Genomic DNA, 72,089 nt, shown 5'->3' with positions numbered 1-72,089 from the left:
ACTGGAAACTACCAAATGATAATGGCCGGGAAAGAGCTGGTCTATTCTGTCAAATGATCTAATTTACTTAATTGTTTAGACAAAGCTGAAATGTCTCAAAACCACCAAGTCATGCCCCTTGAAAGTCCACATTGTTATACACTCTCACAAAAGCGTAGAAGAGTGATTTCATTACTGTAATTTTTATATTTGCAATCTTTTGGTCCTTGTGTATCATTTTAAGTAGCGAGCCGGTGTTACGATCCCATGGAAAGCATGGTATACAGACCAAATGCAAATGATATCTTCTATTGGGGCAACTGATAGTTTAAAATAATTCATGCTTTCCAAACTGTATCTTTGGGAAAAGTTGTTTAGTGTAAAAACAGCAGTCTGACACACAGAAAACAAGCAGGTAATGTTTTTACAGGCAAGAAGATCTGGTGAGAAAAACTTGGTTTCTCAACAACTGGTTCCCTCCCTGCAACCATCTGTGGTACAATTTAGTTTCCAATCTTTGCAGTCATTGGGTTAGTTCCTATGATTCCCTTCCACCAACAGAGACTTCAACAAAGAAAGACTTTTTATCCATTGGAGGAAGTGGTTCTCCATCAGAAATAATAATTCTGCCTCCGTTGAAGGAAGAGCCAGCATGGTGGGGTGGTTAAGAGCAGTGGATTCTAATCTGGAGAACCGTGTTTGATTCCCCACTCCTCCACATGAAGCCTGCTGGGTGACCTTGGGCCAGTCACAGTTCTCTCAGGGTTCTCTTTGCCCCACCTACCTCACAAGGTGCCTGTTGTGGGGAGAGGAAGGATTGTGATTGTAAGCCACTTTGGGACTCCTTAAGTTAGAGAAAAATGGGATATAAAAACCAACTCTTAATCTTCTAAGGTACACACTAGATGTGACAGCTTTCTTGTGGCTGCCTTGGGGAGGGTGCCATTTTTAAGTAATTAAAAAATGCCATGAAAGCCTGTGAAGGCTTTCCCCTCCCCTCCCATGGCTGTTTTAGCACTTGATAAGGTGTTGGGGGGGGGGGGGAACAAGTGTGCTGCATTGCAGACAGATTTTTAAATCACTTTAAAAATGGTGGAAACATCCTTGTGGCAGCCACAAGGACACGTCTAGTTAGGCCCTTAGCAGACAAGAGTCATAGGAGCCAACCTGCTTACAACCATCCCTCATATATTGCAGGGCCTCCCAGGCCTATTGTACTAGAAGTAACTTGTATAGGATTAGTTATTTCCGGGCGCCATGATAGTAGAGTTGGAAAAGCTTTTGTGGTGCACTTCTTTATTGAATAAACATGATGGAAAATGTTTTCAAAAAAGCTTTGTGTTATTAGCAATATTTGTATAGCCTCATGTAATGTTGCCATGTCAGATATCAGCCAATCATGGATGGTATTGATTGGGCATTTTCTGCTTATTGACCTGATGATTTCAAGCAGATTCTGCAGTTTAATTTATGTTTCTTTTAAGAACATAAATCTAAGATAAAAGGTTGGCAATTTGATCTGATTGCTGGTGGTTTATCTAGTCGGAAGAAATCTAGGAGTGGGAGCCACCATGACTTTGGCAGGGAAGCTGGCAGAGTTGGCCATCATAAATAGTCCTGGCCTTGGTTCTTTCTCTTTACCTTCCAAGCATGCTTGTCAAATCCCTCCAACCCTTCCTACTTAGAGAAATCTCTATTAATATGCATCAGTTAGGAAGAAATCTGTAATTAAAGAGAATGTAGCCTCCCAGGCCTTGACCTGGCTATCCCATATGAGAGCGATTCTGTTTAAAGCTGACATCTTGTTTAGCATTGATAATTCTAGAGAGAGCCCAATTAAAGTATTTCAAGAAGACATCCCAGTGCTACTCTACATTGATTGTCTCACTAATGTATATTGAGTTTTAGCTAAATACAGCCCCGGGTGCTGTACTCGAAAGCACAGGAGCTTGCTGTCCAAAGCTCTTAATCTTTTTTCTGTATTGATTTGGCCACTAATGATATAACCTTCTCCCCTAATTAACTGACATCTGCATTAGGCAGAACAAGAGCTCCCCTCTACCAGGCTCCCCACCTGTTTTTCCCCTTAAGTTGAGAAACATTTATTTCCTTTTGTTGTAGATTCTACCCAAACCCTTTTCCTCACAAGGATGATTGTAGAGAAGCGGTTACTTCTCATCCCATCTCTGTTAAGTCAGTATCTTACCAAGCATGCTGCTCAGGGGAGAATCAGCATGTCTACCCTGAGTGTACACATGACATTTTGAGGGATGTATTCTAAGATGAAAGGCAACTGGCAATGTTTCAGAGCATCACCCAAGCTTTCCAGCATTTCCCCAAAAGCCATGCTAATGTATGTGTTCAGCAGCAACCTGTTGTCTTCCCCTTGTGACCTCAAATTCATTGCTACTCATGCTTAGTTGTCCCCAGCATCCAGTTTGTTGATCCATCCACATATACTCCATGGTTTGCCCAAGAAGGATGCACTTTTGAACATCCCAGGCAACTTTAGAGTGGTCTCTGTGGTCCAGCACCACCACCAACTGCCACTTTTTCCTGGCTGGGCACCTGTGCTTTTAACCCATATGACATCCAGCACTCAACAGGTGATATTCTTAACTCCCAACTCTCCATGTTAAGAAATTTTCAATTTAAAGGCACAGGAGGTCTTGCAGGGGGAGTTATACAGGTAATGAGGGTGGAAATATAAAACCCCAGAATTTTTCATTTTGGAGGAGCAAACTCTACAAACATGTTAGAACACTATTTTCTTCAACAGGCTTTTATCAGAATTGCTGCTTTAGACTTCAGTGAATATAAATCACACACACAAAAAAACACCTTTTGGATTTTACAAAAATGAGAGGTTTGTATATCCCTGGTTGAACACATGAAGCTGCTTCAGATCACTGGTCCATCACAGTCAGTATTGTCTACTCAGATAAGCAGTGGATCTCGGGTATCGAGCAGAAGTCTTTTACATTACCCACTACCAGATCCTTTATCTGGAGATGCTGGGGACTGAACCTGAAACCCTCTGCATGACCAGCAGATGCTTTACCATTGAGCCACAGCCCCTCCCATCATCTTTAGACGGGATTTGAAGGCAGATTATGACTGATGTGTGTTTTTTTAAAAATCCTCAAGAAAATGTTGGAATTTCTAATAAAAAAGAGAATTGCTTCTCAAATCTCACATTTTTCTTTTCATTTTTCTTTCATGATGGTAAATGGGAAATGAGATAAAATTTCACTGGCCAGTGCTATCAGGCCAGTGCCTGACATCCCTAGGACTTTCCCATTCCCGAGGCCCTTTTGTTTGCATGCACAAAAATTTAAAAAACTGCCTGTCTCTTCAGTATTTTTAGTGGGACATTCCCAGACTTTGCTCTGTGCTCACCTTCTTTCCCCAGCCCTGTGAAACTAGGATAAGAGGGAGGTAGTCCACTGGAAGGGGGATATGTTTGTAACAGGCAGGCCTTTGGGAGAGGGGAATTTTCAGGGGAATCAGGGTAAAGGATGCACATGGTTTTTAGAGTAGGAATAGGTCTAGTATTTGAGATTTCTACAGTTGGATGATTTGTCTGTAAAAAAGAAGTATTTATGGGCTTGCACCATAAGTAACGGTAATGCTGCATTCACAAACAGACAAACATGTGTATTTGGGCTGTTTCTACACAGACATTATTGTAAATTGCCTTAAGCTGGACCCTGATGAGGTGGCATAGAAATCTCCTAAAAAATTAATATTTTACTCTGCATTGACTTTCTTATAAAAGTGCTGTTTTCAGGAGCATCCATGTGACCTCTGTTCACCCTTCTTCTGCTTTGATTCCCCTGCTTTTCTGCAATCTTTCCCAAACCTGTTGCAACAATGCACTTGTCTCTAGCCTTTTTCCTTATGGAATTATAAGGCAAAATTTAAGGGTACACATTGACCCTCATAACTTTCCAACGAAAAGATCTAGAGTCTTACTTAAAAAAAAGAAGTCTGGCAATTAGTAGACTTTTTTAAATAGACCATTGTAATATTGTTGAAGGCTTTCACGGTCAGAGTTCATTGGTTCTTGTAGGTTATCCGGGCTGTGTAACCGTGGTCTTGGTATTTTCTTTCCTGATGTTTCGCCAGCAGCTGTGGCAGGCATCTTCAGAGGAGTAACACTGAGGAGTAACACTGTCCTTCAGTGTTACTCCTCTGAAGATGCCTGCCACAGCTGCTGGCGAAACGTCAGGAAAGAAAATACCAAGACCACGGTTACACAGCCCGGATAACCTACAAGAACCAAAGACCATTGTAACATTATTGCTCTATAGCCATCTGTCAATTACCATTCTTAAAGCCCTGAGGTGGAGGGGAGGGGAAGGACAGCCATGGCTGAGGCAAGGAGAGTGCTGGGGAAACTGCTGTCTGGATGCTCCATTTTAATTATTTAGAAAAATTTTACGCTGCTTGAAGAATCTGACAAAATACAAAAAGAATAAAAACAACAATTAAAAAGACAGTAATTAAATTCCAACATTTAAAACCCTAGTTGAATATAAAAACACAGAGACTGCTGACAGCTTAAAATAATAGTTTCCAAATAAAATAGCATTAAAAGATCAGCCCATTAATTAAAAGTCTGGGTGAACAGAAAGGTTTTGTCCTGGCACCTAAAAGAAAGCAATGTAATGTAAGCACCAGGCAAGCCTCAAGGGGAAGGGGATTCCACAAGTGAGGAGCCACTACGCCATTATGGAAAAGTTCTGTTTCTGGTGACACCCATCTCACTTCTGAAGACAAAGGCACAAAGAGCCGGGCTTGTGAGACAGATCTTAACTGGCAGGCTGAACAGTATGGGAGGAGGTGAAAGAGATCTGGAAGTCTTAGTGGACCACAAACTGAACATGAGTCAACAGTGTGATATGGCAGCTAAGAAGGCCAATGCAATTCTGGGCTGCATCAATAGGAGTATTGTGTCTAGATCAAGGGAAGTAATACTACCACTGTATTCTGCATTGGTCAGACCTCACTTGGAATACTGTGTCCAGTTTTGGGATCCACAATTTAAGAAGGATGTTGACAAGTTGGAGCGTGTCCAGAGGAGGGCGACCAGAATGGTCAAAGGTCTGGAATCCATGCCCTATGAGGAGAGACTTAGGGAGTTGGGTTTGTTTAGTTTGGAGAAGAGAAGGTTGAGGGGAGACATATTAGCCTTGTGTGAATATTTGAAGGGATGTCATGTTGATGAGGGAACTAGCTTGTTCTCTGTTGCTCCAGAGTCTAGGACATGGAGTAATGGATTTAAACTAATAGAAAAGCAATTCCACCTAAACATTAGGAAGAACTTTCAGACAGTGAGGGCTGTTCGATGGTGGAATGTGCTGCCTCAGAGGGTGGTGAAGTCCCCATCTTTGGAGGTCTTTAAGCAGAGGCTAGATGGCCATCTGTCGGGAGTGCTCTGATTGTGGGATCCTGCATGGCGGGGGGAGGGTTGGGGTAACTGGGGATGTAAGGGGAGGTAGTTGTTAATTTCCTGCATTGTGCAGGGGGTTGGACTAGATGACCCTGGTCCCAACTCTATGATTATATGAGGTTTTCCTTCAAAGAGTCCTGGCCCCAAGCCATTTAAGGCTTTAAAGGTAAGAACCAGCACATTTATTTGTGCCTGGAAACAAATAGGCAACCAGGGCAGATATTTCAACAATGGGGTGCTATGAATGCCTCTGCATTCCTAGTGGCAATGGCCATTTATGCTTGGCTGTTTCCTTGTAGTCACCCCACTGACTATTGTGGGGCTTTGCCTTGATTATGCATTCATTTTCCAACCGTCAGAGGTCTCCTCGCTCTCCCCGTGTGTATCCACACGTTTTGCCCAGGTTTTCTGGATGCTAGCTAAACACAAATCCAGAAAACATGGGCAAAATGTGCAGAAACTTGAGGGGAGAGCGAGGCAACCTCTGATAGCCGGAAAATGCATGCCATGCATAATCAAGGCAAAGCCCTGGAAGTTGATAGCCGGGTTACCATGAATAAATGGTCATTGAGAGCTCCATGGGAAATAGTCTCCCTGTGGAAGCAGCCCTGCTCCTCTGTTTTTTAATGGGTAAAATCAGTATTCCAATGGATTTATATTATAAGAGTTTAAATTTTGATGGGGAAAATGTTCACAAGAGAGCCATTACAAACTTCCTCCATTCCCATAAATGAATTTCAAGCCATGTAACCAGAGCAGGGCTGGTATAATATGAACCTTGCGGTTAGCCCTAAACAATAACTGGGCAGCTGCACTTTTGAACTAATTCAGGTTTCTGTGGGCTTTTCAAAGGCACTTCCTCAAAAAGTTCATTATAGCAGTGTAGTTTGGAACAACTTACAAAACAAAGCAGTGTCCACGTCAGACTTCTCCAGAAACAGTCACAGCTGCTACAACTGCTTGGGCTGACAAAAATGCTTCCAGGTGGCTCCCTCTTCGGCCTTTTTCGGCCTTTCTGCTGACAACATTTGAGTGTTTTTAGACACGAATATGCCATCATTTGAGTCCTGAACCTGAAGAGAAAAAGATTTCCATCTTAATGGCACTGCTAGCAAGATATATGCCCTTATGACTCTATTTTACTGACTGCCTCTACAATGGAAGGAGGTGTATTCTGTTCATGGGACTCTAATTCAGTTAGAATATGTTGCATGTGTTAGCAAAAATGATATGATTTAAAATCCATGGTGGTATACTGTTCTTAACTGAAAGGGAAATAAGTTTCCTATGGCCTTTTATGCATGGGTTGTTCCCATCAAGGTCACCCCTCAATTACTTTGGGGGTTCGTTTTCATTATGCATGTATTTTCCAACCTTCAGAAGTTGCCTCGCTCTCCCCTTGCATTTCCCTCGCATTTTCAGGATGCTGTTTGTAAATTCAAGTTTTTCTGTCCACGCCCGTTCTCATTTCTCCCTCCCTCTTGTGTTGGTCAGTTTCAGACCTCAGGGATCTAACAGAGCCTGGCTGATTTGCTGCCCTCCCCATATACATGTTCTCTTTGGTCAGTTTCACAGTGAGTGTGTCAGTTTCTGACCTCAGGGATTGAACAGAGAGGAAGGAAAGAGGGAGGCAATAGCCGGGGGAGAAGAAGACTGATCTGGCCCCTCAGTAGTCAGAAAAAGATGAGGGCACTCCGGGCAAAGGATGGTGTGGTAGATCTAAACAAACCAACCTGCAATTGTTAGGGAACAAATCCTAATCAGGTCTATTTGAAAGTAAGCCCCATGTTATTCAATGGAGCTTACTCCCAGGAAAGTGTTTGTAGGACTTGCAGTCTTATGCTGCTTTTTGTTTTCCCAAAGAAAAGCCATGGGGGAGAAAGGAGAAACCGAAGGAAAGGAAGTAAGCCTAAATCCTTAAAAAAAAAAAAAAACATAAATCTCTGCCCCTCCACCCCCTCCCTCTGCTCACAGACACCGGGCTCCCCTCCCGGGACATTCATCTTTGGCTGTGGCCATCTCTCCCGTCCCACCTGAGCTCCGTATTCTCCCTTCTTCCAAATAGCTGGAAGAAGAAGAGTTGGTTTTTATATGCCGACTTTCTCTACCATGTAAGGGAGAATCAAACTGGCTTACAATCCCCTTCCCTTCCCCTCCCCACAACAGACACCCTGTGAGGTAGGTGGGGCTGAGAGAGCTCTTAAGAGAACTGTGACTAGCCCAAGGTCATCCAGCTAGCTTCATGTGGAGGAGTGGGGAATCAAACCTGGTTCTCCAGATTAGAGTCCACCCTTCCTAACCACTGCTCTTAACCACTACGCCACGCTGGAAAATTGCATTTATCGGGGCGGGGGGAGGGAGATCTGGCCACTTGCTGGAAAGAGTGTATCTAGACTCCTGGAGACGGGGGCTTCGGCATCAGCAAGCAAGGGACCAGCCAGATTCATCCACGAAGCCTGTTTTCCAAAGGGTTTGAGCCGAAAACTGCCATCTCTGTCCAGGGCTGCTGGCACATCAGCAGTCTTCAGACAGCCTTCCTTTCCCTTCTGAGAGTCTTCCAAAGGCTGAGCCCGATGGAGCCCAGGGAAGCTGATTATTCGATGAGTTTCATGGTATGGGTCAGTTTCAGTCCTCGGCCAAATGGAATAGAGCCAGGCTGATCTGCCGCCCTCCCCTTGTATGCTTATAGGCATGAAAGCCAGTTTTTTTGTTTGCGAGTACAAGACTACCAATGGAACGATGAAATGGTCCCAAATGACCATGTGAGTGTTTTTATGTTCTTATGACCCCACATTGAGATAGCCAGACACAAATTGGTTGGGGGTGGGGGTGTTGTCCGGATCCTTTTCTGCTTTGACCACTCGGTTCAGATCAAATGAAAGAACCCCGCTGCGGGGCTGCCAGGGGGCTGGTGACATATTTTTTTAAAAATACACTACAGCCAATTACAAAGTAGTATTTTCAGGAGGGAGGGACTCAGAAGCTCCGCATTGTCACTGGTGATACATAATTGATCACAAGGTACTCCTGGAATTTATCGGGGGGGGGGGAGAAGCCCCTGTGGATAGTACTTTGAGAATTCGACTGCAAATACTGAACAGTTAGAGAGCAGCAGATCCAGTGGAAACAGACTATGCATAAAAGGCCTATGATTTGTGGTTTAAAGTTTGCCTATCCTTGGATAATGGCTAGACATTCTACTTCTGTGTGATTAAAATACTCCCACAGACCTCAGGTTTCATTCAGTTTTTGTTTCAAGTTAGCTGTCTGGCATGGTTACTTCCTGAGACAGCGGCCTCAGAAATGGATAGACCCAGCAGAGGAATGTTTTTTGCTGTCATTTTGAATTAGCGCCGCCATCTTGAAATCAAGCTACGTGTTAAATTGATGCCATCACTTCCTGAAGTCTGTCAGAACCATAAAATCTGAACCAGGGAAAAACAGTTTCAGTATAATGATTTTGCCTAGCTTTTATGCCATCTTCGAGACATTTTCACAGGGCTGGAGAAGCAGGGAAAGCACATGGTAAGCTCTAGCAATATTCCACTACAGATGTAGTACAGGGAGTGGGAGTTTTTAAAGCTCTGTGTATGCAGACAAAAGGGAATAGAAAAGTGTCTCTGATACAATTAACCCAGTGGTTTTGGTGGGAATACAGTATTAACTTTTGCCAGTAATTGTAGATCTTTCCAAACTCCTACATTACAATTTTGAGTTTTAAGTTTTTTTAAAAGTAATTTTGGTCAGGAATACTTTTTTAAAAACAATAAAAGATGCCTAAGGAATAAAAGAATCTAAGAAATAAATGGCTATAGCTCCACAATTTCAGCAACTGTTAATGGACACACTGAAGTAAAGGTCACTTTTCACAATTTTCTAACAAACATATCTTTCAAATAGATGACATAAACATTTAGGTAAACCTCTCTGAAGGAAGGAAGCAGTATTTCCTGTATGTATATGGTTAAATGTGCTTTTCACTGAAAATTAATTGGTTTTCAAACTGATTTTTTAAAGATTCATATCATGATTATGGAAATGCTTGAGCTAATGTCTAGGAATGCAGTTATTTGGGCTACATGAGGACCTTGCATTGCTATCCTCCACTGTAGTATTATGATGAAAAAAGCGTGATTGAAATGCTTCATGCTACATCAGTAATAAAAGCAGGGGTGGTCTGTGAACTTGTGTATAGACATGATGCATTGTGAGTCATACAAGTATATGCCTCAGCGACCAGCTACTGCTCGCTGCCACCACCAGTAACATAAGACATTTTCCACCACGTAATGTGTGAAGTGTCTGAAGCACGCTTGTGTTAATGGAGCATTAAAAGCTGCAAGGATGCCTTTAAGATGCATGCTTACCTAGACGCAAGTTTTAGAACTTGCCAGAGATGATTGACTGCTGGTTAGGTCAGCTTCTGATTAGGAATATACTTAATAGCTTTGTATTTATGACAACATAATGGGTAAGAGCAACAAGACTAAAGTCATTGTGATGAAATCATTCTTCAGATTCATTAAAAGAAGCTTTGACGGCAGGGAGAAGGAAGGGTTCAAGGTGCCTTGTTCAATTTGCCCTTTAATAAAGCACAGAGGATACTCAGTAAAAATGGGCTGCTGCTCTGGTGTCTGCACTACATGCAGAACATCTCTATTTTCATGTCTCCTCCTTCAGTGAATAACAAGTAAAAAAACAGATCAGTGCACTGGGCTGTCCGTATACACCAGTCAGACAGACACATCCACACACCAACTGGGAGCAAATAAGGCAGTACCTAAAACGAGGGAACTTTCTTCTCTGTTATACCTGTGAAAACTTGAAGAAATGTATACAAGTGTATGTGAGACCAGAAACTGACTTTTTGTAAGGTAATATTCCTAAAATATGCAGACATCTAAAACATCTATAAACATATTTGATGTTGATTTAGGATTGGGGGTGTTAATATAAAAGTTTTGCTCTACATCTGGTTGATACGTGGAAGAAATATGCTCTGTGAACTAGCTCTTAAATCCAAAGAAAGCTACTCCCCTGTTACAGGCAGCTATCAGAGAGCCCCTATGTCAACACATCTGGCAAACTAGATTCCAGGCAGGTAGCTTGTTATTCAGAGAACAAAACCACACCCTTTTAAATAGGACATACATAGAGCAAATTGCACAATTATTACTCAGTCATGCAGTTCTTATAAGAACTTTTTTTTTCCCAAAAAGGGAAGCTTCTAGAAAGATGAGGTGAACCCAAATCACAAATATATCTTCCATGGACAGTCCAATAGCCCCAATAAATGTCAGGAAGACTGGCCCTTTAATATGGTTGCCAGGTCCCTCTTCGCCACTGGCGGGAGGTTTTTGGGGCAGAGCCCGAGGAGGGCAGGGTTTGGGGAGGGACTTCAATGCAATAGAGTCCAATTGTCAAAGTGGCCATTTTCTCCAGGTGAACTGATTTCTATCGGCTGGAGATAAGTTGTAATAGCAGGAGATTTCCAGCTATTACCTGGAGGTGGTAACACTACCCTTTACTGGGAAAGTTCTTGGTGGGCCTCTGCCCTGGAAGCCATCAGCAGTGATCCAACAGCAAACTGAGCCAAGTGGCTCTTGTAGCACTCTGAGGGGGCCACTTGACTCAGCTTGCTCCAGGGTTGTTTTAACATCCCCATCCATTCCTAATAAATGTGGACAGAGGATATGCTTCTAGGTGGATATGTTTCTATACATGTCTTTAGCAATTAAAAATAACTGAGCTGGACAGAAGCAAGATTACATGTAGTGCAACCAAGTACTGCAATAGTGCTTGTAAATGTTGCATGTTTTCCTATGGAGGGGGATTAACATAGTTCTAGCCAAACTGTTTAATTCAGACCAAAACAACTAGCATTGTGCAGCTCTGAAGACCATAACCATTTAGCACTCTGTATTCTCCTAGTGCCCTGTTCTCAATGTTGTGTCAGATGGGTACTGGGCTCCTAGCCAACATCTCAGCTGGAAGGTTGCTTGAATGAAACTGGGCCTATTCCATTTTTGGAGGTGACCTGCAAAGGTTATTCGAAAGCACTGTCTTGATGTGCTTATACCAAGGCTTTATCCTGGGCGAATATCCAGTGGGGGCCTGTTTTGATAATGATTTTGTAGTCCAGAAATAGTAGTAATGATCATGTGTTAGGATACATATCCAATAAAACATAACTACTTTTAAAATAAACTGAATTACAATAATCTGGCCCCAAATTCCTTCACTTTGGTATTCTCTGTGATCTTTGGACTTTTGTTATGCTCTTTTCACTGATTCCCTTCTCACCAGAACAGAACTTTAAGTTACAGTGTAAAATAAATAAATAAAGAAATCCTAGTCAGTACAAAGCCAAGATGAGTTTAACATGGACAACTGAAATTAGAGATGGAGGAAGTTATACTATTTACTTAGCAATACATATGAGAAATGTCTCAATTGTTTCAGAAACTCATCTTGTTAGACCAGTTTGGAGAGCATTCTTAATCCCCTGTCACATCCTTCCCTTCCCCTCATACACTGCTCTGCATGTAGGAGTCTCCTACTGCCAATATGATATCTCCCTTTCCTGTTGGCTGCCCTCTCACAGACGGAGAGTTTCATTTGCAATCTGTTTAACTTTGGGGCTTGATTAAGCACCAAACATTTCTCTCCCAATTTTATTGTAGCCCCTATCAAGTTTTTTTTTTTAAAAACAACACTTCTTGTTTATTGAGTTTATACTTGATTACATTGTAATGTATTGGTAGTTTCAACCTGAGGTAAACCAACAGTCCACACATGGCATCTTCTCAGTGAGAAGATGGTAAAAGAAGAAGAGTTGGTTTTCATACCCCTATTTTCTCTGCCTTTAAGGAGTCTCAAACTGGCTTACAATTGCCTTTCCTTCCTCTCCCCACAACAGAAACCTTGTGAGGTAGGTGGGGCTGAAAGTGTTCGGAGAGAACTGTGACTAGCCCAAAGTCACCCAGCAGGCTTCATGTGGAGGAGTGGGGAAACCAACCTGGTTCACCAGATTAGAGTCCACCGCTCATGTGAGGAGTGGGGAATCAAACCCGGTTGTCCAGATTAGAGACCACCACCCCTAACCACTGCACCACACTGGTAGACTATGCTGGTGCCTTCAGAAATGGCAGTCTGTAACCTTTGATGGCAGAGGATATTGACCCTTGTGTATTTTAAACCAAATTTACATCACTGTTTAAGAGAGGGCACTTTCTACACACACCATCAGTGCCCTTAAGGATGGGTAAAAGATAATGATGCTCCTCCCCATAGGGTTGGGAAATACCTGGAGCAACCGCCCAAGCCAGCCAGGCTGGGAGGGGAAAGAAAGGATCGTATATCAAATAGCATTTGGGAGGAAGGGCAAAGTGTAAGTGTCAACAACTACAGAAAAGACAAAGCCAGACAAAATGGGAGCCATAAAGGCTATAGCAGATCAAAAGAAGTTACTTGAGCCAGGTCAGCAGAACAGAGGGGCGCTGCCTTCCAAGCGCTAAAACAAACATTCAGTCAAAATCCACATTCCGAGCAAGTGTGGCAGGCACAAGACTGTGTGTTGGGGACCCCTACTCTATGGTATACCATAGATTCTAAGTGAAATCCCTGCTTAAATTCTCCCCTCCATAGGCACCACTCCCAAATTTCCAGCAATTTCCCAGGCCATATTTGGCAAGCCATTTTGGGGTCCTGCTTTGGCATGTACCCCCTTTATGTTTTGATTAACTTACAAAGTCATATATTTCTGCAAACCTGGGAAGTCCCCTGAATATACCAAAACTTCTACCTTATCTATTGGTAGCTGCTATCACTATCCTAATAGAGACCCAGCTCTAGAAAGAGAGAGAAACAATTTTGAAACCCCATCCGCCCCTTAGAATTTCCCCCTCTAGGTTTTTTTTCTGGAATTTCTCCCCCTCCCACTGTCCTTTCACTGACATACAGCTGCTCTCTATATTATATTTCCTCATGGAGCATTTTCAGCCACATAACACATAAAGCTGCCTTATATAGAGTCAGAGTCAGACCATTGTTCAGTCAAGGTCAGCATTGTCTATTCAGACTGACAGTGGCTTTCCAGAATCTTAGACAGAGGTCTTTCACATTGAATACTCCTTGATCGTTTTAACTGGAGATGCTGGGAAGGGAACTGAATCTGGGATCTTCTGCATGCCAAATATGTTCTATCACAGAGCCATGGCCCTTCCCAGAGTTTTTATCACGTAAGGTTTTAAGTTCCCCTCCTTGGTTAACTTACAAAGCCATATTAGTATGCATACCTGCAGAGTCCCTGAAGTATGAAGAAACCTTTCCCTTGTTTGTGAGTAGCCCTTTATGTGGCTTTTACCACTCACACACAGGCTAGCCAGTTTACTATTAGAGATAGGGATTTAATGGGACAATGTGTGTGGCAGAAAAGGCAGTGAAAATTTGAGCCATATTAATAATGGTTATTATGAGGAATCAAAAGATAACCACAATCAATAATCTTAAATACATTGATTTAATACTGAATATAATGCAATAGTGTTTTTTGTGTGTGTGTTTTTAAAAGTTGCCAGTAATCATACATAAGATTGTGCCAACTTCCACCAATTCCCTGCTCCCTCCAGGAGAGCCCGGAAAGAAGGTGACTCAGTACCATGAGTACCATCACACACATACACGCAAAACCCCACAATGCAACATAGACAACATAGAGCAGACTTTCAAACCCTGCACTGTCATGAAACCTGAAATTGTGTCCCTGTTCTGTGAGGAAAGAAAGAAATGGAATAGGAATGAGGAAATGCAAAAAATGACCTTTTGCACTGGGGGTTATGAGCTTTGAGGGCAAGTGATACATCAGTCATTATGCATTCCTGAGGATTTTCTCAGAAAGAGCACAAGCTCTGGCTTATACAGCTTCTGGTGTTCAGCAGCCCAGTCTTACTAGACATTCCAGTTTCATAAAGCAAGTGACATTCATAATTGATAAATCATTGAACACAGAGTCTAATTGATGGCCCATCGTTCTGGTCATCAACATACCAGCTTCTTAAAGTGCTAATGAAATGCTTCCGTCAGAGATGAAAACAGAAAGGAGCTTAGGGGGCTTTTAGTTCTCTTCACACTATCCTGGGCCCACCTTCATGGCAAATGTAACTTTCCCTTTTGTGATGAATAGACTTTTGTTTGCAGGATACAATTCCATGTCCTGAGCAATTCTTCCGGGTTTTGTAGCTTTACCAAATATTCTTGGAGTATGAGTCTTATATCCCAAACAGTGATCAAGAAACACATTCTCAAATGCCTAACTATTGGCACTGTCCACTTAATAAAACGTTGAAATATGGCTATTAACAGTTTCTCAATATCTTGGAACTTTTGCATGTTATATATCAGCTGGACTTAACATGCTCCTATTGTAGAGATGATTCTACAATAGGAGCATGTTAAATATGTTTTTCAGATGCTGTTTTAGCCAGAATCTGGAAAATCCAGGCAAAACGCACGGGGAGAGCGAGGCAACCTCTGACGGGCAGAAAAGGCATGCATAATCAAAAGGAATCCCCGAAGCAGTCGGGGGGAGGGGTGACTGGGGGGGAAACGTCCCTGCATAAAAGGCCCCATTCTGATTCAATATAAGGAAACTTTGTGTGTTCATGAGTATTTATAAAATTATTCACAGGGTGGAAAAAGTATATAGAGAGAAGTTTTTCTCTTTCTCCCATAATACTAGAACTTGGGGGCACCCGATGTTGGGTATTATATTCAGGATGGACAAAATGTAATACTTCTTTAGTAATGATTGCATTGAGGAATCCACTGACAGTGGACACATTTATTTATATTATTTACCATGAGCATAGATAGTTTTAAAAGGAGATTAGACAGAGTCACTGATAGGTCAATCAATGGCTTGTAGCCATGGTAACTTAAGGGAACCTCCATAGCCAGAGGCAGGAAACCTCTGAACATCAGTGCTAGGAGGCAACATCAGACCTTGGCCTCTATGTCCTGTTTATTGGCCCTCCAGGGCAACTGGTTGGCCACTGTTGAAATAGGATTCTGGACTAAATAGACTACTGGTCTCATCCAGCAGGGTTCTTCTTATGGCTTTATGATAGCAGAAATATGCTCCACAGCGTGCAGGCAACCACTGGTAAGCCAGAAACAGGAGGAGCTGCTGAACAGATTTTCACAGGTCGTGGATGAGGCTCCAGTGCCTGCTCTTTCCCTGACTTGCAGAAGCAGGATTACGGAAATTAGTAAAACTGCAGGATAAATCATGCAAAATAAGAATACAAACAGAGGACCCACAAATGACTGTAGGGGGCGTCACATTTCCCCTGTATCCCCCTCAACCAGGGGTCCCCAACCTTTTTGAGTCTACAACACTTTTTAAAATCTGCATGGCCAATCCAACCTCCAATGGCCTCCAACCTCCAATGGCCAATCAGAAGCCTTACTGGGCAAAAGCCCCACCTGGCTTGCCCACTTTCTAAAAACACTGGGTGGGCACCAGGAAAGGTGTCAACAGGCACAATGGTTAGGGTTACCAACCTCCAAGTTGCATCTGGAGATCCCCCACTATTACAATTGATCTCCAGAGGATCAAGATCAGTCCCCCTGGAGAAAATGGCTGCTTTGGAGGGTGGACTGTATGGCATTCTATCCAGCTGAGGTCTCTCTCCTTCCCAAACTCCACCCTCCCCAGACTCTACCACCAAAATCTCCAGGTATTTCCCAACCCAGAGCTGGCAATCCTAGCCATGGTACCCATGGGCACCATGCTGGGGATCCCTGCCCTCCACTATTTCATCTTTCCCCTCCCTGGCAGCCCCCATAATCTCTTCTCTTTTCATGCTTCCTTTTCGCCTTCCTACCTAGGGTTGTTTGCAAGTCTGAGGCTGGAAACCAGCACAAAACTTACCATTGGAGGAGGGCCCTCACTGGATGAATTGTTGCATCACCAGTGACACCACTTCCAGTGCAACCCAGACGAGACATAATTGCATAGGGGCAACACTTTAGCATTTATCCCAAATTCTATGGTTTAACCATAGAGTTTAATGCTAGTGTCACCCTATACAATTATGTCACTTCTGGGTTTTGCCAAATGGGTCATCATGGCATCAATGTGATGCCTATTGCCCCCCCCCCCAATTTCCCCCAACATTTCTTCCCCACCACTCAGCTGAATGATGGCAGGCAGAACCAGCAGGGATGGGAAGTCTCCTGCCAATTGGGAGACCTGGCCTCCCTTATCCCACTCATTAGCCAACCTACCTTTATTTGACCTGCTGTCTTCAGTAGGGTTGCCAGGTCCCTCCTTGCCACCAGCAGGAGGTTTTGGGGATGGAGCCTGAGGAAGCTAGGGTTTGGGGAGGAGAGGGACTTCAATGCCATAGAGTCCAATTGCCAAAGCTGCTATTTTCTCCAGGTGAACTGATCTCTATCGGCTGGAGATCAGTTATAATTGCAGGAGATCACCAGCTAGTACCTGGAGGTTGGCAACCCTAGTCTTCAGCTTTCCCTTCTTCCACTGGGAAAAGTCTGGCTGAGTTGTGTATTAGCCACTGGCGCTGGACCCAGCTGTGTAAAGGTCGGCACTGGGGTCTTGCCCAGCCAGTATGGTGGCACCATCAGAGCCAGGTTGGGCCCAGTTGCATAGGGCTGCTGCAGCTGGTGTTGGCAGTGAGTCTTCCATGGTTGTTACCAAGCTTGTCCCTGGAGAGTCTTCCTCCATCAGCAGACCTGAAAGGAGAAGAGGACGGGACCCTTTCCAGGGCTGTTTTGGCATCCAAGTCCAGGCTTGCTACCTCACATAGCTTTGCTTTTCAGAAACCAAGGCTTGTTCAGCAGTATTGTTGTGGTTGCATAGCAACTTCCAAAATGGTGACTGACAACTTAGTAGGGATTCTTTTCTTAAAGGTACAAATGTTGCTTCAGTTATTTAGGGAGGTTTTAATCCCCCAATGTATTTTTTTAAGATTTCAGGTTTTTCTGCGAACCTTGGACTTTCTTCAGGTTTGCACAGACACCCCCATCTATCTTTCTCTATTTCCATTTTGCCAATCTATTAATCCACACTCTATGGCTCAGTTCAAAATTAGATCTATGATACAAATATGCCTAGTGTTGCTAACCAGGGTGGTGCCTGGAGATCTCCAGGAAATACAACTGATTCTCAGACAACAGAGACATTTCCCCTGGAGAAAATGGCTGCTTTGGAGGCTGGCCTCTATGGCATTGTACTCTTCCCTCCCCAAACCCAAACTCTGCCTTCCCCAGGCTCCACCCCCAAATTTCCAGGAATTTCTCAACCTGAAGTTGGCAACCATATTTGCATAATCAATCAGTACAGAACTCAGCCCATTTTGTTGTAGAGTTTAGGATAACTTGGTGCAGAATTTTGATATTTCCCCCCTAGATACTGAGTATTTCATGTTACGAGGAAGAGGTTCAGTGATACGGCCCCAAGGTCACGTAAATACTGTCTACCAGGGCTTGTTCCGGCATTACAGACTAATTGAGCTTTGAAAGGTTTTTTTTAAAATTCATCTTCCATCTCTCTTTGCTTAATTTCATCTCATTATTTCCTAGTTATACTGCTTCAAATGTACTAAATAACAGCACTTGAAGCGGAGCGACTAGGCTTGATTTAATTTCTGATCCATCACTCCCTCCTCTTTGAAGAGATGCATGCGCATAATGAATCCTGTCATTCTGAGTTAATAGTGACCCAGAGTCTAGCTGCATGCCTCAGTGGCAATAACGACATATTCCATTAAGCCATGGAATGGGGCACACAGAAGCTGGTGTCTTTCCAGGTTTTCAGACCCACAGAAAGAAAGTGGGTGATGGGGTGGGTGGGAAGAGCACAATCCAGAAATGCTAATAAGAGAGCATTAAAGAGCCAGCTTTTAAGTTAGCAAAAGGTTAACATGCTTTCCCTTCTAAAGAATATCTTGCTAAAGGCTGCCATTTAGTTGATTCATCAATGACCCACCTAGCAAAGTCACAAAAAATTGCATAAAATTTGTTTGCGTTAATCAAGGTTACAGAAGCCTGAGGAATTTCAGAAGAACCTAATTATTGATGAGTGAAAGCCATCATAGAAGGCAAAAGCCAATGCAGAGAAAGGTAAGGAATACATTAGGGGTGGATATTATGTTGCTAGAATCTCTTGGTGGAGAAAAATCTTAGTTGTGTGGGGGGGGGGGAGTCTATCCCTATGAAGAAACAAATGAAGACATTAGTTAAGTGATTCTCTAAAACATTAATTTGGTGCTGAGGTTCACTGAAATCCAGACAGTTTCTGATATTTACCATAAGAAATTGTTGATTGCTTCATGCCTTTCTATGAGTTCCCCAATGGCTTTAGATGCACTACTATGGAGTTATAAACTGACCACTAATATTTTACTTGCTGAGGAGAAATGGTCAGTAATAGAATGGGGATAAAGAGTCCCACTTGTGAGTAGGGTTGCCAACCTTGAGGTGGTAGAAAAAATAGTGGCACTAAATGGATACAACAATCAAAACTGCATATATACAGTAAAATCATAAAGCAATTGTATCCCAACACACTACACATTATGAATAGCAATATGTATATTAAAGAATCTTTGGAAAAGTTATATAAATAGTCAACATGTATATGTATTGCAATATGGGGTCCGGAAGGGGTAGACTCCCTCCTCCATAGAGAAGTATGGTAAAGTTTACAATGCTTCTCTATGGAGGAGGGGGGCAACCCCTTCCGGACCCCATAAAAATCCACCCCTGACCCAATCTTCATCAAATTTCGTTGTTCATGCAAGGAGAGTCTCTTGACGTTACCCTGAAAATTTGGGAACTCTACCTCCAAAAATGCTTCCCCCAGAACTCATTTTAAAAATTCCCATAGGAAAAAGCCTGGGGAAAGCCGAAGCTGAAAAAAGCCAAATACCTATTTGGCTTATTCAGTGATCGGCTATTCGGCTTCAGCTTTATTCCCATGTTTTGGTATCTGGTAAAACTGAAGCCCGAATATTGCTGAAACAGCTAATTTCGGGTTTATTTTGGGTTTGGGTTTATCAATATGCACAACCCTATGGGGTACAAATGAAGTAAGTAAACAAATATCGCTGAAGATGAGAGGCAGATAAAAGGTAGGCTGGTGAATCTCTGCAATGGAGAGAATGAGGCAGGAAAAGGGGAGAGGATATGGGGGTTGCCAGGGTCGGGAAAGAGGAAATAGTATGGGGAGGAGGATACAGGAGAAAGTGAGGTGTCATCCCCACAAGCTCTTGAGAGTTTCCTACCATACTAGTGGGCCTGGCCCCGTGGCTGGCATCACAAAACTGGGCCACAGTTTTCTTTTGCAGTGGCTGCCGGGAAAAGCTTCAGACAGTGGAAATGCTTAAGACAGAGGAGCAGATAAAGGTAGTCTGGCTGTTGGGTGGGAAGGAAATAAAGTTGCCAGCTCCAGGTTAGGAAATTCCTGGAAATTGGGGGATGGAGCCTAGGGAAAGTAGGGTTTGAGGAGGGGAGGGGCCTCAGAAGGGTATAATGCCTTAGACTCCACCCTCCAAAGCAGCAATTTCCTCCAGAGGATCTGGCATTGCCAACCTCCAGATGGGGTCTAGAGATCACTCAGAATTACAACTGATCTCCAGATGACAGAGATCAGTTCCCCTGGAGAAAATAGCTGCTTTGGAAGGTGGTCTCTATATCATTATACCCTGCTGTGTTGAGGTCATTTCCCTCCAACCTCACCCTCTCAAGACTCCACCCCCAAATCTCCAGGAATTTTCCAAACTGGAGCTGGAAACTCTAAGGGGAACTGATTTCTATAGTTTGGATGTCTGTTGTGATTCCAGGAGCTCTCCAGGTCCCACCTGGAGGTTGACAGCACTAGGAGAGGAGAAAGCAGGAAAGGGGGAGAGGAAATAGTGGAGGAGGGGGGAAATGAGATACTTCCCACAAGTCCTTATGGGTTCCTGCTTGTAGATTTGGAATAGTCAACCAAATCTATAACAGCAGGTGTCTTACATTGTAAGAACTAGCTAAAGTTTTTGTGCTACATGTCTGCTAAACCAAAGCAGGCTTCATAGAATCATAGAGTTGGAAGGGACTACAATGGTCATCTAGTCCAACCCCCTGCACAATGTAGGAAATTCACAACTACCTCCTCCCCTCCACACCCCCAGTGACCCCTATTCAATGCCCAGAAGATGGCAAAAAAAAACCCCCTCCAGAATCCCTGGCCAATCTGGCCTAGAGGAAAAATTACTTCCTGACCCCAAAGCGCTGATCGGCACTATTCTGGGCATGCAGGAAAGGGCCATGAGAGTCGAAGACTGATGCAAACCTTCCTCTCATGATCTCCTAGCCCCGCCCGGGACCTGACACTAAGTTCACAGAATCAGCATTGCTAACAGGTGGCCATCTAGCCTCTGCTTAAAAACCTCCAGGGAAGGAGAGCCCACCACTTCCCAAGGAAATCTGTTCCACTGAGAAACTGCTCTAACTTGCTTGCCTTACCATTACTGGTTACGTGTAGCTGCTTAGATTAATTATTGTCTTGGGTGATATTTGATGAGGGACAAGCAAAGGCCAACTTTGACAGTGCTTCTGGGCTGCCATGTGCTGCCAATGCAGAGGCAAAAGGAGAAGGAGCTAGGAAAGCAATGTTGCTACTCAGAGATGTTGCCTACAAAGAAGAATTGCAGGGGGCAATAGAGATGGGGAAGGATGGAGAAGGACTGGTGGAAAGAGAGCAAGAGGAACTTAGCATGAAGTCTGGGGGGAGAAAGACGACCAATAGAGCAAATTAACAAATGCATGGAAAAGGATGTAAAGGAGCACTGTAAGAGTTTGCCTAGAGAGCCAAAATATCAAAGGTGGCTAGGAACGGAAGTTGCTGGGCTTTAAAAAAAAGACAAAACTTGAGGGGGAGAAGTGAAGTGTGCTTCATTGTCTCCATGTACTACTGTGTTAGGATATGAATGTACTTACCTGCTTTGGTTTGACACAAACCCTTTGTCCAAGGATACAGAGATCTGAAGCCAGCAAGCTACAGCCTGGGAGGGTGGGGGAATCCACTATAATTCCCAGTTCTGAAGGAGGGGGAGAATCAAGCAATTCTTTCTTTATTGCCTTGAATACATAATGGATCCCAAGGGATCTCTGACAGAACCAGTTTCTCAGAGCCACTAGCACTTAGCAAAATTGACTTCAGTTAATCAAAAGATTATTTCAAAATCCCTTGGACTCAGGCTTTTGCTGGCTGCTAGTCTGGGAGGCTGCAAAATAAACTTATTTCAGCCATTTAGAATTCAGGGAAAGATTATCCTACGCTTCACTGAAAATTAGGCGTTAGCCGAACACTGGAAAACTTTAGGGTGTTAAATGAGAAAAGAGGATAAATATGGCATCTGGAGTTTGGCTCCATATTGCAGGAATAATCATTTGGGTGTCCTTCACACCGCAACACTATCGTAATGTTTCCCCATCACTGCTGCAGTTTCCTTTGAAATGAAGAAGTAATGGAGATTACAAATGGCATCCCTTACGACATTGTTTCCTTGTGCCTGAAGCACTTTCCCCTTTTCACACAGTGCCACAATTTCCAGTGACACAAATCTCTCCCCCCCCCCACTCAAGTTCTGCGCTCTATTGATATAATGTTTTCTCAGCTGTTCTGATTGGTCAGTTAGCTTCCCACCTTTGAACTTGAGTCTTGTTTGATTAAAATGTGGTTTGATGACCCCCTTGCAGTTTGTCTTCTCTGTTTTGTTGCTGAGGTGTGTTTTAAGATCTGCTGTGTGGGAGGAGCTTCTGGAGAGTGAAAATCACAATGTTCCCTTTCAACACATGGTGTTGAAGGTAGTGCTTATGATCTTAAGTTACACTGGAGTTGTGCGGTGTGTCTTAACAACCTAAGCTGTTCTGAGCAAGGACGTAGCCAGACCATGTCTCAGAGTATGTAGGCATTCTGGGAAGGCTTCTGTTAGGTTGCATGAGGATGTTGGGGGTGTATACACACAGCAGCAGGTGGAGGGAGAACTTTGTTTGCTAGCGTGGAATGACAAGTGCTAGATGGAGAACTATCACATGGCCTAGTCAATGCTTTTTGACATGTGGAGGAATGGGGAATCGAACCCAGATGTCCAGATTAGAGTCTGCCGCTCTTAACCACTACATCACGCTGGCTTCATATTGTAGCAGATTAATTTACCATTTATTAAGCTTTTCAAGGTCATAAATTGTTGATAAATTTGTTTGTATTTGTAAAGAGCACTTTTGGGTTTTTTTATAACATTTTAGATAATTAAAAACACAAATCTTTAAAAAGAATTAGAAGGGAGGTGGTAAAATCACTGGCACTAATCATTTGGGAATATGCACAGACAGTGTTATCCCATGCTTCCTTAGAACTCACCCTGGAAGAGAAAAGAAAACTTCCATACCACCCCCACCACTAATTTACAAAAGTTGGCTGTTTGTTTACACCTTCACTATCAGTTAAACCAGCCATGCCAAATTCAAGCTAAGGGGTATACACTTTTATGAGTAGCCTCAGCCTCCATGGGAAAACTACACAAGCCTGTCCCATTGTAACACAACTTTTCAGTGAAGTGAACTTTTAAATGTACAAAATGTTTGCAAGCCTTCTCTTATGTTTACTTTCATGTCAACTTTTTCTGTGGCTAAGGCAAAGGTAGTGGGTTGTTTCGGGTCACACAATAAGCTTTAAGACAAGTAGGAAGCTGAACCTGGGTCTCCGGCATACATGCCTACCATGGTGCATCACGCTAGAGAAAGCAGATCTGCCGGGCATCTCCTCAGATTCTTGGTGCAGTATCATTAGGAAAAGCGTTTGCTAGTGCAGCTGTCTTCCTCCTCCTTTGTGGCAAATCTAGGGTTGCCAGATCCCCCCTGGCTACCAGTGGGGGATGGGGGTAGGATTGCCAGATCCAGGCTGGGAAACTCCTGGAGGTCTGGGGAAGGAGCCTGGGGAGGACAGGGATCTCAGTGGGGTACAATGCCACAGAGTCCACCCTCCAGAGCATCAATTTTCTCCAGGGAAAACTGATCTCTGTAGTCTAGAGATGAGCTGTAATTCCCCAGGATCCCCAGGTCCCACCTGGTGGCTGGCATCCTTAGGTAAATCTTATGTCACAACAGGAAGCAGTGGAAACAAGGGGGATTTATTATGTCAGACAGAAGCAAACTTCACATTGCCACTGAGTTGTGAAGAAGTTAGCACTTCATGCACAGAACCATCTGATAAAATTAGTGAAAGGTATTGCCAATAAGGTTGCCAGTGTAAAAAATATCTACTACATTTATTCCTTTAATAATGAAGGAAGAGAAATCCAGCTTCCAGCCATAAGCAGGAAATCTATGGCCTGTTGTCTCTGAACAGGGGAGGGTAGGGAACGAGAATGTCGGGCAGTTGCACACCATGCAAGCTCGCCTGTGCTGCTGCCCACAGCCTTTGGTTTACTTCATGGCTTTGGGATGGACATGGGAGTGGGGACAGCCAGGCAGACTGGAGTAGAAACCCCTGCTCTTTGGCCCTCACTCAGACCTTGGAAAGAGATGGCAGGAGGTGGGCTGGGAAGTCTGTGCCCTCTAACAGCAAGCCCGCCAGCTCATCTGTGGCTTTAATATTCTAAATCTGGTAATGCCAATCATTTTTGCTATGTCTGTATGGTGTTCACTGGTTAACAGGGCTGGGAAGGAATTTTATCCAGGGTTCTGATTGACCACCCTTCCTCATAGCAAGGATACTTGTTTATTTTGTCTATTTATTTACTTTATTTATAGCCCTCTGCTCTCACTGAGACTCATGGATTAAAGAATTAAGAGACTGTGCAATCAGACACTATATAAGACATTCAGTGAGCAATATGATAGGACTAGAATTACAGAATTAGAAAACAAGGCAAACAACAAACTGTCTAAGACATGGTATACTAAAAACAATGGGGAAAGCGGAATTGCGAAGGTAGAAAATCCAGTAAAAGCAAGATGATACCTACAATAATCATTGCAGTAGGCTATAATCCCACTCCATTATAAAGAACCCTCCTGAACTGTTCCATTCTATTACAGCTCTAATCCTTTTATAAAAATTCCATACTGGACATTTCAGTTTTGCACATTCTGCAGAATAATACAAGTATGAGAGCCTTGCTGATCTCCTCAAGCAGGCTGTTCTTCAAGGTGGGAACCACCACAGAGAATGTACATGAACAGGCAGTTACTGATCTTACCCATTTGCAAAGTGGCACATTCAAAAGACTTTACTCAAATGAGCAAAGCTGTCACAGTGGAGTATAGTAGGAGAGGTGGTCCTGCAGGTATATGGGTCCAAGGCCATTAAGATCCTTGTAGGTGATAACCAGAACCTTAAATTGAAGATAATAACTGATTGGTAATCAATGGAGTGACTGCAGAATGGGTGTGACATTCCAGTGCCTGATAGTAACCAGGTTGTGGCATTCTGTAGCAGCTGGAGTTTCTGAGTTGACTTTAAGGGCAGACCCATGTACGGTATATTACAGTTGCCTAGGTAACCATAGCATGAATCCATGTGGACAGTTGAGCTGTGTGAATCTAGGCAGGGAGCCATCTTTTGGGGTAAATTAATCTGGAAGAATGTATTATGTTGATGATATAGTGAAATGTGCATAATTGACTGGAGGGCAATTACACATTGGACTGGGAAAATAGTAACTGGTTATATGCAGTGGGCTCCCTGCATTGCCGTAAAAGGAGGGTCCCCTTAAGAGGTCCGAGGGCAAGGTGCATGATAGTCACCTCTGGGGCTGGCATGCTGACTACACACACCAAGAGGCTGATATTAGATGGGAACAGTGGCTTCTGCTACTTCTCCCCTGAAAGATGGTTATCTTTCCTCGATTACATCCAACATACAGATTGGGGGATTAGCAGTCAGTAGCCAGGCTGTCAGCAAGGTTTGCTGCCCGCAGTGGGGCTGTCAGTGGCACCTGTTTTCCCCCACCCATGCCATGCCACAGCAAGACCTGAAGAATCCATCATCATTAAAGGTGTGGCCTGATTTACCCCACTCACATGTGTCTGTGTAGTCCTCCTCTCCCTCCCTTTCCACCTGGCCCCTTCTCCTTGCCTAAAGGAACTATGGGGTGGGGCTGTGGCTCAGTGATAGGGCATCTGCTTGGCGTGCAGAAGGTCCCAGGTTCAATCTCCGGCATCTCCAGTTGGGGCTTGGCAAGTAGGTGATGTGAAAGACCTCTGCCTGAGACCTTGGAGAGCTGCTGCCAGTTTGACTAGACAATACTGACTTTGATGGACCGAGGGTCTGATTCAGTATAAGGTGGCTTCATGTGTTCATGTAAGTGGATAGTATAGAAAACTCAGTTCCTTCTGCACTTATTTTCTGAGCCTATAGATGTATTTTGCTGGGATATGCATATTGATGAAATGTAGCTGATGGCTAACTCCGCTGAAGGTTAACTTGCTACTAATTAGTTTTGATTTAGTTGCCCAATCAATAGAACACCCCCCAGTTCTACATCCATGTACAGTACGTGTATCAGAGAATAATTGGCTGGCCTGTATTCTACTTGTGGGCAAATTTAGCATTTGAGGGTGCATTTTTCTGGGCCCCTAAAGTTTTTGCTTTACTCAAGGCAGAATTGATTAGCACTTCTTCCCACACAAACCCCTTTTGCAAAGCCAAAATTCCTGTCAATAAAGGCCTACTTTTACATCTACACCTGACTTTATTGTATCGCCTTTAGTAGCAGTATGCTTTTTTAAAAGGCTGAAGTCAAAACCATGCCAGGAATTATCCTTCACTGACTTGATGGATAGCTTCAGCTTGTGTGCCAGTTCTTCTGCACATAGGTAAAGGCCTGGTTATCTTTATGATTTATCAGGTACACCATTTTAGTCCAACTGTTTAAAAGTAGGACAGAGCCTCCTTTCCACCTTTATTAGACAATAACTCCAAGTGAGCCTTCATCTTCTAATTATTGAGTACATAATTTAATGTCATTAAACATCTTTTGAGTAGATGGAATTGCTCTAAAAGCCTTCACTCCAGAGCTCTAATATTAGGTTCTTGGCATCCATCCCTGTGTGTGAAAAGCAGCCAGTTTGTTTACCAGGAATTCAGACTCACATTACAGGGCAAATTAGCAGCCAGCTATTAGTCTGATTCAAGCACTTAACAATTACTGATCATCTCCTCTTGGTCTGTGGATAATGGAAGTGATCAGCTGCAAATAGAAAGGATGAAGGGCTGGTTTGCTCATGGGCACTGCAGAGAAAGTGTGGCGCACAGTAACCTCTTTTGACCCCCCAAGCTTTGCAAAATGAAAGATCCAAACAGGCATCCTGGAGGAGAAGCCTCTCCATTAGAACCCAAACCATGCTCATGCTCAACAGATTCACTTTTGCAAGAGCAAAAGTTCAACCACAATGTCCCAGAGGCAGAAGTAATTAGTTGCTGCTGATGTTTACGACAGGGCCACTTCACTGGAAACAACAGCAGGATGACAGTAACCATGTGTTGCCCTAAGAACCCATTTGCCTGCTGGTTATCCTTTCCCCATAGGGTCAGGTTCTGTGTAGATAGCTGTATAGAACTGTGTAGGCTCAAGGCCAGATTGCTATCATATGTGATCAGTGTAAATGTGGCCCACTTTCTAATTTGGCCCAAATTGACATAAAAATAGCCTGAGAGTAAGGATGCCAACTGGCCAGGAAAAAAACCTGTCTAGTCCATTTAACAGAGTTTTAATATGCAGAAATGAGCAGCTGAAGCTTTTCATGGCATAGTGATAAAGGACATCACCTGATAAATGCTGCAGCTACAAATGGCATTAAAGGGACAGCTAGAGGGACCAGTTTAAAAGCTGACAGCCCTACATGAACCCAGGGAAACCTTCCTTCCAACATTGTGCTCCAGAAATAACAATCTCCTGGTGGTCCCTGGCCCAAAACCTATCTGTCTGTCCTTGACCAAGGCCAGGGCTTTTTTGGCCTTGGCTCAGCCTAGCGGAACTCTCTGGCAAATTAGACCAGGGCCCTATGGGAGCTAGCACAGTCTGCAGGGCCTGCAAGACGGAGATGTTCCATAAGAACATAAGAAAAGCCCTGCTGGATCAGACCAAGGCCCATCAAGTCCAGCAGTCTGTTCACACAGTGGCCAAACAGGTGCCTCTAGGAAGCAGGCTTACTGTTGAGGACAGCAATGGTTTTCTTAGCTGGCCTCCCCTTCCCCTCCTTCCTCCCTTCCCCTCCCTCTTCTCCCCTTTCCCCCTTCCCTCTTTTCGCTTTTCCCTACTTGTTTTTCCCCCAACCCTGTCTTATGCCCATCCTTTAACACTTTGTGGCTCCTCGCGCTGGGTCTGCATGGTTTCTCCTGGAAAGGACGCCATCATCTGAGAGCCATGATCAGGGCACCATTATTGTTTATTGATAATCTAATGTTTTAATTATTTATATGATATTTATGGTTTTAACTGTAATTCTATGTTGTTAGCTGCCCTTTAGTTGGGAAGGTTGGGATAAAATACAAACAAACAAAGGAGTTACCAGCTTAGGTTCTTTTACTGGTTAAAGTTCTACACCTGTCTTGAAGGGATACCGCCCCCCCTGTCTGGACAGTGACCCTCAAAACAGCTGTAAGGAATCTTCTGTCAAAATGGTGATGCTCCTCTGCAAGCTTGGGATGAATTCTGAGATTCTGGAGACAGTCAAACCAGAAACAAAATTTTATTGAGGTGAATGATACAAGCAAATGGGTGGGTGGGGTACAAGGGAGAGAAAGATTAATCAAAATGGAGATTTGATGGTAACAAGTTCACACAGCCAGGTTATCATGTTGTTAGTGTGGATTTTATTAAAATGGTGCAGAAGAATGGACACGAACCCAGGGAACAACAATAGTTCTGCAACATCAGCTTTTTAAAGCTACTGTCAATAGCTACCCATTAATATGCAGATTCTGTTTCCTGGGGTACCTGGCCCACATGCTGAGACACATCAAACCACCCACACTTTTTTTTAGGGAGATCTGCCTCATTCTTGCTTAGATAAATCATTTGGAAATCAGTAGGTTCAAGATCTGGGCTGTTGTATGAAGTAAACTCCAGGTTCCCTGAAGAACTTGATCTTCCTTACGAAAATTGTTATGCATTGGACATTGTATAGATTTAAAATAAATGAGAACTTCCACATTTCATCGAAACTGTTGTGAGTCAGCAGCTCACTCTGTAATTGCTTATGGATCAACAGTATTGTCCCAGATAGTTATTAATATTGAGTACTTCCAAAGTGCACAAGAAACAAGCAATTATGCACTGATCTGCTTGTTCTACGCTTCCAGCTGAGGTTTATAATCACTTGGAGGGGGGGGATTACTATAACCATTTGACTTCCTGGTTATTGACAAGAATTACCCTTTACAAATTGACCTCTTTAAAATAAAGTCTTATAGCCGACCTTCAAAGTATTCCCAGAACTTGATGGCTGTTTCACTTACCACTCAGCAGACAAGGAACTGATGCCATGCTCTCCTTAGACACGTTTGCAAACATGTTGGCATTAGATTGCAGATCTGCAGGCAATGATGGGTTGGATCCAGTGAGCAACAAACAGAAGGAGTTCATGGAATCTTCTGCCCTTTCCTTATGTCCCTTAGCTGTTCTTGAGGCTTTGTGAAGTTCCAAGAGCATCAGTGGATGCTACAAGATGAGAGAATGATCAGCAGAAATTTCCTCCCTTTTGCGTGAGCTCGTTTCACAGAAGAGCTTGTGTATAACAGGATGGAGATTATTTCTACTGGTTTCTCTTCAAACTACAGCTCACTGTGTTTTGCCCCTGAGGGTTTCCTTTCCAGAGGGTGCAGCAGGAAGTAGGAGAAAGGCACTCTGTAACCCCTTTCAGGCCACAGTTCACAGGATCCAATCCATTTTTTTTTTAAGTGCACACTTAAAACATCTTGGGTGTGTATTGAAACTTCATGTGTAAAATAGTGCTTAGGCTTCATACAGACAATGGCTCTTCTGAGACTTGGAGACAGATCTGTAGCTATGGAGGGGCATCTGGGGTCAATACCCCATGAAATATGTCATGCTGCAACTCTGAATTCTCACCAAAACATTTTAAGGGGAAATGCACAAGTAGTTTTTGTCCAGATGGCCTGGCAAGTAGGGGGACGGGAGCTGCTAGTCAGATAACCCTTTTCTGACCAAATTAATGCTCAGCCACTCTGCCCCATCACCCTTTCTCCCTGGGCCATTGCTTCTTTCTTTCTTTTTTGTTTATACCCCCTTTAATTATTATTTTTTGCCGTCTAGTCACACAGTTGACTCATAGCGACTCCTTAGGGTTTTCAAGGCAAGAGACGTTCAGAGGTGGTTTGCCATTGCCTGCCTCCGCATCAGGCCCCTGGTATTCCTTGGAGGTCTCTCATCTAAATACTTGCCAGGGTCAAGGCTGTGAGTGTGTGACTGGCCCAAGTTTCCATGGCAGAGTGGGGATTAGAGCCTGGGTCTCCCAGATCCTAGTCCAACACCTTAACCATTACACCGCGCTGACTCTCTACCCTCTTTAATAATATCCAGTGATAAATAAGAACACTGGGCAGAAAACTGGAATGAGATTATAGTATTTTGGTTTTAGAGGGTTTGCCACATTGGTCTGCAGTAGGAAAGTTAGATTTGAATCCAGTATCACCTTAGAGACCAACAAGATATTTGGGGTATAAGCTTTTGAGAGTCAAAGCTCCCTTCATCAGATGCAAGTAGGAATGGAAATCTCTGAGTCTTTATATCACAGTCAGAAAGTGTTAGAGTGTTATAAAGAAGGAACTCAGGATGTAAATGTACAACGCATATCGTAATCAGCTTGATTAAAGCAGAGGAGAGATGCTCCTGTTCATTCACAAGTTCAGAACAATGAGCCCCCCAGGGCTGAATAGGAACATAGGATTCTTATCTCACTACATATGCTAATTTTCTGCCCTCAAGTATTTCCCCTCTGCTCTAATCAAGCTGATTATGTGATATAAAGACTCAACAATCTCTATTCCTGCTTGTATCTGATGAAGGGAGCTCTTTGACTTTTGAAAGCTTATACCCCAAAAATCTTGTTGGTCCCTAAGGTGCTAACTGCTCAATTCTAATAGTATTTTGGGTTACCTCCTCTGTTTGCACTAGGAAATTTTTCTCAGGTGAGGCTAGGAGAGCAGGAGCAGAAAAATGAATGCCCAGTTTCACTCAACCTGGTATCTGGTTGCAGTCATTATTTGCAACCCACCTATACCGCTGTAACTTGTTTGTGTAAAGTAATGTATACTTTGCACATATGCAGAATGCTTTTTATTCACTAATGAATGAATGACCACTGTCAAAATCCTGTCATCATCCTCATACTTGTCACTTCTGGGTTTTTCCCCACCCATTCTTGCTTCTCCATCCCACGACTCCCTCATCCAACCTCTCCCCTGGAAGCCATTTGCGAGTGTACTAGCAAGATAATAATGCTGGAATACCATGAGGCTGCTTATTTGGTAAGTTTCACAGTGAGTGTGGGTCAGTTTCAGATTGAACAGCTGAGAGAACACTGAAATAATCGCAAACGACCTATGCGTCTGCTGAGTTGATCAGTTTCACAGGGAGTGTGGATCAGTTTCAGATCGAACAGTTGAGAGAATGCTGAAATAATCACGAATGACCTATGTGGCTGTTTATTTGGTCATTTTCACAGTGAGTGTGGGTCAGGTTCAGTTCTCGGCAGGATGGAACAAAGCCGGGCTAATTAGCTGCCCTCCCATTATATGACTTTTTTGTTTGCGAGGGCAAGACTACTGATGGAACAATGAATGTCACAAATGACTGTGCGAGTATTTTTATGTTATATTCTTATGACCCCTGCATTGAGATAGCCAGAAACAAATTGGTTGGGGGGGGGGTTGTCCGGACCCTCCTCTGCTTTGGCTGTAAAATGACCACTTGTTTCAGATCAAATGAAATAATCCCACTGCAGGGCTGGTGATGTATTTTTTAAAATGCTAATTACAAAGCAGTGTTTTCAGGGGGGAGAGACTCATGTGGTTCAGAACCTCCACATTTTCACTGGAGATACATAATTGATCACAAAGTACTCCTGGAATTTCTTTGGGGGGAAAGCCCCTGTGCATAGTGTTTTGAGAATTCGACTGCAAAAATTGTGCAGTTAGAGAGCAGTGGATCCAGCGGAAACAGACCATATATAAAAGGCCTAAGAGTACAAGCTGAAGCAGGTCTACTTAGATGTATGCCCCATTTTATTCAATGGCGTTTACTTCCAGGAAAACATTCTTCGTACTGCAACCTAAGGGAGTACATGTCTCTTGTCTGATTCAAGTTTCATACATGTTGCAAGAGCTGTCTGCACTGAGTCATCATAGAGCAAATTTGATCTTCAGTGCATAGCCCACTAAATGCAAAGGAAAGAAAAGGCTCTCATGGCTGTAAGGTAAACTTTTATTTATTACGGATATTATGGACTGAGTGACATTTGTAAAATGTTGTAATTTACATTGCAGCAGCAGAGAACATTCCCTCTCACTTCCATGTTTGCCCAAATGATATATTGAAGACAAGGTAACTTTTATATGCTGCAGTTTCCCTCTTCAACAGAGGTGTGAGAGCTGCTGATGAAGTTGACATAGATGAAATGACCATGAAAGTCTGGAATAACGCCACATCATCAAAAAAAGGGGGGTTAAGACCGGAAACTGATACATTGAGAGCACAATCCAATCTAACCTAGATGAAACAAGCACCTGTATGTGGAGGGATAGGACTCAGTAGAGCCTGGTTTTCTGTTTGCACAGAAGAGAGGTTCTTAGGTGAATGGGAAGTCCATATACACTTCCTCATCACCATTCAGCACTTCACCTCAGCTCAGTGCAGTTCTTTTGCAATCTGCAGCATGAATAACTTACATTATGGTAAGATGGAGGATGGGATTGGGGGTTGGAAGGCTTGCATTAACTTCCCAGTCATCCTAGTTGGGCTCTCCCTCCCGCCATGCTGCTTGCCTTCATCCAAGCAGAAGGAGGAAGTAAAACTGGATTCAACAGTCTTGTTCCTGCATGTAGAGGAGCTGTGCTTACAGTAGACTGGACCATATTCACAGAATCCTATAATCCTATTTTTCTTAACTGTACTAGTATGGAAAACTGTATTATGTTTGCCCAATCTACAAAAGATGTTTAATTTGACATCTTTCCATGACTTTCCATTCAGAATTTGCCTGCCGTAATGAAGTGTTGCCCCGTGAACAAAATTCTCAGTTCTGTTCTGCTTCATAAAATCTAACTGTTTTCCAAAGTTTGGATTCCCATAACACTTCAAATGCCTGTGTGAATCAGTATCCTGTACCAGTAAAAGCCAAATACTGCCAAACCCACTTGTTGTTTTTTTTTTTTTTAAAAAAACATTAAGTTTTGCTATAACAATTTAGAACCCTCCCCTTTTTTTTTTTTTTTAAAGTGATACTTCCTACAGCGCATTCCTGAACCCATTTATTTCAGTGGGCTTTGAAGAGTGTAATCCTCTGCTTAGGATTGGACTGCAAATATATTTGTAGTCACAAGAGCTACAAACAGAATTTCATAGGATGGAAACAATCATCTTGTAATCACCTTAATTTAGGAGCTGGAACACAACACCATTTCCACTGTAAGTCTGTACAGACTGTACCCCACTGTTTAGTGCTGACAGTAAATACACACAGAAATAAGGTGGAATCCCTTCTGGTAGGCAGTATCAGTGACCCTTTAGTAAACAGACGAAACCCAGAAAAGCATGCTGGGATGCAGAGACAATACTGTCACTACTGAATTTATCTAATTAATGTACTTAAAATATTTATAAGCTTGCATGAGCATTTCAAGACCCAAGGCAAACAGAACAGTGCCAAAATAGTTCATATAAAAGATAGGCTGTGCCCCAAAGCTTGCACATATGATATTCAGCTTTGCAACATTAATAACCATACCCAAATCTATCCTTCCTGAGGGATGGGAGAGAAATATGATATTGTACTGACTGCATCTTCCACAATGACAGAGAAGTTGTTACAGTTAGTTTGCCATCTCTTCCAAAACTTCATGTTAGTAGACAAGATAATGATCATATGCAAGAGGTGTAAACTTTTTATCTTGTACTTGGAAGTGAACATCACAACACTGCAGCACCAAAGGACAGCAGTTAACATAGCACAAATTTTTACATCCACTATTATTAGACCTTGGATAAAAGTCTAATGAACAAGAGAATGGACATAAGGGCACACGAAGGAACACTAGTTAATTCCAGATGGAGAAAATTCTTGCTGTGTGACTCAAAGAAGTGTTTACAAAGAGGGTTGGATTCAGACAACTTTTTCACTGAATCACAAAATTTGCCTCTCTTCTACAACCCCATCTCACATGGCTTTTGTACAAGCAGGTCCTGTGATCCCCAGCACAGCCTTTTTTGGTAGTCAAATAAGACCTCTCCTTCCTTTCTCACCTGCAGAGAAGCTATATGTAGTCAGGGAACTGTGGTAGGTAAAATCTCAATAAACCTGCATGGTGATTCCTATAGAAGCCTGGAAGGCTCCTATATTGGACAAGGAAGATTATGTTACTACTAGGACGTATACAGAAACCCAGTCTAGCTCCGAGGTGCTACATTTCTTACCAGTATTAAGAGACTAGACTGAAAGATTAGACCAAGTACAGACACTAGTTAATTCCAGATAATGATCATATGCAAGAGGTGTAAACTTTTTATCTTGTACCTGGAAGTGAACATCACAGCATTATTTATTTAGCATTACTATCTCTTACTTCAGGACAGCTTTGTTTTGTATGTTTTTGGACAAGCCTACAAAAAGTCCAGGTGATTCTGATTTTTCAAGCAACTCTGAAGCCAGAAATAGCATGTCACTTGTGAGATGCATTGGATATGTCGGATTTCTTCCCTTCCTCTTTAAAGAAAACCAAAACAATTTGAAACAAGGTAAAAATATTCATTCTGATTCATTAAAAACAAAAACAGTTCCCTAAAAACCCCTATCTGCTTGCTTGTTTTCCTTGGTGTCACTGGCAAGAGAATCATGCCCCCATGCCTATGTGTGGCACAGACATGCCAATAAAGCAGTTGAGTCACAGCAGAAAGGTTCACACTAGGAAAAGGCTTGCAAGTGACCTGTGCTTCATCTTTGGCATGAAACAATGTCCTGTTTCACTTCTCTGGGTGAAGAATTACAAGGAACGAACAACGCCAGTTGTACTGCGTTAAGGTGAACCCAGCAATAAAAGAAGCAGCATCAGGGTCAAAGTGAACAAAGACAGCTGATCTCCAGAATATACAGAATGAGAACCTAATTGTTTGTTTTGCATAAGAACTTCTGGCGGCTTCTTCACAGATTCCTGGAAAGGCAGAGAGAGAATTACATTAATGATAGTGTGCTGCCCCAGCAGTAAGATGAAGCTAACATGTGTGTAAAATAGTTACTCGCTTTTAAAGAGCATTGCATATAGGGAAATGTAGTTATTACATCAGTAGTTCATGTGATCCTATCTTTCCTTCTTTATTGGTTCTTTCCCACTTCCTTCCAGTGCCTGTCTTGGAATGAAAGATTATTATTGCTCCTTTGCTACAAAGATGTAAGGCTGATGGAATGGGAGAGATCCAAAGTCTTTTTTTACTGAATCTTATACTAGACTCTTATCTAGGACTCTGCACCCTGCAGATGTTTCTAGATGGACTGTAAGTCATACGTATCTACTTTTGATGCATGTGGGAGTTGAATAAAGTTCTTGTTTTATAAGACCTGCAATTGGGATTTACTCCATAATCTCAGGAATAGACAGGATACATCTAAGATGAAACCCTCTGGCTTCAGGATTTTTTTTCCCCTTCACAGTTTGAAGGTCTTTCTGGACAAAAGATGACAGCCTCCTTGCCGACACTTTTTAACACAATAACAATATAGTTAACACACAATCTCATTACATAAACATAGTTCCTTCTTTTATTAAACCAGCTGTTGATGTTGTACACACACTGGATCTTTGAGTCTAATATGCTCTAGTTGAAGGGGATGGCTTGGGCCAAACTAACACAATATTCATACCCAGTGCAGGTTTGCAGTGAGAACCGTGCTGGTGCCATCACCCTGGATGTTTGGGGAAGGTATGTACTGCGGTTCCTCTTGATCATTTGTATTCAGCTGGTTTAAGCCCATCTGAGACTGCATTGCACTTCCTGTAAAGAAGAGAACACACAGGAGGGTTCTGTGGAGATCAGAATCCCTTTTAAAAGTCAGGGTACAAACATGCTTATGATGAGGCCCTGGTTTGGGTGTGCACCATCTGCAGTTGGGAATTTTGTTTGGCTATTGTGGGGGCATTCTGGCAACTGACCCTTTGCAAGTTACTCATATTACTCATGTCTGTAACAGAATCTCCCTATGCCTTGCACTTCAATGTTTACCTGGGCCATTGCTTCAGCATAAATGGGAAATCTGCAGGAAGCATAGATATCTTAGAGTTACCTCCCAAAGAGGACAAATAATGCCCCCCAAGGCCCTTTTAGGTTGGTAAAAAGACATGGGGGGGAGGCTGAAGCCCCTTCCCCTCCTTGCCACATTACGTCTCTGTGGCACTTTAGTTCCCTACAGCTGCTGTCTCTTTGCAAGGAAAGTGGATCTGGTTGGGGGAACCTGGACACAACTCATTAAAAAAACGTAACATCTGCATGAAAACCTTAGTTATCATGGCCAATAGGCATTGATAGGCCTATCCTCTAAGGATTTGTCTAAGCCTAGTCATCTAGATCAGCAGCCATTGGCACATCTTGTGAAAGCTAATTCCGTAACTCAGTTTGGCATTCAGGATCTCAGCATGTTCCCCTAGTACTCCATGCTCCCAAGAGGTAATTTAGCAAAATGAATGGGTAATGAATGGGACATAAATGGATTGGATCCTGTAATCCATTAACAAGAGGATCGGGGATCTTTCCTACATTCCTGTCTCCCCAGCAGTCTCTTCCAATGATGGGGAAAGTAATCCCTAGGATCATGGAATCCACACACACATGGGTTAGGGGACTTGCAAGAGGGAGGGAAGGATATTTCCCTCTCCTCCTGATTCTGGCACCACAGCTTTGTTGACAGTAGAGGTAGGAACAGAAATTTCACCTCCCTCCCCCTTCCTACTGCAGCCCCTGACCTGCACAGTTATTAGTCCACGCGAGTCCCACAATCCCTGTACTCAACTTTCACAGGATCAGAAGGAATTGCTGGGGAGATGGGAATATAGGCAATATCTGTAACTGTTAACACCTTCTGCTGACGAGTCATAGGAGCCAACCCATTGTGTTTAATTTTTTTTAAAAACCGTAGTAAAATACTGAAAATAGTGCTTGATAATTAGGGGAAGTGATGAACTGAAGAATGGAATATAGAGGAGGACATGGTGCTAGGAATGAATTTTGGAGGCATTCCCTGAATGGGGTTGATAATGTACAGGAGGAGGTAGAGATATGGATTGAAGCTTGAGGCATCGTCTGTGTCAATGACCATACTTGGTGAAACCACAGCTGACTCAATATCCAGTGAAATAATCTGAAGATAGTCACTGCTACAGAGAAAGGTACCTCTGTACCAGGAATGAGCAGGTGTGCATTCTTATTACACCAGCTACACATAACATGGCATGTTTATAAGCACCCTTAACGCAACAAGCCATAATGCACAAATACTATAGGTGAGCATGAGAAATTGGATTGTGAGAAGTTTGACTTTGCTAATGCTGCACCCTGACTGCTTTTTTGTTAAATACACCTGAGAATATGACCATAGGTCAGGAGCAGAGTGTATGCTTAGTATGCAGAAGGCTTCTGCTTAAGTTCCTTTAAACCTCTGGTCTGAAATCATGGAGAAAAGGTAGACACTGTTGACCTATACAAAGTCAGGCCACTGGTCTAAAGCAGTACTTACTCAGACATCTGTTGTTGGAAAATGAACTTAGGATTTCATCACAGTCCTCCTTGTGGTTGCCACTGTTCTCGCAGGAACACCACAGTGTGACTTCAGCAGTGGAATTGCTAATGTAATTGGGAGTCATGGGTGTCCCTATTCAAAGTCCCAAAAAGACAAAATCAGAGATTGCTCATATGGATTCCAAGTCCAGAGAGACAAGATACAGAAACATCAGGCTATTGCACAAGGGTTGTGCGCATTCTATGCTTCTCTAAATGAAGAATCTGCTATTTATCCGCACATAATTCAGCATCTCCAGTAATCTCCAGTAAGTTATCCGGGCTGTGTAACCGTGGTCTTGGAATTTTCTTTCCTGACGTTTCGCCAGCAACTGTGGCAGGCATCTTCAGAGTAGTAACACTGAAGGACAGTGTCTCTCAGTGTCAAGGGTGTAGGAAGAGTAATATATAGTCACCCCTTTCTGACTATATATTACTCTTCCTACACCCTTGACACTGAGAGACACTGTCCTTCAGTGTTACTACTCTGAAGATGCCTGCCACAGTTGCTGGCGAAACGTCAGGAAAGAAAATTCCAAGACCACGGTTACACAGCCCGGATAACCTACAAGAACCAATGAACTCTGACCGTGAAAGCCTTCGACAATATTTTTAATCTCCAGTAAACCACCTCTCTTTCCTTCATTCCACATGTCGCCATATTTAATGCTTTAAAAAATAAAAATGATCTGAAAAACTGAATTCTGGAATGAGAATACATTGTGCAAAATGAGGAAGCATGTGCATATAAAGGTACTCAAGTTTTCTTAATATAGGGGCAATTTCTGCCAATTACCCCCTGCAACTGCAGCCCCCAACTATGCTGCTCCTAAAGGGTTCCACTGAACCCCTCAGAACAAAAATTCAGCGGATTGCAGCAAGAGGGAGGGATTGGTGGAAATCACTGTCCCCCTTAAGAAAACTAAAGGCCATTTATGCAGGGAAGATTTTGCCCCTCACTAGATGCACAGTTTGCTAAACTGAATTTTAAAAACCCTATGCATGGGTGCTCATTGCCCCAAAGAAGTTCCAGGACTACTAGGGGTTAATTTCTACAATGAAGAAATCACCAGTGAAAATGTGGTTTGTTAGAGTCCCTCCCCCTTTGAAATGCTGATCTTAATACTCACTGCCCAAAACTGACTGGAGATCACAAAGCACGCCTATGAGGTGGAGGGGTGTGTGTGGAGAGCAGGCTCTGTTGTTCCTAAATCTTAAACACATGCATGCAAAGAGGGGAGGGGGAGCTGCTCCATTGTTCCCAGATCTTAACATAACAAAACAAAAAAAAGCCTGCTTTGGAACCCAGCATTGTATTGCAGAGCAGCATTTCGGTGGGGGGGGGGGCAGAAGCCTGGAAGTGCAGTCCCCACTACTGCGCACGCCTCCACCCTCTCTCCCAGTCCACTTCCTTAAACTGAAAAAAAAAAGGCTTCTGGGGCAGGAGTTAGAGGGACAAGTGAGAATGGGCGTGGGGAGAGAAACCCGAAATGAAGACTATGCAAGGAAATTGCCTGGATTTTGCCTCGAAGCACACGTTAAATTCGTCATAAAACAGGTTTGGAAAACCGCGGGGCAGGTGGGCTGTGGCTACGAAGTGACTCCTGAAGGTGGAAAAAATCATGAATAACTTCAAAGAAGCCCCGGGGCAGTTCCGGGGGGGGGGGATAGCAAGGCTAACAACGAAGCACAAATGGCCAGGGAGTTTTCTTAACTATCCGGCTGCATACAGGAGATATAATTGATTCTGACTGTAGAAGAGCAAAACATGTGGAAACGCAGGGGGAGAGTGAGGCGACCTCTGACGGTCGGAAACTGAATGCATAATAAAAAAAAAGACCCAAAGTCATCGGAGGGATAACAGCGAGGGAAACAGCCTTGCATAAAAGGCCTCAATTAATCAAATTTATTAGTACAGTCAATCAGACCAGTAAAATGCATAAAAGGCCTAATACTCCCATTCAGCTCAAAGGGAAGAAACAACAACTGTCCTTCCTCACCTCCTGCCCCCACCTATACTGCTAGTGGAGCATAGGATTCTGTCACTGCAAGTAATCAGAGGTCACCTAACAATATATACACCTCAGCCAGGACACCCAACTATCAGATGACTGAGCACATGGCATTGGGCTACACCTCTTTGGTTGTGTATACGGTGGACTTTGATAATGGGAACTTAGGCCTTTATGCACAGGTTGTTTCTATCGCCATCACACACACACACCCCAACTATTTTGGGGCTTCGTTTTCATTATGCATGTCTTTTCCGACCTTTAGAAGTCAATTTGCTCTCTCCCCACCTTTTCTGGGTGCTGTTTCTAGCAGTGTCTTCTACACAAGACAGTTAAGTATGTACAGTGCAGAAAGGGGACCCCCTCAGAGATACGCCAACATAGCATCAACCTGTGTCAGTGCGACATCATGCCTATGTAGCCCTGGGGGTAGGCACAGTCATACCAATGTTACTTGATATGCAGGTGAGGAAAACAGGGAGCACAACCACATTTCTGGGTAAAAACCAGCCACTCCATCCCAACTTTCAGCACTTCATTTCTGATGATGTTCAAAAGATGTTTGGATTGTTTCGCGGCTGTGTCTCTATATCAGTGGAGTTTGGCAGACAAGGATGTATCCTGTCCCTTTATTCATTACCACCCTCAGCTTTCTTCAGCATGGGACTCCCTTTGGGTGGGGATGAGAGGGTCCTCTGCTGTAGGGTCAGTTGTGCTGAAGGGACAGCTTTTCAGGGATCACAATCCCCCCTATTACTACTGGCATAATAAACCATGCAGGCTGCATGGCAAGGAGAGGAGATGGAGAGAACAAGGACTGCTGGGATGATTAGCTATAGACAGCCATAATTCACTTCATGAATTCAGGGGAGAATGTCCAACAGGGAAGATATTAAACAAAATGAATGTCTACGGGCAGCCAATCAGCATGATTGGCTCATCCTCAGTGATTGGGTATGACAAAGGAAAAACCTCAATGGGCTTGTGCACACGACTTCTCCCAGGCCTCTCTGCCAGGTAATGACATGTAAGGCTTGTATCAAGAATCTCAGCAAACTAAATCTGTGCTATTCCACAGCATACCTTTTTCTTCCAGCCATGGTATATATGGCTGATTCTGTTACCAGTGTCAAGGGAGAATTCCAGATACCCCATGATGCCTCATTAGCCTTTGTGATCAGTTGGCTGTGTCGTTGCTGTGCATGAGGCGGATGTTCTAATTCTGCCTCCTCCTTCTATTTTGCTGCCTATACCATTGTTGCTCCCAAAACCTGTGTTTTGTCTTACTCCCATCTTTTGCCTTGGTAGGACTGAAACTTACCACCACATCAGAGCCTTTTCCCAGTAAGCTTTTGAGATGACTTCTGTAAATACGCAGTTGTGTCTTATTGCTTGTTTGAGCATTCTCCTTGACTTGCAAAAAGCTCCTTGTAGAACCATTATTCCCCAGTGCAACACCGAACCCTTAGCTTTGCAAGACCTTGCTTTTCCCTGAGGGTGTCCTCTCCCAAGTGAACTGTGAAGGTGATATGCTTCGACTCAATATGCTTCTTACAGTGTATGTCAGCTTGTCAAAGGGTAGTCATCCCCTTTCTGTGAAGGGGATAGGAACTACAGAGATTCTCAGGAGTCTGGTTCTTACAGGGCTGCTACTGGGAGAATCATCCAAGATGTATGGTAGCAAGTCTTCCAGTAGTTGCTGCTGGGCCTGACCCCAAGGAGTCTTTCCTCAAAGGCCAAAACAGACCTTGAAGGATTTTTACCTACTCCAGAGATTTTTCTGTTGAATTACGTAGGAAGATTCCCAAAACAGATAATTTTTATGGTATGCATTTTCTGCATCACATACTGGTTTGCCTGTCATTGAAAAAGAAGTTTTCCCCAAATATACAAGAATGGTTGGACAAATTCTTTCTGCATGGTCAGATTGATTTACCTTTGAAAGCTAAAAACTTAACTGGTATAGATCACTAGAGCCAAGCTATGGTACACGTGGAAAATATTAATTTTGCACCTTGAATAATCTTAGGAACTGAGAACTTTGTACCTGCTTTTTTCCTTTGTACTCATTTTGATTTAAAAGATTTTTTAAAAAAGAAATTGGATTATTAAGCTGTATAACGGGCATATGAGGTCAATAGTACTTTAGTACTTGGTCTAAAGTAATGGATGGACAAATTCTAATGCTAATGTGATCCTGGTATTTCCTTCATTTACGATTGCAATCAGAGCAGTTCATACTCTTCTTTGTGCTCGGTTCCACACATCCTAAAGACCTATAGCTTCCCCTACCCGCCCCCCACATTCCAGATGTATTTTATGCCATAACCCACATCAAGTCTCTCAATTAACTCTTCTTGGCCCAGGACATACCAATCATCCCCATGTAAGCCTCCAGGCAAGCAGCATGGTTGTGCTGAAAGCAGCCATCTGAGGAAGAGCTTGAGGGCTTGCATTGTTCTTGGAAGTCAGCCAGCCGGGATCTGGTGGAAAACCATAGTGATCAGCAAGAGCAACTTCTGTACAATTGCAGAGCATGTTTTACTCATTTGTTGTGTATTTCATAGAGAACACAAGGCTTTTTTTGTACAAAGACCTTTTCTGCATGCTGGAGTTACTCTTGATTTTCTTGGGAGTTGATCCACAAGCATTGGAATTGGTTTGGGCAGAGTTCTTCCACACATCTGCCCCCCTGTGCATTTTTACAGTTGTGGAGTCAGTTTATTTTCTGTGTGGCTTAAATAATGAGGATTTTCAAGGGTTGTGTTTTCATCGTCAATGTTGTTATTGGTGGCATCAGAGCACCTCCCCTTATTTTTTAAAATGGCCCTAAAATATTGATAGAAGAGTGTAGTGTTGCAATGATAACTTAATCAGGTTATCTGAATTATCAGCTTTCATTTTTTTATAAAGTAAGTCTCTAGTCCCCTCCCTCATTGAGATATCCCTTTTTCTTATATCTCTGTGAGGGGAAAAGCTAGAGACTTACATTAAAAAAATGAAAGCTAGGAATTCAAGAAAATCTGCTTAAACTATCATTACAACACTATGGCCGTATATCGATAATTTAGGGCCTTTTTACAAAAAAATGAAATCACTTTCCTGGGGGGGAGAGGGAGTGGTTTAACCATTACAACAGACCAGTCATTGAAAAGAGGGCTGGAGGTGGGTGGGACAAAGAAAACCAACAGAAACATTATGCACAAGGAAAAAGCCGATTCAAAATCAGCTTCTAGAAAAACATTGGGGTAAAAGTGGTCTTGAAAGAGCCAGAAAAAAACCAGGGAGGCAGATCCAAAGTGAAAACTAAACGCATAAAAATGCATGCAGAAATCAGGGAATAAACCAAAGCAGTATGGGACCAGAACCAATGAAAAACCCCATGTGGAAAAGCCCAAAGCCAAACAAAAACAGAATTGCTCTTACCTGTAACTGTTGTTCGTTGAGTTGTCTTCTGTGCAGGGACTGTGCACATGAAGGCCTGCCACAGAGATTATTGCTTTTGCTTCTTAAGGCTAGATAGGGCATGCTGACTTGTCTGTGCATGTGCATGTTTTCCTGCTGAAGGAACGCGCCAACACGGCATGGTGCCCCTTTCCCCTCAGTTCTTTATCCTGCCAGCTGAGTAAGCATCTGTAAAACATAAAAGAACAAGCGCTCACAGTGGGGCAGGAGGGAGGGAATTTGTGCCTGCACAGAAGATAACTTGACGAACAACAGTTACAGGAAAGTGTAACTCTGTTTTCATCTTCGGTCTTCTGTGTAGTCCCGCATTGGGAGATTGACTACTTAACTCACCAGGAGGCGGGTGATGAGCTCTTAGTCTAATAAAGAATGTAAGACAGATCTCTCTGCTGCTATGTCCTTTCTGGTCCTCACATCCACAGTGTAGTGATGGACAAAGGTGTCAGGAGACGACCATGTTGCAGCTCTGCAGGGATCTTGAAGGGAGACCCCACTTCTGAAGGCAGCTGAAGAAGATTGTGCTCTGGTGGAATGGGTTTTTAAAGAGCAGGGGCATCTGGTACCCAGCTGTTAATAACAGAAATGAATGTTCTGCACGATCCACCTGGACAAGGACTGAGAGGAGGCAGCTTGACCCGTTTTGGGGCCAGAAAAGCAAACAAAATGGGAGACTTCCTAAAAACCTTAGTATGATGCAAATAATATAATAAAGCTCTTTTGTCATCTAAAGTATACCGAGCTTTTTCTGCTGCAGATTGAGGGTCAGGGAAAAACATTGGCAAGGACACTGCTTGAATCATATGAAATCTTAAGACTACCTTAGGTAAAAACTGGCAGCTGGGGTGAAGCAGCACTCTCTTGGGGTGGGGGGAAAGAATGAAAGGAGAGGTTCCCTGAAGGGCAGCCAGTTTCCCCATCCTCCTGGCAGAGGTAACGGCCACCAAAAACACACCTTCTGTGAAAGATGGACTGGAGGTGCCTTTACCAGGGGTTCAAAAGGAGGGAACATTAACTGTGACAGAATTAAGGACAGGGACTATTGAGATGTTGGATGAGAAGCAAGGGGACACAAGTTGAAGAACCCCTTCAAAAATTGTTTGGATGTGTTGTGCAAGAAAAGGGAGACACCATCAGCCCATTGGTGAAAGGCATATTGCAGACAAGTGCACCTTAATTGAAGGGGCACTATGGCCAGCATCTTTTAAATTAAGGAGATATTCTAGAACTATAGGTACTGGGCAGTCAGGAGGATTATAACCTTTTGCACCAACCCATGCTGAAAAATGGTCCTACTTCAGAATGTAAGATGTGCGAGTAGAGACTTTCCTAGAGTTCAAAAGAACCTCAAGCACCTGCTCAGAAAACTTTATGGGGTGGATTCAGCGAGGGTCTTGATGAACCATGGAGCTGATCTAAAGAAGGTCCGGGGCCATGAGCAAGTGTAAAAACCTGTGGTTGGCAGATCAGAGAACCAAATTTGTTGAGTCCAGAAAGGAGCTAAGTGAATACAATGTGCCCATGCACTTGGGCCCAATTGAGCATCCTTGCCATCAAAGGAAGTGGGGAAAAAGCTTAGAAAAACTCCTTGTCCCACGGAATGAGAAATGCATCCCCCATCGACCTGGGGCCGTGGTCTTACCTGGAGCAGAAACGGAGGGCCTTGGTGTTTGTCAATGTTGTGAACAGGTCCACTTCCAGAAACCCCCATTGGTTGAAAATGGGAAGCTAAGTCCAACCGAGGGACCATTTGTGACGGGGAAGAAGAAATCTGCTCAGAGCATTCGCACTGGAATTTGTGATACCAGTTATGTGTATTGCCTGTAGCGAGACATTGTTTTGCTGGGCCCACTTCCAAATTCTTACAGCCTCTTGGCAGAGAGACAACGAGACCGTCCATCCCTGCCTGTTTAACTGAGGGGTCAGAAGCAACCGTAGTTGGATGAAACCAAGTCAGACAGTTTGATGTCAGAACCGGAGGAGCCGGGTCCATATGAAGTGAAGGAGTGTGAGGTTGTGGTGACAGTAGATCCTTCAAAACTACTGGATTGGTGAGTAGCAGAACCAAGCTAGTAAGCACCAACTCCTTTGGCTCATGCCGACCATAGGCATGTTTATCCAAATGCTTGGTCTTGGCCTTTGCTTTCTTTGCAGGGGGTTCCGAAGCACTCAATTTCTTAGCCTTTGGATCCAGGGATCGTGAACGGCATTTGTGAGCCTCCGGGGTTGGAACTGACTGAACGGAACCGACTCAGATGTTGGTGCCTGTCCCCCGCAACTGATGCCTTCGAGGTGGCAGATTGGAACATGACAAAACTCATTCGTAAAGAGCGGCCTTTTGGGGTAAATTGCTGGCAATGCGAATGTTGTGGGACTCACCGAGGCAGATGAGGCACAACGAACGCTCGTCTGTATTGGTCATCTTTGTCTCACATTGGAGACATTTTTTGAAGAGGGCCTTCACAGCCATTAGACGAACCCAACAAGATGATGATTGACCAAAGAAGGAAAGCACAAAACAAATGTGGCAAAGAGTAAAGCATGGGGAAACCTCTCTTGTCGGCAGCAGAGAAAGGACTGAGGGAAAGGGGGATGCCATGTGCCGATGGAATGTTCTTTCAGCGGGAAAACGCATGCATGCGCAGACGAGTCAGTGCCCCCTATCTAGCCTTAAAAAGCTAAAGAAATCCTGTTCATAGCAGGCCTGCACATGTGCAGTCTCAATATGGGACTGCACAGAAGACTGAAGACAAACAAATATACAGCACACCTTATAACTTCAGAGCAATGTCTAAGTTAGAGATGGGCAACTGGCAGCCTGCGGGTTGGACAGGTTCCCAGATCATGGTCCTGGTAGCCCTATCAAAAATCTCTTCAGATAGTACAAAATTGAAATCCCACACTTTAATATTGTATTATATTTCTCATTAATATTTTAAATAATGTGTAAATATATATATTTGCATACTGTGATGGACACACACCTGGCTGATGGCAGAAGAGCCTTGTGTCAGCAACACTAAAGATCTTAATGTAAAAGGAAATGTACTTCATAAGTATGAAGCTGTTGCTGACACATGGTGCAAATGGTGCAGCTGACCATTTTTGGCCCACCGACAACTATCTGGGGAATAAAGTAGCTTGCCAGATTGCAGAAGTTGCTCATCCCTGATCTAAATAACAGTTTTATTGACTTCTTGTCATTATCCAAAAACTCTACAGGTTGCATTTGAAGGGGTGAATTCTATACAATTCTGCAACACATAAATGATTAGTCCCTTTTCACAGTACATTTGCATTCACTTATTTTCTTACTTCACCAAGTCTAAGGTACATTTTAGTACCTAGTTGCCCACATGACATAGAATCTTTAAATTACTGTTTACAGCCATCCCAATGCCCACAATGCCAGACCTACTTGCAAATATAATCTTTCAGGCATGTGTCCAACAGGACAAGGCAGTTGGGTTGAATACTGTTCTGGAAAAAGCAATCTGGGACAATTGTTTTCCGGCGTCGCTCTCCACAGAATTCATCTTGACAGGGGCAAAAGAGGAACCTCTTGGTGAAATCCATATCAACTCTCCCAAAAAAGTGCTTCAGTTCTCGGTGACATTTGCGTTGATTGCAGGGGTGCCCATCCTTTGGGCTGCAGTTAGAAACATACATTGTGCGAAGACGTCTACACCTACGATTCAGGCTGCAAACCTTAGCAACTTGCAGGCAGGGATTTGTGTTGTCCCCAGCTAAATGAGACCCTGAAAAAGCACAGCAATACAAGGTTATTGTATTCCAGTGGTTATCTCCCAGGGGGAAATTAAATGAGAAGACAATTGGACAATTTCCATCATGTTCTTCACTACTGAGAGGGTTTTTTAAAAGAGGAAACCAAGAAGAGCAAAATAACATGTTCCCCTAAATCTCTAACAACTCTTGAAGCACTGGAAACCAGCAGATTCAGAATTTTTTAAAACAAAATTAGTCCTTAGTCATTCCATTACTTAATTACTGCTTTGTCACAAGATAAGCAGGAGTTAGATTAGACTTTATAGACACAGTGGAATCATGGATACAATCTAGTGGACAGTGTCACATTATTTTATCATTTCTATACGGTTTAAATCACTGATCCAGCGACAGTGCTAAAAGGGGGGAAATCTATTGTACCTTAATAACTACAAAGGACCAGAATATTACTAAAAATGATTTGGTTTACACTAGAACAGTGACTCTATTTAACCTATCATCTTCCAGTTCTGTCCCTGTAATTCCTTAATGTGACTTCTCCTTCTGGGTGGCTTTCTGTATAAGCCATAGGGAATCAGAAGATGACTCTACTGTCTTCTATGCAGACCCACTCTCTCTGCTCCACAAAAGTCTGCTTCTGGCTTTCTGGCATCAGTATCCTTAAAGTAGCAGTAAAAAGGTAAAGGTAAAGGTCCCCTGTGCAAGCACCGGGTCATTCCTGACCCATGGGGTGACGTCACATCCCGACATTTACTAGGCAGACTTTGTTTACGGGGTGGTTTGCCAGTGCCTTCCCCAGTCATCTTCCCTTTACCCCCAGCAAGCTGGGTACTCATTTTACCGACCTTGGAAGGATGGAAGGCTGAGTCAACCTTGAGCCAGCTACCTGAAACCAACTTCCGTTGGGATCGAACTCAGGTCGTGAGCAGAGCTTTTGACTGCAGTACTGCAGCTTACCACTCTGTGCCACGGGGCTCTTAAAAGTAGCAGTGGCCCTTAAAATATTTTTCCTTCCCCCAAAATGTATCCCAATAAGTAGCTCCTAAAAGGAGAATCATGATAAAATATATGAACTCTACCTGAAACCCGAGTTGCCAGCTTGTTGTAGTCTGTCTTCAAGGACTCTTCACTTACTACATTCTTATAAGGAGACATCTCCAAATTAAAATCACCTGTATAAAACAAAAGATACATCAATGTGCCTGCAATGTGTATCAAGGGCATCCCCAAGGAATTGGTCTTCCACCATCAGCCAGAAATGGGTCTGTCATCATAGTTTTACACTATAATATAGGATGGTGCTCCCCATTACAATCTCACAATGCCTCTTCTGAAAGGCAAAATGGGTGATGCATTACCATGCCATCCACAGTGAATCCAAGCACAGAAGTCTGAATATTTTTTTTATTAGTGCACTTGCACTTTAGCACAAAAATAAAATGAAAATTTAAAGCTTAAAGGGGGGGAAACAAATTTAAGCTGTTGAATGTAATAAGGAAAGGGACTCCATTGTAGGGTTAAAATGTTGCTGATGAGCTGTTTGGCAGGGAGCCAGGATGGGGGGTGGGAGGTTGAATCTAGTTAGTTCCCTGATTCCAGAATTTGCAACCAGAAAATGCAGGATAAATAATGCAGAAAGTTAGGTCTTAACAAATACATCACTAATGGCTTCACAGACCAAATACCTGCTAGGTAAATTAGCAGCATTTTCCCAGTTCCTATATGAAAGGCTAGAACTACAGTTGTATTGGAAGTCAAGAGAATCACCAAAACAAATGGTCTTTACAAAGACAGGGCAGCACAGAAATACTGGAATGCAGTGATAGTGACCTCATCTGAATTCTCTGAACAATTGGTGTCGATGATGGACAAAAGGCTAGAGTGGAAGCAGTTTAATTTTTTCTAAATGATTCAGAGAGAGGCAACCATAAGAGCTACATTGTTTTCCCAAATTCCAATAAAATATCTCATTGAGTTGGCAAGAAGATACTCTTTTTTCATTTATTTGCCTGACATTAGTTTCCTCTCCTCAGCTCTCTTCCCAAACCCTCTAATTCTCCTATTTTCAGCAAAAAAAACTGGATTTTAAGGATAGCTTCTGTTGTGCCTGCATTGAAATTTGATCCCCAGCTCTGTCCATGGTCTAGAAAGTTTAACCTTACTTGGGAATTCTGGAACAGTGTCAATATAAGATTCCCAGACACTGAGCTTGCTTGACCTCAGCGAAGTATTTTACCAGACAGCTCATATCCCGGGTAAACTGCAAGAACTGCATTGGTTTGTAGATTAATTTAAAAAAACAAAACCCTAAACTACATTCGGTTTTGGTGCCATCTTAACTCTTTAGTTAGACTTTTCTTTTTTGCCAGCCTTCTAAGCAGATGTTTAGATTATAATTTGCAGACCTGGCAGAAGAACAGTGCTTCAATCTACAGTTTCATCCTAAAATTAAAAAAAAATACAAAGCACCCATTTTGGAACAGGATCTAAATCGATGCAAATATTAAAACATTTAGCCTGCTTTTCTTAGATTTACCTTCATTATGGATCAAAGGAGTAGGCACAGCAAGTGGGATTACAACGCTAGGAGTCAAGAGCACAGATCTTCTGAAGTTTCAAAAGCTAGCAGAAAAGCCTTCCTTCTTGCTTCACATAGGAAAGTCTGCTTTGTACTCTGAGCGTGGTACAGAGCAGAACCTGGAACAGTAGCTGAATTCTCAATGACTTTTCAGTTATACCTTAGACTGGTAGCGTAACCTGCTCTCTCCCAGTCCAAGACTTCAGCAGTTGCTGAATGCCATTGTTATATATGGAGGCCATGATCAGGCGCAACCAGATGGGCTTTAGTGGTGGAACAGAGTGGATGCCCCCATCCTAAAGTAATCTTTCCCCACTGTTTCCTCCATACACATTAGCTTTGGCTACTGGGATAGCCCTGACCTGATGGTCATTGTGGACTGGCTGATGCAAATCTGAGACAAATATGCACACGCTAATCTGTGGGCCTTTGGAGGGGGGTATAAAATGACCATTGCTACAAATTCCTAATGACTCCAACCAATGATAGGCCATAAATCTTCCGTGAGAGGGAGGAAAGAAAAAATCAGCCACAGCAGTTGAGAGTGGTGACTGGAAAAGGGGGTTAAAAAGGACACAGGATGTTTCAGGTTGGGAAAATGGAATGGGGAGAGGCTTAAGGCCCTTCTCCCCCATAAGGTAGCCAACAGGCCTGGATAAAAAAAAAACTGCCTCTTTAACAAATGCTTAATGTGTGGAAATGGGCAGGTGACGCTTTTCACGCATGGAGGCAAACAGCATAACCTGATAACTGCTGCACATCAAACTGCTATTAAAGTGACAGCTAGACATACCAGTTTATTCTCACAAGCCATGGTCTTGATATGAATTGGGCCTCTATGTACCTGAGAATTAATTTTCAACACAGAACTCCCAGGGCACAGTTGTGTATAGAACTTGTGGCAAACCTGAAACAGTATGATGTGTAGCTAGGTCTTCAGTCTTACCCAGTGGCATTGGGCATATACTTCGTTCAGTTTTGGAACTATTCTTTTAAGCAGTGCAATGGCAGTCATTGTTTTGGGTCACAAAATTCCCATCCTCACTCCCTCCCCTCCCCCACTAGAGGAAGGATGCTCGTGATATCACCAAGCCATGTAGCTGAAGCTTCCCTCACCTTCTGAGACAGTGGAATGAACAGTCCAGTAGATGCGCAGGCACTGCTCCTCCTGCTTTTGTGTGCGGCGCTGACACTTGCAGTCCTGAAAATGGCTATTTCTAATCATGTTTTCTGCCTGCAGGCATTTGCTCCTGGCTCCGTGGTCCAGAACGAAGAGACTGTTCTTAGCATTGGAATGGGAACAGTTTTCCAGGATCCGATAGGTGGCGTTGCAGGCAGAGTCAGCCAGACAAAGGCTCTCGGCTGTTATGCAGCTGTTCGGCTGTTCAATGGACTGAGCAAGAAGGCCTCCTGTTCACATGGAGAAGCATTGTTTACATGTCACAAATTCATCCTGTAGGCTTTCCGGGGCATTCATTCACCTGAACACGTTCTATTATTTCAAGAGGATTAAACTGGACTATGGAGAGGTGTCTAAAAATTGTTTTTACAAATATTAACATGGATTTAGAGGCACCATTCAACAACTTCAAAAGCATTTTCAAAATTTTAAATGTGGATTAATAAAAATGGCATTCAGAGGTGGATTGGCCATGAAGGCCATCAAGACAAGTCCCAGTGGGATGGTGGCCTGGGGGGTGGGGGTGGGGCTCCCCCCTGCCTGCTGGGTCTACCCTGGCCCTGAATGAGGCAAGACTTACATCAAGCAGGCTGGCCCCCATGCAAGGCAGACAGAAGCTACTATGTTACAACAGCCCTTGCTTTGCATGAGGAGGGTGGCCAGGAACCACTACCACTGTGAGAGCCACTGCTGCAAGGTAATGGCCCCCATTTTATGCAAGGCAGGCATGAGCTACCACCACAAGCCAGCAGCCCATTTTGTGTGAGGCAGGCATGAACCATAGCAACCTGGCAGCCCCTACCCTGCACAAGGTAGGCAGGTGCGATCTGGCAATCCATACCCCCTACAAGGCAGAGAGGAACTGCTGCAAACCAGCAGCCCTCTTTCCGCCAGCTCTTCCTCCCTCCATTGGGGTACTGGGCCATTTGCTACAGCTGTTCTGGCCTCCCAATCTGCCCCTTTATACGTTAAATTGTATCATGCACTATCTCTCCCTATGTGGGCAGCAGGAAGTCCCCACTCTATTTGGGATGATCCAAACCACATTGTGCCCAATCCAGGTACATGATGTGGCTTCTGACTGTATTCTATGCTCTTCCTTCAAAATGCTAGAGCTAAGCTCCACATTCCCCCACCCCCCTTTAGCGCTCTCAACAGACTTTGTTCTTTCACAGCAGAGCTGCAGCTTTATATTATGGCTCAGCTAAGAAACAGGAAAGGGAATGTTTGCAATGCCATGGGGGGAGGGGGAAAACAAAAAAGCCCCCCATTGGTAGAGAGAAGAAATGGCCAATGAGAGGGCAGGGGAAATGGCTGCCGTGCGTGCAGGAAATCCAAACTTTCCTGCCCACACAGCAGCCATCTAGGCTTTGTTTCCCAAAATTTCACACAATGGAAGGTTGGGAAAGAATGCAGAAAAGATGAGAAAATCCTGAGATGTGGATGAATGCATCATGATGTTGTGAAGAAGCAGGTGAAAAAACTATTTCCCAATAGTATCAAACCCTGGGCAAATAATCCATGTGGAAAAACCAAAGATAGAATTAGGTGCTTGGTGCTAAATTCAGATGAAATTAACTTTTTAGTGGAAAAAAATCTGAGCATGGCCCGGCGCATCAGCGAGTTTTTACTCTCAAAATCATCTAAGAATTTGACACTCCATGCTCTTAGGGCATGTTATTGTGCTTTTCCTGAGAGGACAATGCAGCCAGATGTCTGTATCATAACTGAGATCTCACAAAAGTCACAAGCAAATGAACATATTTCCTGGTCAGTTATCACAGTGTTCTCTATACCTGAACACAAGGTTGGGAAATGACTGGAGAAATTACAGTCACAGAGCTACAGTCACTGCCTTTGAATTTTTAGCGCATATAACTTTTGGTCCGTTCTTGAACATGCATGTTCACCCTCCTCCCCACTGCGAACTTGGGCTTACCATCCCATATTAACTAACACTCTTCCTATCGCAAGCTTTCCCAAAATTTTTGTTCAGAAAGGCATTGTAACAAAGATATTTTATTGAGAGTTAACTCCTCAGGAGACTCAAAATTCAAATTCAAATTCAAAACCTTTACCTCAGGAGACTTAGCATAGGCTCAACCACTCAAGGTTTGTCCAAACGTATGTAGAAGAAAAGTTCATTCACAGACCGTACTTGACATTTTATAGATAAAAGCAATTGTATATATTTGATTTACATCTTTCAGGATCAAAGAAGCTTACAGCAGTTTTCCTAAATGCAAACACTTCTGTCCCCAAAGGGCTCATTAATGCATAATATCCATATCATTCATAAGTCACTGGCTTTTCTCTTCTGACCAGCCATGGACATAAATCATTTAACAAAGCTATATTTTTATTTATAATCCACTACATGGCATGTCAGTGTCTTCAGGACAGCTAACAAGAATATATCGAAAATATACAATATGAGGCACAGGTTGTAACTGTGAAAACATGGGAACGCTTCAGAGAAACTGCAATTTCTTTGGACATAATCCTTATTGCTTCCACTTTAAGTGTAACATGACCACGAAATGCATTATAACACAAACTATAACACTGTTTACTACTCCCCTCTGTAAAGCAGAAAGGAAAAAGGACCCTCACTGCGATTTCTCGCATCATTTCAATGTGGGAGAAAGGCTGACAGCCCTAATACTGTTCCAACGAAACAGTTAGTGCTATAGCACTAATTACTCTTTGCTTCTTATGATAGTGGGTAATAATCACTCACCTCACTACATACAGCTACACATATGTCTATATAGATTCTGTGAAAAGCAGTAAGATAGTTAAACCTGAATGTAGCCAAAATCACTTCTAACAGAGGGGGGTAATCTTGGAAACAGATGAGGGTGATCTGGGCTGAGCTTCTGTTACAGGTATTTAAACCCGGGTTGTGGCCAGTGGTGTGAACCTAAGGTATTCTGTGGCCCTGCATGAGTCAGGATTCAGGAACAGCCCAGGAGTCTAAAATTATATACCTTTTTCGTTCTTTGTTTAAATATTTTTGTCAGCTACTTTGAGCCCTAGGGGGAAGAAAGCCAGGCTTGGAATACTTAACTAAATAAATAATCCTAAAATTAATTTAATGATTGCATTCTGCTTTAGATTTTATTCCTAGATTTCAGTATTATTACCTAATCCTGGGTCATTGCAGGAAAATACTTGGTTTCCTTGCAACCCCTATTAACTGTGCAATATATATTTACGTTAAATAAGTCTCATGGTGTTTCAGGGGACTTGCTGCAAAGTAAACATGCAGTGGATTGCAGCCTTGTTTAATATTATGCACATAAAAACATTTTTTATTGGACATAACTGTAATTTGTATGCAAATGTAAGATGACCCCCGTCATTCTTTATGGCATATCTTGAAAAAAACTAGCCTTGCTTTTGAATAAATACAGTAATATATATATTTCATATTATTCTAATCTGGAATGCGTCTCTTCTGAATTTGTTAATACAGAATGGTGCTTCTACCCACAACAAAACTCCACTGACATATAATTAATTTGTTGAAGTGTCAGTACTGTTAATGAAGGAAGGAAAGCAAAAGGGTGCTATTCTAGCCCTTGTATGTTTTATATTTGCATTATAGATATGGGAAACATAAAAACAACAATACTGCTGTTATCACCATGTATGGAAATACCCTAAAAGTGTTTTGTATTTCTTGCTTTGCAATGTATAATGTTAAACCCCACATGGACTAAAATCTGTATTTGAGTTAAAAATAGACCTCTTCTCTTTGTTCTGCATTAGTTTAAGATCTTGCTAGATTGGATCCTTTTAATCCAGGACTCTGAATATAACAACAGCAGCAGCAGCCACCCAGATTCCCCTGGGAATGTCACAGGCAGAGCAAGATGGAGATAGCTATTCCTAGTTGCTTTCCCCACCACCTTAAGGATAAGCGTGAAATCACAAGAGGAGAGCAATTTTAAATCAAATGCACATTTAAGCCAACATGGGCTTTAGAGTCAAGTTACAAACAGATATAAGCAAAGCAAAATTCTACACCAGCTTTACATGTGACATTTTTAAAAACATTTGACATTCTCTAGAAATGCTAAAACCTTAGAGCCAGTGTGATGTAGTGGTTAAAGTGTTGGACTAGGAACTAGGAGACCCAGGTTTGAATCCTTATTCCACCATGGAATCTGGCTAGGTGACCTTGGGCCAGTCACACACTTTCAGCCTGACCTACCTCACAGAGTTATTTGAGAATAAAATGGAGCAGAGGAGAACAATGTGAGCCACTTTTGGTCCCCATTATGGAGAAGGGTGGGGGGTATAAACAAAGTAAATAAATAATTAAGCATCGTGTGAAAACATCATCGAAAACATCGGGTAAAATCGCCCCTTTGCAAACTGCTTCTACCGGTTAAAAATTGGTTCAAGCATCTCAACAAAGAACAACATCGCTGCCCTTCGTTCTTGAGACGACTTGGCACCAACCTGCGAAAAGTTTCTTCGATGGAGCAACTCTGCTGGGAAATGAACTTTCCTGTACAGCAGCTACATCGCCCACTGAAGGAACTTTCCCTCTCCCTTGGGAAGCAGCGGGATGGGACGCATTCGCTGCCTCCAACAGCTCACCAACCCCTCCTTGCACTCCCTGAGCTCGCTGCTGGTCAATCACCTCGCCAGCTCCCGACAACGCGAGCAAGTGGGGGGGGGGGGGAATAGGGTTCGAGGTCATCGCCTGCAGATCCGAGACACAGAGTTCAAATCGGGACTGCGTGTCATAGCCGAGTGTGACTTCCATCCCGATCCTAAGCATACTTCCTCGGATGTAAGTCTCGTTGCGGGGCTTACCTCCTAGGAAGCGGTGCCAAGCGCTGCAGCCAAAGATTCTCTTTGCCTTCGCAAAGGGAGAGCAGAGAAAAGAGGTAGAGCCATAGAATCGTAGAGTTGGAAGGGACCAGCAGGGTCATCTGGTCCAACCCCCTGCCCAATGCAAGAATTTCACAACTACCTCCCACACACACACCCCCAGTGACCCCTACTCCATGCCCAGAAGATGGCCAAGATGCCCTCCCTCTCATCATCTGCCTACGGTCACGGAATCAGCATTGCTGACAGATGGCCATCTCGCCTCTGCTTAAAACCCTCCAGGGAGGGAAGGCGCGCTGGCTTACCGGTTCGGGAGAACAGCAGCCCCAGCAGCAGGGGGAGCCCCATGGCGGCGCGGCGCGGGTCGCCCCACTCCGAGCTGCTCCCTGGGGGGAGCTCACATGTCCCCCTCGCCGGTCAGCAGGCTCGGGGGCCGCAGTCGGCGCGGCTGTCAGCCGGCTGGCCAGCGTCCCTCCCGGCAGGCGGGTGCGCGCGCCGCCGTCCAGTCTTCGCCCCGTCTCGGCACGGGCTGGGCAGGTGCGCGCGCCAAGGCGAGCAGGGAGGAGAAGGCGGGAACCTGCCGGCGGGGCGCGAGGGGCGGGCCGGCGAGTTCAGCGCGCGCCGCTGATGAAGCGCCCTGGTGGAGCGCGACGGTAATTGCCGGTCTCAGGGAGGGAGGCAGGGAGTGAGGGAGGGGCCGACGTGAGTGCCGCTCAGGGGCGGCCTGGCCAGGGTGTCCGCTCGCCCGATGGCGAGTGGGCCCTGTGGGCCCCTGATGAAGTGGGGGCTCTGAAACATGAGACCATTTGTTAAAAATATTAATGACCTTTTGTGTGTGTGTATAAAGTGCCGTCAAGTCGCAGCCGACTTATGGCGACCCCTTTTGGGGTTTTCATGGCAAGAGACGAACAGAGGTGGTTTGCCAGTGCCTTCCTCTGCACAGCAACCCTGGACTTCCTTGGTGGTCTCCCATCCAAATACTAACCAGGGCCGACCCTGCTTAGCTTCTGAGATCTGACGAGATCGGGCTTTTTAGTAGCTTGAAAATATGATAGGAGTTCCAATACTATTACTGTATGCAACCACCTTTTTGCCACATGTATTTTTTGAAAATTTTATTTATTTCTTATAAAAATTAAATGATAGCCTTATAGTTGAGGGTGGGGCCCCTTTGTCTCCTGGCAACCAATATTTTTAGACCCAGTCCGCCACTGGTGCCACTGAGCTCCTCCTATCGATTTCGAGCTTGCTGCGCTCAGACTTAGCCCTGCTCCGGATTGGCCTCTGCGGTGATTTCAGCACATGCTTGTTGGCCGGAGGAGCAGACGGGACTCTGCCAGCTTGGTGGCAATACATGAACACGTGAAGCTGCCTTATACTGAATGAGACCCTTGGTCCATCAAAGTCAGTACTGCCTACTCAAGACTGGCAGCGGCTCTCCAGAGTCTCAGGTAGCGGTCTTTCACATCACATAGCTGCCTAGTCCCTTTAACTGGAGATGCTGGGGATTGAACCTGGGATCTTCTACATGCCAAGCAGATGCTCTGCCACTGAGCCAGGGCCCCTCCCAACGTGGAGTGGGAAGCCTGGACAGCTTCTTCTCTGTCCCCACAAGCCCAAGACCTGCTTCCTTCGCACCTGCTCCCGTTCTCCACCCTCTCCAGGTCACACTTTGCTACTCTGCCCTGGAGGGATGCAAACAATGCCCTCGGTTAAAATGGGCTTTGTGCTTGGCAAGTATTGCTAATGGGGATAGAAACGAGAAGGAAACTATTTGAATCGAGTATTGGTTTTAGCAAACAGAGGTTCCTTATTTTAGAGTTACAGAAACAGGCAATGCGAATAAAGGTTTTGAAATTTCCCATCTGAGAACAGGTATCTGAGGAAGGGAGCTTCAACTCTGGAAAGCTTATAGCCAGGAAATCTTGTTGGTCTCTAACAGGTGCTACTGGACTCGAATCTAACTTCTACTGCAGACCAACATGGCTACCTTCTGAGGCCATCTGAGACTAGAGTAGCTTCAGGTGTGCTGCTGTGAACCCTTGTGCTACTGCTGGAGGTGTCCCTAGCAAGGCAACTTCTGACAGGACAGCTTGTCACACATAATTTTGAGAGAGTTACATTAATTTTGTTATGACAAGCCTTTCCACATCAGGAAAGAAATGGTTTCAGCTTCCTAGAGTGTTGCTAACATCGCAAAACAACAACAAACCCTGATTCAAGGCAATTTAAATCACCACACAAAAATGTAAATCATTGATTTACATCAACTTACCAGCTTTGAAATTCACATGCTTAACTGGTTGCTATTATATTAAACATACATTGGCTGGCTTGCAACAGCATTTATGCCATCTAGGAGCATAATTTTTAAAAAGTGGATGAAGCAGCTCAGGCCTGATTTTGCACTGCAAAATTATGGCTGCTATGAGGCAAGAGGCAGGTCTCTATTTAGCTTTCTTTCTACAAATAATAATAAGCAAGATCACTTACTTGAAGACTCCATATGGGTAGCTGTGTTGTTAGTCCGTAGCAGCAAAATAAAACAGAAGCCCTGTAGCACCATCAACACATTGTGTGAAGAGAGCTCTGACTCATAAAATCTTATGATAGAATACATCTTGTTAGTCTTTAAAGCGCCACTGGGTTTTTATTTTATTTTACTGGAAGGCTAAGGCTATAGCCCCATGCACGCTTATTTGAAGTTCGTTCAGAGCACGGCTGCTTCCCAAGTAAACGTGCCGGACTGAGCTGTAAATATTCAGAGCTGTTCAAAAGCACGGTTGGTGGTTACTGAGTAAAACAGTATTTCTCAGTGAGATAGCCAAGCTGTTTGACAAGCAGAGGCATACAATCACATAATTTGAGAAGGAGGAGGTGGCTGCCTTGGCTGGCTCAAGGGCTGGATAAGAGGCTTTCAAGGGGATCCTATGTGAGCTACCGTGCTAGACATGCAGGTTGCATGGAAGGTAAAGAACAAAACAAACATTCATGCCACCGTAACAGCAAATGAGATTGCTTAACTTGCGAGCTGAACGTCAGCTAGTGTTGTTTAAGGCCTTCCGTAAGGCCTTTCTCTATAGCTACTGGCCATGTTCTTTGTCCTTCGCATCACTGCCCCAAACATACAACTTTCAAGGTGGTAAAGAGAAAGGGAGCAGAGGTGTTTTTTTTTCTAGTGGATTGACAGCTGCCACTCACTCTGTCCAACATAGGCTTAGGTGTTTTGAAGAGAAAGGGCAAAGAAAGTGCAGCAGCAAACTATTAAAAAATTATCAGAAGACACTTAGGATATGCTCTTCTTGGGGACATTCTGTTCTGGCTACAGATTCTTTTTTTTTTTTTAATATAGATTTTATTGGATTTTATACTAAAAAATTTCCATTGCATTAAACAACATCTATGACAATATAAAATTTCAATTCTAACCTAAAGTTGTTATAGTTCCATAACATATAATAAAGAAAAAAAGAAAAAAAAGAAATGGAAAATTTTGACTTCCCCTTCACCTCTATCTTCCTCTTAATAAAAAGTTCATCTCGTCGTAGTTAATCTAATCTTAATAAACTATCAATATCCTGTATAAAAAAAACCATAATCTGTTAGTAAATATAATTATGCTTATTCATTATAAAAAAAACCAAAAATAATCCTCTGGATCAGATTAGAAAATATTCTTCCATTCTTCCCAATTTTAACTCATATTCACAATAATGCATCCACGCCCCCCATTCCCCCAGAAACCGAACGTCATTTTCTTCATTTAGAATAGCTGTGAGTTTTGCCATTTCTGCCACTTCAAACATTTTAACAATCCAGTCTTTTTTCTCAAAAATTTCTAGCCCTTTATTCCCAAAATGATATCTTAATTCCACTACATCATTAATAGCCATGCCACCCGTCCACACTATCAAAGCCTTTGGATCCAGCAATCATATTTAAATCAATCCTTTAACCATGGTCTAATAGTTCCTTCTGTAACTGAAATAGGCCAGTCAGGTATGGGAACAGGATTTCTTTGTTCTCTCTCATTTCCTCAGACAGGATACGTATCCAAAAATAACTCTTTCTGGGCTTCATCTCCATCGTGGCTTCAATCTGTATTCCTTGACCTGCTCTCTTCTTCCTTATATCCACACGTCGTTCCATGACTTTTTTAAATGAAAAGTCTATTTCTTGTATGTCTGATCTCTTTATCGCCGGCTGGTTGCTTTCTTGAACTTCTGTCTTCTTCTTTGTATCCTTGTATTCTTCCATGACTTTTTGGGCAGAAGAGTCCATTGCTTGTATGTCTGTATTTGTGGTCATCGTTTGAATTTTCAAGACTTTTATGTCTTCTATAACCAGATCCAACTTCTGATTGTCTACCTGTGATGATTGGTCAAGAGTCGTCATCATTGAAATCAGTTGAGCCATCTGTGTTGAAATCTGTTTTAATTGTTTAATTGTCGCCTCAGAATGTTTAGCAAGCATGTCCTGTATTTTTTTTTCCATGTTTGAATTCTGTAAAATTCCCTTTGATTTCATAGGAGCAGGGCTATGTATTAGGCCAAAAGAAGCTGGTAAAATACATGTCCACAGATAGGGCCTTTAAAGTTCTAATTAAAAGATAATAATTCAAACATCAGCCTTATAATTTTTTCGGGTTGAAAAGAGTCGAAATTGGCTCTAAAATTGCGTTTTAAAGTTTTGAATACCAGTGAGTTTTTTTCGGTCGCTCTAGGTCAGGCTGATCAGGAAGTATACAGGAAGTTGCTAGTGCCGTGGACCTTCTACCGCCTCTTCTCGATGGTTGTTCCTTCAGGAATGATTTCCAAGTAACTCGAGTGCGACGCGTAATCGGTCCTACAACTACTTCCTGTTATTTTAGTTCCGATGATAGATAGGTTGTTATAGAGGGTCTTCCATTCCAGACGCTCCCTTACTGCAAACGTGGCAGGATATTCTTCGCCGGAAAATCAGGAAGAAAAATCACCCTCCCCTTCCCTTGGACCCATTGGTGATAGTTCTTGTCAATCAAAAGGTATCCTTCCGACTCTTTATTATGGTTTAGGCTGATCGGATTGATAAGGCTCCTGTCGCTAATCCCGATGGCTAACTCAGATCAAACTTTTTCAGTTCGGATTAAGGAGGAATGGGGGTCCCAGAAATATTCTTATCAGCCCCCCGTCTGTTCAAGTTTCCAGTAAGTAGACGAAGAGTTCTTTTGTACTCACTTGGGTGTCAAGAGGTGAGGTTCTTTTCTTTATGTAGTCCTTATGTTGGTATTAAGGTGGTGGAGGGTGGAGCTTGATGCCTAAGTTGCGTTTTGGCGATGTCCTTCCCTAGTGCCCTCGCAGGACCGGCGTCCAGGACTCCGAGGGGCTTAAAAAGTCCCCTCAGAGTACCTAGGAGGTCAAACCGCGTTTGCGGGCTGCAGGGAGTTCCTGCTTTCCAACCCACTTGCAAGGGTCGGATTGGGGTATCTATGTACCCCAGAAATAACGCAAACTTGGATTTCTCCCAGGACAGCCTGGGGAAATGGAGTGCTCTCCCCAGCAGCACCACCGGAAGTCCCCTGGCTACAGATTCTGATCATCCATACAACATACCAAGGGAGTGATCTGATGGACTCTTTTTTACTTTACATGGTTTTTCAGATTATTTTTGATAGTTTTTAACAGGAACATTTCTACAGAAACTTTGGTTGATGGCTAGGAGGGCAGAGTGGTGTGTGTATGTGAAAAATTGTCACTGTGAGGCAGGTAAACAATAGAGGAATACCAAGAAAACGTTTTTGGGTGCTGTTGTACGTCACTTTTAATATTTTAACATTGGAAGTAAAACTAGTCCTATTAAGAGATAAATCTAACAGTAATTTCCATTGTCTTCAACACATTTCTGGTTGTAACTCCCCTCCACCATTTTATTTTATTTTATTCATTTACCGAATTTATACCCTGCCTTTCTGCTAGGGTTGCCAGGTCCCTCTTTGCCACCGGCGGGAGGTTTTTGGGGTGGAGCCTGAGGAGGGCGAGGTTTGGGGAGGGGAGGGACTTCAACGCCATAGAGTCCAATTGCCAAAGCAGCCATTTCCTCCAGGTGAATTGATCTCTTATCGGCTGGAGCAGCAGGAGATCTCCAGCTACTACCTGGAAGTTGGCAACCCTACTTTCTGCCCTCATCAGGGCCACCAAGGTGGCTTACAGATTAAAAACATACATACTAAAAACACATCTTTTAAAAAATCCAAACAAACAAAAACACAGCAAACAATTAAAACCAAGTTAAAATACACATACAAATACACATTATGAAACAAAAAAGTCTTCACCCACTGGTGTAAAATGGGAACTGAAGGGGAAAGTCGAGTCTCTCTGGGGAGAGAGTTCCAGAGTTTGGGTGCCACAACCAAGAAGACCCACTCCCAGGTTGCCACCCACTGTATCTCAGAAGGTGGGACACCTCAAGCAGGGCCTCAGACGATGACTGTAGTGTTTGGGTAGGTTTGTGAGAAAGTAGGTGGTCCTTCAGGTATGCTGATCTCAAGCCTTGTAGGGCTTTAAAGGGCAACACCAGCACCTTGAATTGTGCCCCGAAACAGATTTGGAGCCAGTATAGATGAGCCAAGACCAGAGTGATATGGTCCCTGTGACCTACTCCAGTCAATATCAGGTTACAGCATTCTGCATCAGTTGAAGTTTCTGAAAACTTTTCAAGTAGAGTGCCTTGCAGTAATCTAATCTAGAGGCAACCAGGGCATGCACCACAGTGGCCAGATATTTTCTGCCCAGGAAATACCAAAGCTGGCTAACCAGTCAAAGCTGGTAAAAGGCACTCCTGGTTACAGTTGCTAACTTGCTACCTGTTTATACAATAGGTCTGGATCCTCCAAGAGCACCCCAAACTATGGACCTGTTATTTCAAGGGGAGCGCAGTCCCATCCAAAACAGATAACACCTTAAGTTCCGGGTCAGACTTTCCACTCACCAATAACACTTCTGCCTTGTGGGTATTAAGCTTCAGTTTATTAGCTTGCATCCACTCCAGACTGCCTCCAGGCACTGGTTCAAGGTTTTTAGAGCCTCCCTGGGAACAGCTGGAAGTGTGAGATAGTACTGAGTGTCACCTGCATATTGGTGACAATTAAACCCGCATCTCTGGATGACCTCACCCAGTGGCTTCATATAGATGTTAAAGAATACTGTGGATAAGATGGAACCCTGTGGTACTCAGACCAAGGGGCTGAGTAGCACCACCATCTGAAACCTTGGAATAACATTTTTAAGAACTGTACCCTTCACTCAAGGGATATTCCTTCCCAAATATCAGGCAGAAAGGAGACAGCGTCCTATAGGCAATGAACAAACACATTTGCAGAGCATATAAACAACAATTAGCATAGGAGATTTTCTTTCCTTTTCTGGGAGCCTCCAGTGGTGGGTCAGGGAATCTATGTTAAGAAGATTTACAATGGAAAATGAAATTGTGTTCTGCATTTATGACAAGCAATTCCAATCACCCATCCTTCACCACCATGATATAATCCAGGCCGGGGTGGGGAGAACACATACAATACACATAGCAAATTGTATGAAATGGTCGCACATCTTTACTATCTTGAATTAACCCACCACAAGGAATGACCTTACGATGACAGACGTGCCTGTAAACAAAACTATGACGACGAAGATGGCCCTAGCCATATTCTTCTCCCCAGAATGTATATGTTCAGCATCACTGCTAAACAATGGCAATGAGACCTGAACAAACCAATTAACTAATATGTGCTGACAATGGTAACATTAACCCCTTGCCTTTACAGGCAATAAGCTTAGCTTGAGGTACTCAGAAGCAGCCTGCCTCTCCCTTGACTGTCCATCAGTAAAGTGTGCTGTCTTAAAGAAAAATCTCGGATTAAAAACAGGGCCTTATATAGCTAAGGGTGTGAAGGACAGCCAGAAAAAAAGGAAACCATAATAAAATTTAGTTAGGATCAAGTCTGTGTTCAATGGCCTTCTGTCGGGTGATGTGAAAAAGAAGGATCAATGCTGCTGTGCAAATCAATATTACACACAAGTTATAAATCTGTGTCATTGGGGTGTTTTGCATAGTAATATTGACTTTAGGTGTTAAAACACTTTATTAATCTTCTTCAAAAGCCCTGTCTCATCAATCTACTCTTGAATTTGGTTCTTTTGAGTAATTTGAAATGTAATCTAGGCTTTATCAGTTTCCATAAAGCCTGACAGACCCTGCAGTTCATTTACTAAGCAGCTATTCTTTCCAAAGTGAGGAGTGATTCCTGATAAATAAAACCAATCTGAAATTATACAAAAGACCAGTCCAGGGTAGAGAAAGATCATGTTGCACAAACCAGAGCCTTTGTCAACCCCAGCCATATCTGAAATATCTATTTGCCATCCTTTGAAACCTTGTGTAGTCATGGAAGGGAGAAGACAGGTGGTCAGGTACCATAAGATATGGCTTTTTGACTCGGCAAATTAGAACATGAACCAGTGCTTGCAAAAGTATGAAGTTTTAAACTGAGTGTGAAGGAAAGAGGAAGGGAATGCATAAAGACGGCAATGAGCCAAGTTCATGTTCTTCATGAACAAAGAAGGGTTCATTTGTCATGTCAGAATACAGTAAAAATGTAAAAAAATAAAATAAAAATCCAAGCGGTAGTGGCTTATGGTTAAACCAGTTCACTCTCATGTTCAATGATTGAGAATGTCACGACGTCAGTTTTCAGGCTTCTGCTTCCATTGCATGCCATTTTCTTATCACAGTCGTAGTACCTTCTCCTGGTGGTTTTAATTTCACACGGAGTGACGACAGCTTGGATCCCACCTAGATTTCCTTGAATCCAAGAAGGAGAGGCAGTTTTTCCTCCCAAGCTATTTGTGGGGTTCCTCCTGCCAGAGGGAGTAATTGGTGAAAATCACACCCTTCTTGCACCTGTGAAATTTAGGCGGGATCCAACCAGAGAGCTCCACTTTCTATGTCTGACAACAAGCCATCAACTAGTTGTACTCCCAGATTGAAGAGCAGCTTATTGTGTGACTATAGCAGACAGGACATTATCACTGTTTGAATAGGAAGCCTCAGCTGAATGTTATAATTGAAGCACTGAGAACTGTTATATCCTTCAACATGCTGTGCTTCCTGAGCATTTCCACTGCAAGATCTGGATATATTTGGATTTTGTTGCCCTGAGGTTTCATTGAGTTCTCTGGTCTTGCAAGTGAAACGATCTTTTCCTTTAACCTGTAGTGTCAGATGAGCAGCCAGCTCTCTTGGGCTGTGTCCTGGGCCTGGAGATTTGTGCAGTGCTCTATACGCTCTCTAGCCCATTCATGTATGTCTAGCTGAGGTCCTGTCTGTCATAGCCAGTCAAAGATCTGCCCATTTTTGCATTTATAATGTTGTCAAAAAGCCTTTACATTCAGGTTTCATCACTGGGACTTGTTTTCCAAGTCCTTGCTCTTTCTGGATCAAAAGGTTTCTTGACTTTAGTTTTTCACTGTGTTTTGCATGTTGACGTCAAAGTTTTAGATCTGTTTGCACAAATCTCAGTGATCTGAGTTGGAAGTCCTTTCAACACTGCCTCAACTGGTATCAGCTGTAACCAGAATTCCCCTAAGATCAGTTGAAGTGATGCTAATCTAATTCATGCCTTCTGGAAGCAGTAACTATTTGCCTGTTCTCTGGGCTTTGTCACTATTTCAACTTCTACACTAACAGTGTGCTTTCAGCTTGGGGCCTCGATTCCCATCTGATGGCAGACACAACAGTAGCTTTAAAGTTATGGCTTTTATGCATTGCCATCTCCATGGGTCTGGGGTGTATTTGAGTCCCCAAATGTTTACTTGTGTCAGATTATACTTGATTATGCATGGGATGAAGGGGTGGAGCATCCAAGTTGCCATGATGTCAGTCCTCTGGCCTTTTAATGATCAAGTCTTTGAAGACAGGCCATGGTTATTACTTGATAGTGAGGGAAAGGCATTCACATATGCTAGCAGGCAACTCCTTTTATCTTTTGCACGTTCCAGGACTCCACCCTACAATTAAAAACCAATTCTGGAGTTGGGTCCTGGTATACATTACACCCTAAAGGAACATGTGAGAGCTTGGCTCTTACTGTAGCCAAACAACGAGGTTTTTTTTTATATGTCAACTTTATCCACCACTTAAGAATCAAACCAGCTTACAATCATCTTCCCTTCCCCTCCCCACAACGACACCCTGTGAGGTAGGTGGGGCTGAGAGAGCGTGACTAGCCCAAGGTCACCTAGCTAGCTTCATGTGTAGGAGTAGGGAAACAAATCCAGTTCACCAGATTAGCCTCCACCACTCACGCGGAGGAGTAGGGAATCAACCCCGGTTCTCCAGATCAGAGTCCACCACTCCAAACCACCGCTCTTAACCACTATAGCACGCTGGTGTATTCTTTAATGACAAGATAAATGAAGTTTAGATATTGGCTGAATAAGGTGACATAACAGCTAGTGGAGGAAATTTGGAGAATTGTGTTGCTACTTCCTCTCCTGTTCCCACCTGTTAAACAACTCAGTACTTGCGGTTCTAGAAAAGATTTTTTTTGGGGGGGGGGGAACAAAGCCAGGGTTTGTACAACTTCCTAGTGGTCTTTCCTGTGCCTCAGGGACTGTAAAGAATATATTCCCATCCTTTTCATCAGGCATGCAGCCAGCAGCTTGTGGAAAACCTGACCGAACCATTGGCAGTGGTCTTTTCTTGGATCAGCTCCCAGCAATGTTGAAGACTGTTCAAGAACCAAAACTCTTCCCATGCTGCATATACTGCACATGACCTGTAACAGTAAGGAGGAAGCAAAGCATCTTGCCTGAAGTAGACCTACTACTTATGGTTTGTAAGGACACACTTCTAGAACCCATTACCTACTTCTGCGGGGTAGCATCAGCACCACCTTCTTCTGTAAGGCAACTGTTTCTTCCTTTTATAGACAAATTAATATAAAAAAATTTAAATAAAAAAATTAAAAAAAATTAATCCACTACAGAGAGTTGTCTGCAGTTCACAGGCAGAAGACTGGAGGTAGGTAAATGTTGTCCCCATCTTCAAGAAGGGGGAAAAGGAGGATCTGAGTAACTATCGACCCATCAGCTTGATGTCTATACCGGGAAAAGTTTTCGAACAATTACCAAGCAGTCAGTCCTTGAGCATTTAGAAAGGTTGTCTGTGATTACTAAGAGCCAGCACAGGTTTCTCAAGAACAAGTCATGTCAGATTAACATCTCCTTTTTGAGAAAGTTACTAGATTGTTGGATCAGGGGAATGCTGTGGACATAGTTTATCTTGACTTCAGTAATACTCTTGATAAGGTTCCACATGATATTCTTGTGGACAAGTTGGTAAAATGTGGTTTGGATCCTATTACCGTTTGGTGGATCTGTAATTGGTTGACAGATCACACCCAAAGAGTGCTTGTTAATGGTGCCTAATCCACTTGGAGAAGAGTGACAAGTGGAGTGCCTCAGGGATTTGTCCTGGGCCCTGTGTCTTTATAAATGATTAGGATGAAAGAACAGAAGGGTTGCTTATTAAATTTGCAGATGATACTAATTGGGAGGAGTAACAAATATGGTAGAAGACAGAGTCAGGATACAGGATGATCTTGACAGGCTGGAAAACTGGGCTAAAACTAATAAAATGAATTTCAACAATATAAATGTAAAGTTTTGCATTTAGGTAGGAAAAATCAAATGCATAATTATACGATGGGGGACACTTGTCTTGGCACTAGTACATGTGAAAAGGATCTAGGGGTCTTAGTAGACCACACACTGATGCAGTAGCTAAAAAGGCAACTGCGATTTTGTGTTGTATCAACAGAAGTATAGTGTGCAGATCAGGCAAAGTGCTGGTATTGCTTTACTCTGCTCTGGTTAGACCTCACCTAGAGTATTTTCACTTTTGGGCACCACAGTTTTAAGGAGGATGTAGACATGCTGGAATGTATCCAGAGAAGGCAACGAAGATGGTGAAGGGTCTGGAGACCAAATCCTATGAGGAAAGGTTGAAGGAGCTCGGTATGTTTAGCCTAGAGAGGAGACAATTAAGAGGTGATGTAACGTCTTTAAGTACTTGAAGGGCTGTCATATAGAGGATGCTGCGGAGTTGTTTTCTGCTGCCCCAGAAGGTCGAACCAGAACCAACCAGTTGAAATTAAATCAAAAGAGTTTCTGTCTAGACATTAGAAAGAACTTTCTGACAGTTAGAGCGGGTTCCTCAGTAAAATGGGCTTCCTCGGGAGGTGGAGGGCTTTCCTTCTTAATGTTTAGCTGAAACTCTTTTGATTGACAGTAATGCCTGGCTTGTTAGTCAGGACAGGAGTCCCATACTCCAACAGAGGGGCACCACAGATCTTGGAAGCAGGAATGGCAGTAGAGTTCTGGTTGTACAAAACTCTGTAAACTTGCCTCTGCTTGGGTTAATATTTAGAACATGGCTGTCATTACAAGAACAGTGACCACTATAACAGCAAACACAACATGTGTTAGCACCTGTGCCACATACCATAATTAATCTCCAGCAATCAGCCAAGCAAAAGTGAAGGTCAGTTTTCAGAAGGACACAGATCCTACCATTCTTGATTTTTAACATCTGTTCCATACGTACCCTGTAAAGCACAGTGCTAATTTTTCTGCAAGAGTGTGTGTGTACATTTTATGTGAAATTTCTTGCCTTTTGTTGAGAACTGGGAGTATATGGTTTCATGCTAATGAAAGAAGCTCTGATGAAAGCATGAACACAGCAATGAGACTGCCTTTTGAGAACGTGGCTACAATCTCTAACAATCCAAAGGTAAAATACATTTATACATACAAAAACACACAGAGCATTTAGTTAAGAGAGAGAGAGAGAGAGAGAGAAAGAGAGAAAGAGAGACAGTGTGGCGTAGTGATTAAGAGCGGTGGATTCTGATCTGGTGAACCGGGTTTGTTTCCCCACTCCTACACATGAAACCTACTGGGTGACTTTGGGCTAGACAACAGTTCTCTCCGAACTCTCTAGCCCCACCTGCCTCACAAGGGGTCTGTTGGGGGTGGGGAGGCAGTTGTAAGCCAATTTGATACTCCTTAAAGGTAAAGAAAATCAGGGTATAAAAACCAACTGTTGTTCTTCAGTACATTTGCCGATTTCCACCAATCCCCCTCCCCCCCGGACTTTGGACAGTGCTCCCCAAAAGGTGCTGGTACTTAAAACTGGTAAATACTGTCACAAAAAATGCATGCGTGTGTGTTTAAAAGTAAACAGGAGCTTTCTGGAAATGTAAAGACTGACACCTCACACAAAATAAATTTCATGGCCCCTCAGCCTTGCTATTTTTTATATCTTCTATATAAAAGTTCTGCCTAGTGAGGAGCTACTGCATTTCATTGGAAGAAGTGGGCTCTAAGTATATAAACAGTTATAATGGAATAAAAGTATGAATCTTCAAAAGTACCACAAGACTCCACTTTATTTTGCTGCAACAGGAAAACATGGCTGACTCTCTGGAACTATTATCAAGGAAGATCAAGAAAATGAATTAGAGCGTATGTCCCTAAAATACATTTTTAAGAAACCTCTGATTAACCTTCTCTGTATCCAAGGGTGTCCTTCTGAAAGTGGCCCCCTCACTCCTCCACCCTCTGACACAGTAGATGCCTAAAATGGGGACTTGGTTTGGAGGTGTCCTTCTGGAATGCCAGCCATACTCAGAGGTCTGCCCAGAAGCAGGACTCAGAAAAGCCCTGAGTTCAGAAAATACATTCTGAAGAAGGATGCTCTGTTGCTTTTTTTGCATTAATCATGTATTGACATATGGACAACTTTAAAATGGCACCAGGCAGCATTTTTCCTATCTGTTCTGTCATATTTTTGTTTTAAGCACAAAGCTGGTTAATAGATAATGTAAGCATTTTGCATGTTTTTTTCTATTAATTAACATATGCCATTCACAATTAGCAGGGCCATTAGTCTCTTTCCCCGCTTTCCCATTCTTCCCCTCCCTCGCTGCAGCTGTGTGGTAGTTTTAGTGGCAGCATGCCTCTCCTTGCCTGTGTTGATGCTTAAGAGGAAGATGCACTGGCAAACAACAACACAGATGGGTCATTGTCCCTGGGCCCGCACCTCGTAAGAAGACTAGTGCACTGCAGTCCTTATAACCAGAAAGGCTGAGAACAGAATGCAAACTCTCAGTGCCAATAACATTTTAGAGGCCTTATGGGAATGGGTGCCCTACATTTTTTCACCGACCACTGTTTAGAAGCCATTTTGCTGGTGCTTCTGTTCGCAAACAGGGTCCCTCTGTTCCATACAAACTCAGGGAAGGATAAATGGTGAAAGCAAATGACATTGGGCTAAGCTCTCTCTCAATCACTCTCACACACTTACACCTCCCCTGACTGTAGCTTACAACAGCGCTTTGCATTTGGATTGGTTAGCTACAGCATGGTCCCCATCTCGTGTACCTTTTTTCAGTTAGCATAAGCACCTGATGACCAGGGGAAAGTGCGTGCCATTTTCTGTATCAGCATCACCAGATTCTGCAGTGGCTTTACATCATGGACCAGAAACCTTCCTTTGCAACAGAACTTTGAACCTCAACATCTGGAAACACAGGGTTAGTATTGCTTCTGAAACTGAGAAGCAAAAGGACACTTTGGTTGCATTAATCAAGCTCTTCAGCTGAGCACCCAACGTCCTTGGTAGCTGCTACACTAAATTATGAAGGCAGAGATACAGGTAGACCTTTAGGAGACAGTAACAATACTCCTGTAGAAAGTACATCTTATGGGCTGGGTTATCAATAATGAGCTTCAGATAAGGTTGCCAACATGCAAGGGTGGGGGGGAAGAAATGTGGAAAGGGGAAGTTGAATCTTTTCATGGCATGGAGGTAAATAACATGACCAGGTAAATAACATCTTATTAAGCCTCTATTAAAGTGAAGGGACATTTTTCTCCAGACCTGTTGGGAACCCTAACTATTTTCTGAAGTTTTATTTATTTAAAACAAATATTAGTCTCCCTTATTCCATATGGAGCTCAAGGCAGCTTACAATATAATACATTAAAACCATTTAAAAAATTAAATCACAGTTAAGGACTGCTAGTAAATAAACGCAGTTCTAAATAAAATGGCCTTTAAGTGCCTCCTGAATATCAAAAGTGAGGGGGCCAGGTGCTCATCCCTGGGGAGGTTGTTCTGTAACCATGGAACTACCACTGAAAAGACCCTCTTTCATACCTAACCAAATGAGCTTCTTTGATTGATGGGGCAGTCAGGAGGGCCTCTCCCTGTGATCTTAATTCCTAGGCAGGAACATATAGGAGAAGACAATCTTTCAGATACCCTGGTACCAAGCCATACAGGGAATTAAAGGTCAAAACCATGAACTGGGCTCAGGACCAGATTGGTAGCCAAAAGAGGAAGAATGTCAGGATTGTTTGGGGGAAACAGAATGAAACAAACAGGGGTACAAACATCAACAATACTAAGATACTTAAAGGCAAAGAAAAGGCCTTGTGTTAGACCAGTGCTCCTCAAGCTTGTTTTCAACAGTGACCAGAGCTGAAGGCACAGGAATTATAGGGTGACCAGAGCACAAATGTATTCATTACAAACTGATGGAAGCAAACAGCAACAAAAGTCCCTTATGGCTACTTCTTGGCCTGTGTTGGACCTCCTTTTGGAAACCATTGTGTCATAAATTCTTGGGAAATGAAGTTACCTAACATTCCATTTATGGGCACATACACACACACAACATTCCTGCAATACATCCAAACATTTCTGTTCAGAGATTTCTAATAACCAATTATACGCTGAGTGATTAATACTGAAGCAAACTGCGGGGAGAGAGGACTCCATTCCAAGATTGTAATCCAAATCATACCGCGTAATTAGGGTTGAAACCATTGAGACTATTCCAAGGGTGGGATTTAAGCAAACAGGAAAATATGGATAAAAGAACAACAAAAATAGGGACAACCGTAATAGCTGTACTAGGAGAGCCATACTGAAAATACAGCCCGGCTGACACTGTCCAGCAGACCCTTATAGGGATCTCTGGGAACAGGTTCAGCAACTGCAATACAAATTACTCCAGTTGCTAATGATATGCAAAATGTACTCTCCCATAGCAGCAAAAGAACAGGCAGTTCCTGACTTCACACTGTCTCCCAGTTTGCCCTAGTGTTAGAAGCTGAAACAGGGTGCCGGTGGGCCTGCAGAAACCTCAGTGCTGTAGATGGATTCCCTATATTTAGACTACCCTTGAACGATGTTGATCTATTCTTAAAGACACTCCCCCACCCCCGGTTTTATTATCTGTGATTTGTATTCCAGAGGTGGTACTCCCAGATGTTAGAGAAATTTTTACTTCTGTAAAAAAACGCGCCAGTGATTAGGTGACCATATGAGCTCCTTCCTGACAGCTTCCCCATAAACTCTTTTAAGCTCCCATGAGCACGTTAGGCGACTGTGACAGAACTTAATTGATATCTGTGGTGCCATCTGACTGACTTAATTTTTGTGTTTGTTATTCACTCTGCTTTGCTTGGAGCTACTGCATGGCAACTGGCACACCAGGCAGTTAAGAAATAGGCAAGTGACTGCCACATTCTAGACCCCAGAGATTAGGAATTTGCGAGGCTGCTGGGACCAAGTAGTGATGGACAGAGAGATTCTGTTACCTGATGCAATGTATTTAAATGGCTTAGCCTGATAATCTTACCCT

The 72,089-nt window shown here is 43.2% G+C and overlaps 1 protein-coding gene across 1 annotated transcript; it reads right to left on the bottom strand.

Annotated features, from left to right (window-relative positions):
• Positions 1-35,596: 35,596 nt before the first annotated feature.
• GFRA3 (GDNF family receptor alpha 3) lies at positions 35,597-55,268 on the bottom strand. Its single transcript, XM_056847354.1, has 7 exons — positions 54,959-55,268; positions 50,425-50,718; positions 47,810-47,902; positions 46,402-46,741; positions 41,895-42,004; positions 37,469-37,603; positions 35,597-35,733 (listed from the first exon to the last, which is right to left on the bottom strand). The coding sequence occupies exons 1-7, from the start codon at positions 55,266-55,268 to the stop codon at positions 35,597-35,599; spliced, it is 1,419 nt and encodes a 472-aa protein (XP_056703332.1).
• Between the last annotated feature and the right edge of the window lie 16,821 nt (positions 55,269-72,089).

The sequence above is a fragment of the Euleptes europaea genome, chromosome 1, assembly GCF_029931775.1.
Source record: "Euleptes europaea isolate rEulEur1 chromosome 1, rEulEur1.hap1, whole genome shotgun sequence".
Taxonomy (NCBI): domain Eukaryota; kingdom Metazoa; phylum Chordata; class Lepidosauria; order Squamata; family Sphaerodactylidae; genus Euleptes; species Euleptes europaea.
Note: the sequence above shows the minus strand (reverse complement) of the source record. Positions and strands in the feature narration are given on the sequence as shown.

Coding starts and splice junctions, on each gene's coding strand:
- GFRA3 (XM_056847354.1), bottom strand. CDS start 55,268: ATGGAAGTCACACTCGGCTATGACACGCAGTCCCGATTTGAACTCTGT. Junction 42,005..46,401: donor CTGAAAGATTATATTTGCAA/GTAGGTCTGGCA, acceptor GTTTTCCACCAG/ATCCCGGCTGGCTGACTTCC. Junction 35,734..37,468: donor TTCCAACAACAGATGTCTGA/GTAAGTACTGCT, acceptor TCTTCTTTACAG/GAAGTGCAATGCAGTCTCAG.